Genomic DNA, 72,017 nt, shown 5'->3' on the forward strand with positions numbered 1-72,017 from the left:
AGCACCACGTCGCAACGCACCTCCCCTTAACCTTCCTTCTCGTCGCCCTTTTTTTTTTTTTTCGCGCTCGTCTCACCATCATTCACCGTGTCTACACCATAAAATATTAAGTGTATAGCCATCTTTTTTCTCCTCTCACTCAAAATATCCCGCCACACTGTCCTGTGTGTAGCAAGCCCCACATGCAGCACCACGTAATCCGCCTCTTCAAAGGATGTCACGGAAAAAGCCCCATAAGCCAAAACACTAACCGGTCTTTGTCATCACAAGCTATTTCCCGGATCGCGCTATCTACCCAAATTGAGGGTAACGTTAAAAAAACAAAAAAACAATCGGTTACGGTCGTCACAGTCTTCTGCGTTAAAACGGTCAAACTAGCCAGCCAAACGTTTAAACAAAGCATGTCACATGAACCCAAAAATCCTACTTCTCTAACGCTGAGCTAAACAACCCAATTTAACTTAAAACGCTACCCTAGCACCCTAGCACTATTTAACACTATCTGCCTTACTACCCCATGCACGCTAGAACAAGGACAAACAAAACAAAAAATATTAATTTCTCCGGAGCCCCTGGAAAATACGTCCGCCATCGTCGCTCCACAACCCTGGCATCACTTTTTCATTGTTGACAGTAGAGATTTTCAGTTTGAAAAACAGGGTGGGAACCAAAATTGTAAATTCGATAACTTTACGAACAAACATTATTTTCGCCTAATATTTAGGTTACTAATTTAGCGATGTTTCCTAGTGTGTTCAGTCAATTTTCAGACAAATCAGTGACCATCAAGAAAACGCCGGAGTACCACTTTAAAAGGCTTGTTCACACGCTTGCGTTTGCTTACGACCGAGTTATTGTGATCTTTTTGCGGTGAGAGAACACACTGGCAAGCTGGCGCCATCTATGAGGTGACCTGCACTTCACTAGAGTGAAGGTGTCGCGGTATTCGAGAGATAAAATGTATAGACGCTTTGCAGCAGCTGTGCATGGGCGCCGCCATAAGCGACCTTCAGTTTTTGTTTCCTCTTATTCCGTTCGCTTCACGTTATCATTACTACAGCAGAACAGGTTATTGCGACTTTAGGTGATACTGCGTCCTTTTCCCCATCATAGACCTCTTTGGAGGCTCATAAACGCCCGCTTCGGTGGCTCGGCATCTCGGTAAAACAGGAGAAGGTCAGCCATGGCGGCTCAATCTGGCGCGTGTGCAAAGCTTCTATACGTACTCCCTATGAAAAATAGTCGTTTAAAACGGTATCAAAAGTTGTTGTTGTTGTTTTTTGTCAAGCCAAGAAAAATAATATTGCGCTAAATAAATAAGAAGTATACGTAAATGACAAGTGTCCCATGGTTACTCCGATAGATGCCGCCAGTGCTTTCTTTTGTAAATTTTAGCGCTTTTAAGGCATTCGCAGGTGTGTGAATCTGCGCTTAGATAAAGGGAGGAGGGGCTATGCATTGATGACAGTGAAAGTTATGAGCCCGTAGATTTCATAAGAGAGGGGGCAGCCGACGCTTCAATGTTCCTCCCTCAGCATTCCACCCCGCGCGGCAGCGGGTCTGAGCGGTAAAAGGGGACGGGGTGAAAACGAGCTGCCCGGCGTATTACATCCGGAAGTGTGGTGCTATGAAAAGTGTCGATGTTTACTTAAGCAACACTTATTAGCACGTTTCGTTGTCGGAGACGGTTCGTATTGCCAATGGCAAAGACGCCAACAACAAATCGAACTGAAAAAAAAAAAATATCATTCAATAAATAAGACATATGAATTTTAGAAGCTTTGTGTCGGGACATTATTTATTTTTATTTTGAGTATTGATAAATACTCCTCGATAAACCCTAATTTTCGGGTAAAAAATAAACTCAGAAAACACAACCCGAATTTCACACTCCAAAATTTACACTTTGAAAAGAGGAAACCCTCATTATAATTACTATTACGAACGAATAATAGTTGCGACAAATGTGCCTCATCCTCGTCAAAGGTAATAAAAGCTCGGCTTTCTCCTAATTATTGGCTGCAAGATACTTGTGTGGCAAAAGTAATATCTGAAAATGAATTTAACCGCACTATCTTGTATCGATTCAAAGTTAGTTGATTGATATGCCGCTTTCAATGATGACAAATAATGCAACCGTCTAATTTCAATATAACCTGTGGCTTTTTAACAAGAGCTGGCATTTGACGTAAAGATATTAAACGTCGAAAGCTGTTCGATATACATTTCATCTCATGATGCATATAACCATCGCCAGAAATGGCAAGTGCAATTTTTAAGAAACAAGAATAAAAGCCACACAGCGCACGTGTTGTTCATGGAATATGTAGCGGCAGCTGGATGGAGTCAATTTCTTCTTACACAGCTGCAATTATATACCCGTATGCTGTTGTTGTTTTGTTTTTATTTTTTTCTCCAAACACCATTAAAATCCGAAGCCAATTGAGCTCCGACATCCCAGTATGTAGAGCTCGCATCTGTCACTGCCAAAAAAAAAAAAGGATAGGTTTCATCAAGCATTGGCCTTGCCAAGTACAGCTGTTGCAATGAAAGTTCTAACCCCTTTCTGTTAACTACAAAAAAAAAAAAAATTAGCGCCGCGAGATTTAACGTGTCCTACTTGCACGGGTGAGCCCGTGAAACAATTGTATGGTTCAAACAAACCTATTTCTTATTATAGAGATTTAGTAGATCGTTCCGGTACATCCGATAACGGTACGATGCATGAGCAAAGGCGTCAGCGCAGTAGAGGGTATCGCTATCGGAAGTATCGGAACGATCTAATAAAATTGGCTTTTCTTAAACAGTCACCGACAACTTAAGAGACGCAGGTGGGGCGATTCCCGAGCATTTTATTGCCGTTCAGCAGTCAATAGGATTGTGACATTATGGAGTTTTCGGCAACCGTTTTTGCCCATCCGATAGGGGAGATGAGCCCTCCGGTACGAACTGCGCACATGGGAGTCATTTGTAATAGCGCGTGCGCAGTTCGTACCGAAGGGCCCATCGTATCGTATCGGATGTACAAAATCGGTTCCCTAGAACTCTCCACTAGGGAGCTTTAGTAGGTCGTTCTGATGCCCCCGATAACGATACCCGACACTCCGCTGGTGCCTTCGCTCATGCATCGTATCTCTTTATCGGGTATCGTTATCGGAGGTATCGGAAGGATCTGCTAAAAATTTCTGTTAGCAGATTAGGACGTCAAAGAACGAATCACGAAGCAAGAAGGATAAACATATTAAACCAAACCCTACGTTTTTTGTTTTTTTTTCGTTTTTTTTTTTTTTATATCGGTGAATATAATTATGTTCGTAACTTAAATGTGCTGCAGCGAGTTTGTTTTGTTTTTTTCTTGCCTTCTGTAGATTGCGGTATTCGAGGTGCCAACGAGAGCCAAAGAGTAGGGCAGCAGGCAGAGATCGTGGGAGGAGATCCCGCCATCCCTCTCGAGTTCCCCTGGATGGTCTCCATCCGACTCAAAGAGCCCATCCACGGCTACAAGGACCACATCTGCGGCGGATCGATCATCAACAACCAACACGTCATGACGGCAGCCCATTGCGCCTCCCTGTAAATGAAGATTCTTTGAGAAATAGGGTGCCTGGAATGCGTCTCCGACTGGTCTCTCGCCCACATTTATGGTCTCTCGACTTCAGCCTGATGATGTCATAGAGTGTCGTGCTGTTGCCTGTCGCGATCTCGGTGGTGGCCCATCGGCGAAGCTGGACGCGGCAGGCGGCTGTTCTGGTGTGGTTCGCTCTTCAGCTTCACAGCCCTCGGAAACTATACAGCAGCCCCGAGTTGGGACGCTGCGACGGCAGCGACGATTGCTGTCGCTCCTACTTGTCGCAACTTCAACGACCAAACGCCAAGATCGAGGCGTCGGACACCTTGACAGGCCGGCTACTGTGACGTTATGTGGAGCGCCAGTTCGTCTGCTCCTTTCGCAGGGGTTGTGGTGACGTCAGAACGCCGAGCTCTGATTGGCTCTGAAGGAAGGATAGTGGGTAGACCTCGAGGCAGCTTGCTTCGAGGTCTACTCACTATCCTTCAATTAGAGCCATTCAGAGATCGGCGTCCTTCTGCCGTCACCGCAACTCCTGCTCAAGAAGCAGACGACTTCCTCTCCGGATTCGTTGCTACTTCGAGACCACCTTAAATGCATTGGCGGTATAGGACCCTAAAACGTCGGTCGAAGACGCATTTTAGGCACCATAGTTGGGCGGTTTCGTGTCTTTAAAGCACAGCCCTGTATACCAAACTGCACCGTAGACTTTACAGCCAGCCGCACAATGCTCCGAGGCGAGAGCGCCGGCCTACGGATCCCCAGGTGGCGGGTTCGAATCCCGACCGAGGTGCCCGCAATATGACGGAGGCTTATTGCGGAGAAGGCACCGTGGAACCGAGCTTTCGGTTGCACGTCAAAAGATCCCCAGGTGGTCCAAATTAATCATCAGTCATCCGGTGGGGCGTGCCAGATGCCCGTCGTAGGTTTGGCACGTAAAACCTCCAAATTTGACTTTAGCCGCACAATGCTGATAAGCAAATACGCAATTTTTGTCAACATCTTTTCACAATCGATATTGGGTAATATAGAATGCGCGAGTGCTCTTTGGGTGACGCTAGGGCCAAGAAGCGTCAGAGCAATAAGCGAAACGAAACTCTTAAGTTCTGATGTCATCTAGGCAGGGGCTCCGGAAGTATATCTGATGTGTGGGGCGACGTCTGGGGGCTCATGTCGCATCATGTTCTTCACCTCTCTCTCTTTTTCTCTCTCCCTCTCTCTCTCTCTCTATATATATATATATATATATATATATATATATAAAACTGAGAAGAAAAAAACCCTTAGTGAAAAACAGCAACAACGGACGATTTAATCTTCGACGTTTCGGCCGGAGTCCGGCCGAAACGTCGAAGATTAAATCGTCCGTTGTTGCTGTTTCTCACCAAGGGTTTTTTTCTTCTCAGTTTTATACCCACGCCTTCGGCCTCCCGCCACCATGCCCGTATATATATATATATATATATATATATATATATATATATATATATATATATATATCAACGGGATGAGGACGATTCGTCACATGCGCACTCGTCACAGGACGATTGGTCACGGGACGATTCGTCACATAGGAACATTCGTCACAGGATGACTCGTCATACGGGCAATTGGTCACATCGATCGGGCAGGGGACGATAGTAAATTGTAAATTTCAACAACTGCCCACATTCCCTGATGAGGAGTTTCACGACTTCCCACTGTGACATAAACCAATGGTTGGAAAAACTATCCGTACAATACTCATCCGCTTTTCCTTTCATCATATTACGACTCTTCAGCAAGTTGATCTAAGTTGCTGGCTTGAACGAGCAATAATCCGACTGGCAGTCAAATCAGTTTTTACTTTGCCTTGCGTACACCTCTTCGAGAAAACCAATAAGTGTCGGAATTCTTTCTGCTGCATGTGTAGGAGTACTCCTCATGCAGCTGCATGGCTCCACCTCTCTCTGTTGCGATCACCTCCATCCTTTTGAATGTAGTCCGAGTTCAAAATTAGTCGCTTTTATATGGCCTCCCCATTCACCGTTCGGGACGGACCCAGAAGCTAAAACGTCTGTTAAACATTCTTCGACCTTGAGAAGCGGAAGACGTGCTAAGATAAGAGGTGACCCACTTTGTCACGCCGAACCAACATTCAATGTTTGGGACCGAACCAGAAGCTAAAACGTTTGTTACAAATTCTTCGCCTTTCAGAAGCCAAAGACATATTTAGATATGAGGTGAGCCACTTTGTCCGCTCAAACCAAATTGAACGATACATTTTTGGGGGGACGACCGGTTGGCCGCGTGACGAGTCATCCTATGACGAATGTTCCTGTGCGACGAATCGTCCTGTGACCAATCGTCCTGTGACCAATCGTCCTGTGACGAGTGCGCATGTGACGAATGGACCGTATCCCTATATCAACATAGTGTGTCTTTCGCATCGGATTAGCCTGGGGCGCCTCGCCGCCTTTGGAGTGCAGCTTCAGCATGCAACAGCCTCACGGGTGGTGGCAAAAGATAAGAGAGGGGGGGGGGGGGGGGGGGGGGAGGGCGGTCGGAACAGCTTTGAGTGGGGGGACGTGCCCCCAGTGGTTTAGAACCTGTGGGGGCGACTGCCCCCACTGCCCCCCCCCCCCCCCCCCCTGGTACCGGAGCCCCTGCATGTAGGCTTAATTCAACGACAGCTGACGAGCCGACTCCTTTGGACAAGCGATTGCCATTACAACTTTTGTTTCGTGCAATTAGACAGCTTTCACACAAATGTTACAAGTTATAAGCTTCCGGAACATGTTCTCCTTCTTTTGTGGGAAAACGAAGGCAAATCACTATTTGAAGATCGGTGGGATCGGTGGCCGAGTGGGCTAGCGCACACCAGCTCGGAGCACGTGGAGCGAAAGCTCGCGCTGCAAAACCCAGGCATCCTGGGTTCAATCTCCACTCCTGCCGTTTTCGATCTGGATGAACATCGTACCGGCCTGCGGTCGTGTGTCACTACTGCGTGATGCTCGTTAAAGATCCAAGGCTAGCGGGTGTACTGCACTGGCTAAATTTCTCATCTACAACTGGGAGACCAGTCGGCGGTTGAGGCAAACTAAGTTCTAGGCTGTACAAACAAATAAACAAACGCCAATTTCTCCTTTATTTTTATTTTTTTTTAAAGGGGGGGGGGGGCGTTTTTACAAGAGCTGCTCATTTGCGCAGCACCCAAAACAAATAAACGAGCCTGTCTATTCCGTCCCCATATGCTACACCCGACCCTATATGCTATTTTTCGCCAAGACTGGGAACATAATACTAGAAGAGCGTCAAGCGGCTCCCGTCGTGGGCTGCTTGACGTTCGCTCTCTCCGTTCGTTTCCCGCGAAGGCCGAGCAGGCTACGAGCCCTGCTATTCCCTGACTCTCACAGGGGAAGATAACACCAAAATGGTAAGAATCCTAAACAGGCGAATAAAGTAAAAACTAAAAAATGCCGTCGAACTCCGAATGCACAATGCAGGTGGGGAGTCGCGCTGACCGTGTTCCCACAGCTAAGGCGGGTGGCAGAAATATCTGGATGATAGGGGTCGCTCGAGTCGCAAAACGGCGGCTGCCACAGAGCTCTTTTTACAAAGGTCTATAGTGGAGACACAAAATGTCATATACCAAAGGATAGTACATAGTCAGCTCTACGAGCTCATACTGTAATTTTTATCTTGTTAATTCTTTATACTTGTACTACACTTTTCATTTCGTTTGTTAAAAAAAAAATTTATTGGTTTGTATCTTTGTACAGCCTTGGTGGAGATACGCCTAAACGGGTTATCGGTCTCCCAGCTGTAGATGAGCAATTTAACAAGTGCAGTACAACCGCTAACCTAGAGTCTTTAACTTGCATCACGCAGTAGTGGTACGCGACCGCACCCCGGTACGATGCTCATCCAGATCGAAACGGGTGGGGATTCCCAGCGCAAAGCTTTCGCTCCATTTCGTTTGTTCAATATGTCTGTTGTATTGCACTTTCTAATTTTTAACTTAGTTATGCTTATGCTGTTACACCTACATGCTTTTTTTAGTTAATTTTGCTGCTACTAGTATGCTTTTGTAATAAACTTTTGATCCTTTTTAGTATTATACATATACCACTATTTTTTGCATTTTACTTTTGAGCTTGTTGATTATACGCATCCTATAATAGTTATAAAATTATGGATATGTCATTATACTTATACTATTTCATTTCATACCTTGTTAATTCATTTACATATTTTTAATAACGTTCAAAAACGCTGTTTAAATTGATATCACCTTGGGGTCAGACACAATCTCGATCCGTCATACTGAGTCGGTAAAATAACGCTGCATTTTATCCGTGATGTTTTTTTTTTTCTCTTCTCTTTTCCCTGGTGTCTATTTTAGAGAAGATGTGAAGACGGAAAATTATGTGGTTGTTGTTGGTGAACAAAATATTAATGTGCCAGATGCCACCGAAGAATGGATCGACGTTGCGGAGGTAAAATACAAAATCACGTACCTTATAGAAAAAGTCTGGGATTCAAAGCGTTAGATCACAATCCTAAGAGTCGTTGCAGTCATTGCAGCCGCAGCAGTCCTGGGTTCAAAGTATTTTTAACAGAAAAATACTTTTTTTAATAATAAACTACACGTTGCCGAACGCTCAGTCTTTGTGCAAATCTGGCGCTAGTGGCCCGGACCAGATGCTAAAGTTTTAGATCTTGCCTTTAGCTTATTCGATCGTTATGAGCTATCTTCAGAAATTTCAGTGATAAAATGGCGGCCCACGAAGCCCACGAATAATAGAGATGACTTGTGCCTATCTCGAATACGATACTCAAGATATCGTATTTCAAATACTTTTTGAAGTATCTTGGTATCTTGCAAACACGTTTGATTGAGAGTATTTGATACTAAATTTTAATTACTTTGCTGAGTATCCTTGTATTCATTACCTGAAACACACTTTTGACATTCCTTCAATTTTCCGAGTTTTTCGGTATAAAGTGGCGTGGGCGTCGCACGAGCAAACGTGAACATTCTTTCGAGCAACCAAATCCTGTTGCTATCTACGATAAGCTACTGTGACTTACATTGAGCTCGTGAAAACATCGCTTTTTTGCCGATTGTGACTCGTATTTCACCCCAAAGTACGTACAAGGAAGGTTTTCCCCTCGCCTTTCCAAAGGCGCCTTTTGTTTCCTAGAGTTACCTCAAAACAATTCTCAAACAAAAGGGGTGGTTTTACGGAAGATTGCCACACTCAGGCACAACGCAGAACGGGGAGCGACCCGCGATAACAATGCAAACTTCAATGTCAAGATAATAACAAACAGAAGAAAATGAGAAGTAGGCATGTAAAGGAGACACTTTTTTTTTGCATGTTGTAAATTTTACCCCGCTATGCCAAAACGTTAAGGTTTATTTTTTTTATTTTTTTTATTTGGTTGTCAGCCCGGCACTTATTGCTCTCGAGAACACTGTCTGTAAGCGAACATTGATAACCAGAGAACAGGACAGGAAACGAACTGCGAGCAGGAGGACCTCTCAAAATGCCAAAAACAATCATTTCCCAACATTGAGTGCCTTTCTGAACGCAACCTACTTGAAGGAGGTGCGACCGGTGCCGTGGTTATTATGTGCGCTCTGTTCGTTATACATTCACTCATTTTCGTATCCCAAGTTCGTTTATAGTGAACTTTTCAAATAGAACATATGAATTGTAGTTAAATGATGCGTCTAAGGTGCGCCGCATTCAGCAATGTCTAGCTAAAGCGACCTTTTTTTTTTTTTTTTTTTGTTCGAGAGATGTTTTGCAACATGTGTCAGTGATATTCTGCTCCTCATAGTTGAACGAAATAAAGTAGCTCTACTGCGTTTTTTTTTCTTCCGTTTTGTGTTGTTGCGTGCTAATAAACCATTCTGGTAAACCAGATTTGCTCAACTGCATAATTGTGTATGTCACCGACGTCGACACAAATTACGCAATACGGAAGTATCGTCAAAAGTAATTGAATTACATTTCCAAATATTTGTGCTCTACTCAAGATTCTTTACAGTGGAAGTAACTTGAGTAGTATTTTAAATTCTTTATAAAACAGGTATTTAGTAACTTAAATACTTTTATTGAGTACCTTGTCCAATACTGGTTTCAGCCAATCTCTTATAACTTATGAATAACATAACGATTAGTTCTGAAACGTTCACAGTTAGTCCGGACCGCTAGCGCTGCATTCGGATGGAGATTGGACGTTTGCGATGCGCAATAGCTTTTTACAGGAAAAAACCACTGCACCTTTCTTAGGGGTGTGGGAGGGGGGTGGGGGGGGGGGGGGGGGGGGCATTATGCACTTTTGTAGGGGCCCTGGAATATTCGAAAGTTTTAAGAGACTCATTTTTATGTTTACACTCCGGCATTGTTTCCACGCACACCATAAGTTTTAAACATTTTTTTGTAGATCGGCTTAAAACATTATTTGTTCTCTCTTAAAGTCGATGTTTAAGTTTCGCATCAAAATGACATGTTTGGTTGATTTCCTCAAACCCAGATAACAATTCATCCAAAATGGGATCCAGTAATGCTCAACTACGACTACGCAATTCTCAAGCTAAATAGGTCCCTGGACTTCAACGGCACGGAGAAGGATCTTATGCCTATTTGCCTCCCAGAGGATCGCCAGTCATTCACGGGACAGATCTGCACAGCCAGCGGATGGGGAGTCACGGCGAACGGTCAGTTTTAAATTTGTGATTAGTATGAACACTTGGTTAAAACTGAAGTAGCTGAATGATATAATACTGATAACAATTAGGTAGCTTACTTTTGTCCCCATGTTGTGGCTCGTTACGTCATGCGTGGTCACATCCCTGAATTACTAAGGGCTGAGATTCCTTCAAACAGGCGTCTTAATGTTTTTCACATGAACCCCGTACCCTACAGCTAGATAAAGGAATATGAAAATATACCTAGACCTCCATAATACTCGGTATAAAACTCATTCTCTTAACTAAATTAAGGAGAGGGCGATTTCAATATTTCAAAGGCACTAATGTGTTGTCTCTGGGAATTAAACAAAATTAATTTGCGTCGGGTCTTTTTTTTTTTTTATGAACCAAATATTACGTCCATATACCCGTAAGTCTCAAAAACCTGACGCTGTAACATTCTATATATCTGTATTTTGTATAGCGTAGAAAACACGCTATCTTGTGCCAGGTTATAACGATGTTTGAACGAATTTGGTTGTAGTCAGCATTCTAAAGGCAGTTCACAAATTACTGTCAACGGGAATCCCCCATGTAGCACAGCGTGCCATTGACTATACTCCGTCTCACTAAAACCGTGCAGTACAGTCGAAGCTACAGGGGGGAGAGTGTATGGCAACCTGCTCAATAGAAAGGAAAGGAGGAACGGGAGAGAAGGGCTGAGATTCCCCCGTTTCCTTCTTTCCCTCCTCTTGAACAGGTCGGAGTACTTTCTGTCCCTTGTAGCTTTGGCTGTATTGAACGGTTTTAGTAAGACGGAGTAGAGTCAATGGCACGCTGTGCTACATGGGGGATTCCCGTTGACAGTAATTTGTAAAAGGTTAATTATTAACCTCATTACAAAGATCGGGCTCATATGCAAAAAGTAGACTAACGCCACCCAAATCATGTAGGCTAGTAGCTTCTTTTAAAGAATATTACGTCATCGCTGCCAACAAAGCAACAAATTTTGCAAACTTTCCCTCAAAGTTTTTTTTTTTTTTTTTTTTTTTTTTGTGCTGTACGTCTGACTTTTGCTTTCATGTACAACCCTTAGGTGGAACGGTACCAAACAGCAACCTGCTGAAAGTGGACATTCCCGTTATACGCCTCTCTACGTGCAAGAGAGACTACAAAGAGGTTAGCGAAGTCTACAGAGACACCATGATATGTGCAGGTTACAGGAAGGGAGGGAAATCGACCTGCCAGGTGAGAAGTGAACATTTTACGGCGACATCTGTTATACACCGTTCACCCTTAAGCTGAGACTAGAAGCTCCGCCCTCAGCGCGAGCTCGCTGGCTTCCACGATGCTTTCGTTGCGCGTGCCTGCGCGTTCACACTGAGCGTTCCACGCATGCGTGACGCCGCCATTGCTCTAGTTCGCAGGACGTATACGTGCCAATGTACGGGACAGCTTGTGTCGTCTGGTGCTCTGCTCGCGCAGACCCACAGTAAAGTTCCCGCACTTGCGTAGAGACTACAGTTACCACTATCATAGCCTCCTCTATACTCAAAAAGCCTAGCAGTTCGACAACGGAGCCATACAGTGCCCGGTCGCAGATTTGGACCGTGAGGATCTGGTAGCAAAGAGCCATTTCTCAGGGAACCTGGATGTCAGCGCACACCTTTTGCAGCGGCAAAGACCCGAAACACACTTGTTCGCTCGGGAGAATCGTTTTTCGGCGTCTCGCCGCAGCCGGGCGCCAATCACGTAGCCCTCCTTTCATCTGTTGTCTGCCGCTCTACCTTTCCATTTCGGCGGCCGGTTCTCGTGGCGATCTGCCAGGCTTTGATAGCATATAGGAGGCTATGCCACGATGCATGCCAGCAGCGGTGGAGCAACGAAACTGGCTGGTGAGATCGGTCTATTTCGTTGTCGTCCTTCGCGAAAACTCCCGGTGCCTCGAACATGCACGCGCAGCCAGAGAACGCGTCGAAATCAACGAGCGCGTGCTGGAAGCCAGTTGTTTGAAACGAAAAAACTCAATAAACGCTTGCTGGAGGCAGCAGGTGTTTGAAGGAGACGTCCCACCTAAAGTCCCTCGATAAAATTCACCCTTACAAGCACCACCAAACATTGTAGTGGAAACGCGCAAGACACGTGCCGCGAGCGGGAGCTCCGCCGCCATTCGCTTTCAAGGGCCGCTCATTTCGGTGCTGCGCCGCCATTTGCTTCCAAGTGCAGCTCGGGATACGGGCCTCGTGCACTGACGCATTCCACGTTACTTGCGAGACAAACGCAAACACATCGAGGGGCTTTAGTCCCACCGTCCTCACTTTGACAGTGGTTGTTGACGACATCCTGTTGCTCCAGCTCATGCATACGATCATTCGAGCAGACAAACTTGAGCGCGCCGTATGGCTAGACCTCGGAGAATAGACCGATTTCACCAAACGCTCGGCATATGCGTGAAGCCGCCATACCTATAGACGCTTTGCAGCAGCTGTGCATTGGTGCCGCCATAAGCGACCTTCAGTTTTTGTTGCGTCTTATTACAATTACTTCACTTGATCGTCACCGCAGCAGGGCAGGTTATTGCCGTTTTAGGTTCTGCTGTGTCTTTCTCCACAGCACTGACCTTTGTGGAGGCTCGTCAACGCCCGCTTTAGTTGCTTGGCATCTGGGAAAGACAACTGAAGGTCATCAATGGCGGCTGTAATTCGGCGCGTGTGTAAAGCGTCTATAGCCCGAGGCGGATCGTGCCTTCTCGTGCGCTGCGTGCGCAGAGCTCCAACGAGGTTGTCGCAAGTGCAGCTTGACGAACGTTCCCTCGATGCATTGCGGCAGCGGTGGCGTGGCCAAACTGGCTGGTGAGATCGGTCTTTTAACAGCGGGTCCTAAGAGCGCGACTTTCAGTTTCGGCTCGCTGAGGAGGCTGGTCGTATAGATGGGGTACGGATCAGGCACGGGAGTGGAATCGAGAGCGGAAGAGGCAAAAATAGCGTGGAAATCCTCAGAGTCGCGCTCAGGAGGGGGTGCAGAAACGACGACGCCACCATTGTAGCAAATACCTGGAGCGCCAAGCTTCTGTCGCCGGAAATAAAAGTTACGTGATAGCGAAAATTCACTCGGTCTTTTTCTTGATGGGTTACCTTTTGAGACATGAAACGCTTTTTAACGCTACCCCCCAATCCCGAACTTTTGTCCGTCCTTCGGTCCGTCCATGCATATTCCGACAAATTTATCGCGGCAACTCACGTCACGTCACTTACGCATCAATTCAGTCTCCCCGCTAAATTGGCCTTTAAAATCGATGTCGCGTGATCTGATGTCAAGAGACCTACAGGGAAATTGAAGTTCCCCGCTCAATTTAGAAAAATTGACGTCACGTGACTAATGCACCAATAGACCATTTGCTATATCCCCCAAGTGCCCCGGCCCCCGTAAAAGAATCACGGGAACGGTGTTCCTTCAGCCCAGTAGTGATTGGTAATTTCGACCCTATTCTTGGCTACACAAGTTCTGAGCGTAATTCGGAGTCACCCTGAACAAGCGCCTGATATACCCCAATGACCTGTCATATCGCTTTTAAAATTTCTCCTCAATGTCAGCGTTTTTGGTACTGTACATGCTGTCCGCCCTTCAACCTGGATGGGCTGAAAAAATTTCTTACATTATTATCATGCTGATATTAAGTTAGAAACGCTAAAAATGCTATAAACAGCCCCGCGGACTCCAAGCTAAATCCTGGTTTTTGTTGTTGTGAATTATCGGCTTTTTAAGCAATTCCTGCTAAACAACAATCACGAGAATGATAATATTGTAGGAGATTTCTGCAGCCCAGTCAGGTTGAAAGGTGCATCGCATGCGCAGTATCAAAAATGCTAACGTTGACGAGCAATTTTAAAAGTGATATGACAGGTCCTTGGGGTATATCAGGTGCTTGTTCAGGGTGATCTCGAATTACGCTCAAAGACTGAGTAACCATGGAGTTGGTCCAAAATTAGCGATCGTTAGGAGCTTAACGAACGCCGTTGATTCATTGAGTGCGGGCCGGGGCACTTGGAAATACTGCAAATGGTCTATTCAGTTTCCCCTCTGAATGTGGCGAGAAAATTAATGTCAATTGACCTGCCGTTACGCGACCTACAGACAAATTCAGGTTGACGAAAATAATCCATGGAGAAGGGAAAAAAAGGGGGACAAAGTGCAAACACAAATCTCCAAACACAGCTAGGTGACTGATGAGCGACCGAAAAAATCCGCTTGGTATATCCAACCAGGGACCTCTCCGTTTCCAGTGGAGCACTCTACCAACTGAGCAAACCAGGAGTTAGACGTCATTAGAGCAAACGGGTTTTATCGGCTGACACCAGTCTAACACCACAAATGATGAGCAGCGGCTGATGAAATAATAATATGCAAGCCGATCAGATGCAGCTGATAAGATGCAAGCCGTTCACCCTTGTTGGTGTTAGACTGGTGGCAGCTGATAAAACCTGTTTGCTCCACTGACGTCTAACTCCTGTGTAGATCAGTTGGTAGAGCGCGCCACTGGAAATGGAGAGGTCCCGGGTTGGATACCAGGACCAGGCAGATTTTTTTGGTCGCGCACCAGTCAGCTAGCTGTTTTTGGAAATTTGTGCTTGTGCTTTGTCCCTCTTCTTCCCCTTCTCCTGGGATTATTATCGTCATTCTTGTCCAGCTCGCTTGCACCTTTGCATTTAATTGCATTATCATCAAATTCAAGTTCCCCGCTAAATTTCGCAGAAAAATTGACATCACGTGACCTCTGCACAAATTATGTTTATCGCTAAATTTGCCGAGCAACGGGACCTACAGACAAAGTCAGTTTAAAATGAAAATCCTAGGACACCTAAGAACTTTTTATAAGTTGTGAATCCGAAAGCATGCCGCCTGCGATGTTTTGCTTCCGCCTCGCGTTGTCGAAGGGCCTCGTCTTCTTGCAGCCTGAGACGCTTTGAATCGCGACCCGCCTGCACCTCACGATTTAGAAAGGCTTTCGCACGACCTACTGTAATCCTGACCTGCCCACAGAAGAATGTGCCCGTGTACATTTTTTACTATATAGCCGCGGCCGCAGCGTTTCGTCACGCTATTCGCGGCGCTGCATGAAGGCTTTTTTCATTCCTACTGGTATCCACATATAAATCAAAGGTGCGCAAGGCGCGGCGGCCTTATCTGGCCCTGACCTGCTCTGCTCGCGCACTTTGCGGGATGAAGTCCTCAATCGGTGGTCGCGTGACAAATTCGTCACTAGAGTCGCCGGCTGCCACTACAGGCGCTATTTATGGGCAATCCGAAAACGTGATTTATTTCGACGATGGCACAAGAGCAGTCGGGAATCAAAAAGCTCGATTTACACCTAAGATCTTCTTATAAGTCGTGAATGCGAAAGCATGCCAGCCGCTCGTCCGCTCTCTTTTTCGTCTGCTGCGTATTTTTCGTCGCTGGTCAGCGCGCGTGCTCCCCTGGTGACCTTGGACGCTGCGTGTTAACGGCGCGCTGATGGAGACGCAGCGCCATGGGGTGAGCGGTTGTGGAAACTGACGAGCGCAGCGGCCAATAGAAGCCCCGTCGACGCGCTCCAGCCAATGGAACCGAAGGTGAAATCGCGTAAACTAGGTGCCGTTTTCGAGCTTCAAACTGATGACGTTAGCTCGCTCCATGGGACAGTTAATGCTTTCGCATTAAAACATCCTTGCGCTTCCCTGCCTGAGAAACGCGCTCTTTCGATCCAAGCACAGCCACGAAATGAGCTACGCTTAGAGTATCGGCACTCCGTTCCCCGATATTGATGTGGGCGCCGCCATATTGGTGCTTGTACAGAGCAGCTTCAACTGCCGATTGCCATGATTCAAAAGACCGACTTCCACAGCATTAAATGCGGTGTTAGGAACTTCATGTAATATTGCTTTGCTCTGTAGCGAACTGTTCAAACATTTGTGGAGGGCGGAAAAGCGGTTCCTGGGATTTCAGATAAAGCTTCACATAAATGGCAACCATGAGTTTAAGCCCCAAGATAGGTAAGTGTGGTTACTCTGAAGCCTAGATTATTTAGTGGCACTAGATCCAAGCAAACATGAGAGCGACTCACCCTGCTGTGTTCTACTGCTGCTGCAGCCCGCTGGCGCCATGCTACGGTACGCGTTCCCAAAATACAGATATTATCAGCCGCACGCTGTGCGGACCGCGCTCTAGACTGTGAACCGCGTTTGGGTCGCAGAAAAGCCTTTACCGCGATCCCCCAATGACAAAGCGAGGCACTTCATTGGCGACAGCGTCTTCCATAGGGAGACATGCTGTGGGCAGGTCAGGATTGCAGTAGATCATGGGCATTGGTCTGTCTTCTAGCGCGTTGCGCCGCTGCTCGTTCCGCCCGCCGTGTATTCGGAGACTTGACTGTGGTGGCGGATATCGCTGCCTGCCTCCTCGCTCCTCGTGCTTCGTTATTCCCGTATCCTAGTTCGTAAGCGGTGTATTTCTGTGGACGGGCAGGTTTAGTTACTTCCGAGGTTGCAGCCGCCAACGACGTAGATGCTTGAGGCGCCGCTATGTTCGTCTGCGTCGGGAGGAGCAGAAGTGGCAGATTGCGCGCCACCGTGTTCGTTTTACCGGCGCGGGGCCCGCAGTGCCATGGCGCGCGCCAGCCAATGGGAGCCTATCCATCAAATCGCTGCTACAAACTACAGGCTTCGCTTCATTGGGACATAAGAGTTTAGGACAGTTAATGCTTTCGCAATAAAATAAACACATTAAGATGCAATCCCGTCTTATATGCTACATTTCATGTGTTAAAGGACTAGGAAGGTAAAGGTCGATGTTAATTCTTATAATACAGTCGCAGACAGCTTAATTAACGTAAGGCGCGGCGAGCTACCACAACCTATTGCATCTGGAGCGCCAGACGAAGGCAGCCGTCTCTTTTGTCTCGGCGGAACCAGAATCTCGGTGCACCGGCAGCAGACCTCTTCCTCAGCGCCGCGCGGAAGCGCGCAGCGTGACCACAGCGTTATGCGCATTCCTACTCTCGGAAGCGAGATGTCCACTCCCGTACGGGAGGAATTGTATAGGCGCGCTGCCTCATCATCAAGGCGCATTCACGATGGCGTTCGAATCGCAACCGCCAAGCGGACCCGCTCGTTTTCATCATCAAATGGGCGTGAAATTACTAGGAAAACGCGTACGCAGCCGCTTTGCGAACGCAGTTCAGCCTCCGGTGTGAATACGGCGTAAGGGTGATCCAGACTGCTCGTGGCTAATTGGGCTCGTTTCCAATAGGAAGCGAAACTTCGTCTGCTTCTTTCCAGAGGTTGTGGTAATGTAAGAACGCTGAGCTCTGATTGGCTCTGATTGGAGAATAGTGGGTAGACCTCACAGCAAGTTGTCTTGATGTCTACCCACTATCTTTCAATTAAAACCAATCAGAGCTTGCCGTTCTGACGTTTAACACAACCCCAGCAATAAAAGTAGACGAACTTTCGCTTCGTATAATACGCGAAGGAGAGAGAAGTTGATTGTCAGTAAGCGTTTTCTCATTTTCGCTCAGCCCCTCCGCCCGCAATCCTCCTCTCCACTCGACAATGCGCGCATGCACCCAATCTGCGCTGGACGCGCACGCCTTGAATTGAAAACGTGTTCTATTGTGTCAGTTACTCCTTCCTTTTAAATTCAGCTCTCTCTGTCTAATGCAGATTAGCCTGGGTGGAATGCGTTCCCCTTAGTAAGGTTTCATAAAGATCTTTTCTGAACGCAAACGTAAGGTTGTCGCTACCTTTGTACTTCGCCGAGCGATTGGACTGCACTTGACCGCGACGTAGGCACGTTTGTAAGCGGTGACGTTTCAAAACGCGAGTGCGCAATCTTTTGTTTCAGGGAGACTCAGGAGGCCCCCTTCAGTGCAAATCTACAGACGGTCGCTACGTGCTCGCCGGAATGACTTCGTGGGGTGAGCTCTGCGCGGCTCCGCGCGAACCCACCGTTTTTTCGAGGATTGCCACCCAACTGTCCTGGATCGAGGAGGTCACGGGAACATCTCCGTGAGGACGACTTGAAACCTCCCCGCAAAGCATCGCACGTGTTGCACCCGTCCAAGTCACCTGAAAGCCAGCTGAACTGTCGGCAGACGCTCACCCAAAGAGGGCGTACAATGCAGGAACTGTCACGTTGCTCAAATTTTGCGATTAAATTATTCTTTTTTGAAATTTTGTTCTCTCTGTTAAAAAAGGTTGTTTTACTAAATTCAAATAGTTGCGCATCCATCGGCCCTTTTTAAAACCCCATCAAGCAACACTAGCAGCCGTCCTTTGTGAGGCACTAGCCTTTGATTGCATCCTTGTCCTCGCCAATCGCTGACGCAGCCGTCCTCATGTGCAGTACATGCGCAGAGTACGTGCTCATACTATGGCGGAGTCAGATAACTGGTGCAAGTGCTTTATACTTTATGGCACGCACTTCAAAGCGTGAGAGCAGTAGTTGCTGGAAGTGAGTGTTCCACGTAGCAGACACATGGGAGATTTTTAAGACGCCACGTCTCGCAGAAATACGATGTCCACCTTTCTGATGACCCTCTCAAACTTTTTTTTCTCTGGAATTTATGGAATCCTATTCAAATTGCCGGGAAAACGCTGCAATCCCTATCGAAAAATCTCAATTTTATGAGAAATTTTGTGTCCAATAAACACATATGAATCATACAAGATGTATAAGGACATATAAGAACCGCATAAGAACTATGTAAGAACCATTTATAATATATAAGAACATATAAAACCCATATAAGAAACTTTTGAGAAGTTTCTTACAAGTTTATTGTACGGTTCTCATATGTTGTTATCTATATCCTATATAGTTCTTAGATTGTTCTTATATGTTCTTATATATCTTGTATGATTTATATGTGTTTATTGGACACAAGACATTTCTGATACAAATTGCTTTTTCACTCGGGAATCTCAACTTTATTAGGAATCTGTCCCTGGATATGCTCCATATCACACTCAAAATTCTTTACCCAGAGTTCGCAAAATAACACAGTCGGTGATTAAAAAAAAAAAAGGCATTGCGAACTAAGTGCAACGGCGGATTGACTGGTACTAGAGCCCGCTTTACGCTTCCGCTGTGAAGTGGTTGAGTCTACCTTGGCCGTACGGTTTCTAAATTTACATCATTCGTAGATAACCTCCGAGTCTGCTGTAATGAAACCAGCACCTAAATGCATCCCCCTAGTGCGTTCTCCACTTCTCCAATCACACATTAATTTGAGGGATTCCTTCAAAAAGCGCAAACAAAAACGCAAAAAAAAATTATTTATTTTTTATTTGACAAGCTTATTTGGGTCACGTTTGTTTTTTACATCCTTCGCTCGTTCTGTGACAAAAAGAAGTGATCGATTCCCGCTGCGTCCCGCATGATGGTGGGACAGGGACCTTTCAATAACTCATATTTGCCCAACAATAGGCCATCAATTCCCGGGGTGCACCACATTGAATCCCGCAGCTTCTACTCGGACACTCAACTTCTGGTGAAGACCAGGCGCAGTCGGACACGGGATTATCAGACTGGAGATAGACATGGGAGGTTCGCTTTTGTGCGCCTCTCTCGTCATGATGACATTCCCGGCAGTGTTCGGTAAGCGTCGTGCTAATTTCGCATAATTCGCTAACTTTCCTTTCTTAGAACTATTACGCACATTCTGAGTTCCGTTAAAAAAAACAGCTATCAACAGTTGATAAACTTCCCTCCTGTCCGTGTACGTTAAAAACTGCCTCACGAAGAAGCTGTATGAAGATAGGGTCACAACAAGGCGGTACGAAATTTGGGTACTTCGGGAAGTTTATATAAAAAGCGACGGATCGAATCGCTAATCCAGATTCATCCTGCACAACATCAACTTGGTCGGTGTTCATTGAGGTTGATCATAATGATTATAACGTTTCGTATTATAATCACTGGCAAATTCAAAACATCAGGGCGTGGCGAACCCCATACATCTTGGTATCGCTCCGCGATCATGGGATTGCGGCCTCAGTCGACAAGAACGCCAAAGAACTAAGCATTAAGGAAAAAGTGTGATCTTGCGTTTTTCGAGTTGTCAGAGACCGTAGCTTCCCTTCCGAGCTTCCCCGTAAAGTGCCAACATAAGTCCCACACCCCACCAGGCTATCCCCCTTTTTTTCTATGCAACACCAAACAAACGAACCTTCCAAGCGGTATAAAAAAATCGATGATTGAAATACTAACATCGTGATAAAGTGAGCTACTTCCCAAGCTCACTACCAGCAAAAGCGTTTGTTGGAGAGGCGCAAGCATGGTATGCAATGGCGCTCTTCAAACGCTTGTCAGCGGTCTGCGGAGTTCGTGGACCAAGCGCTGTCAACACTGGAGGCGGCAGCGGCAACAGCAGCAGCACCACCATTCACGGCAACGACAGTGCTGCCAACGCTTTCAAATTCTTCTTCAATGTTCGGGGTATTCATCGAATCGTTGGCGGTGAAGACGCCGGAGCACTCGAGTTCCCCTGGCAGGTATCGCTTCGCCGTCAGGTACCTTTCGTGAACATAGACTTGGGCCACATATGCGGCGGATCCATCGTCAACGAGCAGTTCGTCGTCACTGCCGCACACTGCGTCGACGAGTGAGTGTTCACGTTTTACATCCAGTGTATAGCCTGGAGAGCGTCTCCGACTGGCGGGTTTATAGCGCGTCCTCAAAAGTGGTCCCTCGATTCCCTCGATTTCCGCCTAATGAAGTCACAGAGATGTCATGCAGTCGTCTGCCACGAACTTGGCGGTGGCACTGCACCGGAGGTGGGTGCGGCAGACGCCTGTTCCGCTGCTGGTCACCTTCTTGCTTGACAGTTCATGGAAGCTAAGGTGGTCAGGAGTTGGGAAGCAGCCACGACAGCGACGATCACGTTCGCTCGTGCTTCTACAGATACTTCTACGACCGACCGCCAGGATCACGACAGCTCAGCACGACACGCCGGCTCATATGCCGTCAATTGTTTACCACTTCAGGACCTCATTTCATGCGTAGGCGGTACAGGACGCTGAACTCACTAGTCGAAGATGCGTTCCACGTGCTGTATACTTTCAAACTCGTACTGCATTTAAAAATTAGTACCATCGAGTGGGGCATTGGCTCGAGCGCCGTGTATGGCTTAAGGAATTCTGTCCCTCGCGCTTCTGCTCCTCGAACTTAAAGGGGCAGTGCAACGATACTCAATTGTTTTTCACTTTACATGAGCTTATTACCACTAGTGGGACTCAAGGATACTCGCACACAACGCCACTAGCCGAGAAACTCCTTTGTTTGTTGCGGTGTAATTTCAAGGACAAAAGCGAGCGTTTTCATTCAATTTCTCCTTCGCGAAACTTGTTGACGCAACTGGGGGATCGCAGTATCCTCCAGTGACGATATTTGAATGCGGCCCATAATTTGGACCCGAGCATTGCATGGGCACTCGATTTCGGTTCGTGATAATCGATTGCTCGAGAAACATTCGGGTTGTGGCCCGTGTCCAATTGCTGCAATGACGACAATAGCCGAAACCATAACAATGTCCGTAACTCAGCGCGTGTCCTGTGCCTTGCCAACCCCAGAGCGTGGTTATGATCAACGTTTCCGGCATAAAATCTGCTCCAGATCACGTGGCCGCTTGTTCTGACTGCGAATTGATGGGGGGAACGCTGCTCGTTTTTCTTTAATTTTTCCTGCGACTTGGATCGCGTGTGGTGAAGAACGAACGTTTGTTTCACAGGTCATTTACGTCAGAAAACTGTTCTAAGTGGTATTTGCGCAAAGCACTAATATCGTTGCATCGTCCCTTTAAATTCATTTTCAAACTTCAAAACATGATTCTATTTCCGGCTTTGGCATAAAATGAGAATGGCAAGGAGGTTATCCAGTTCCTCTGACCCTAGCGCGAGCTTTTTAACTTCGATAACCCCTCGGCTTCTCGTCAGCTTCGACCTGCAGCCAATGAACGGCGAGAGGCGTTCTTTTTCTGTCAATAAATATAAGGGGCATTCAATGGACACCATATTTGAGGTCTCTGTTTAGAGTGCATACTCAGAATGAGCTCCCATTACTAGGTTGCTAAGACCGACAAACTTGATGGTGTGAACTGTTCGTTGCAAAATAACTGTGGAAGCTGGCCATCAACACGCGCTCAGCAGTTGCGCACACAGCTATGGCCGCCAGTGAATACCCCATACAGTTGTAATACAACTTACGCGTTAAGAACCCACAAAAGAATGCTCTCATGTCAGTCTTTGAGTGCCGTGGCGACGTGCGCGACCGAAAGCGTCGCTGTGGTCGGCCTTCCACGATTGGCCGAACGCTGACTATGGCGTCAGAAAAGGACTTATCATCGACGGAAATAAGAGGAATGAAAGAACTTTAATTTTGACGGTGTCGGCAGTGTTTTTTGGAGAGCGCAATGATTTCAAGCTTCCACCATGCTATTTACAAACACCATCGAACTTGCTGTTTGCAAGGTGATGACGTCACAAGGGGGAACCATAGGAGGGTGCCATCAAGACATCTCGCCGCTAATAGGCAGTTTTCAAAGGAGGCAAGAGCTGTATGCGCGGCTGCTGGGTACGTGCTGACGGCGAACTTCCAGAATTATTTTGCAACGTGCATTCCGCACCATCAAGATTTCCCGTCTTACCAGACTATTAATGTGAGCTCGTTCTGATCATGCGCTCTAAACATCGTCCTCAAATAGGGTGTCCAGTGTTTACACCCTATAGGGAGTATTCACTGGCGGCCATATCCGTGTGCGCTGCTGCTGAGCGCGTGCTGACGGCGAGCTTCCGCAGTCCTTTTGGAGCGTGCATTTAGCACCATCAAGGTTGCCGGTCTTAGCAGGCTATTAATGTGAGCTCGTTCTGAGCATGCGCTCTAAACATCGCCCTCAAATATGGCGTCCAGTGAATACCTCCTATACTCGTTGCGTTGTTTCGGTTCGGTCCCTGCACCTTCTAAAATGGCTGCCAATGTGTTTTTTTTTTTTTTTTTTGCATGTGGCGGCTTATTTTGTCTTGTGGTGTAACCTGGTGATGGCATCTGGAAAGTTTTATTTAGGAAACTTGTGTTTCTGTTTTCTTCTTTTATGTACCAGAATGGTGAATATATGTCGTTGAACCTCGCGCCTTATGGCGAGCACTGTAATTTCAGAATTAGTAACAAACTCTGAATTCGATGACTGCAAGTTTGGAAAAAAAAAAATATCTAAACGAATAACAAGATAGTGACACCAGGGTGTGACGTTGTGGTGCCACTGCATAGTACCGTGTCTCGAAAATTCTATTACGAGAAAAATGTCCTAGGTTGAAGGCATGCTGACATTAACTAACCTTCGAGTCATTAATAAAAAAAGAATACTTCATAAAGCATTCTACAGTGTTAGAGAAGTAAAAATGTGTGCTGCAAGTGGAAAAGAAACCTTGTACTCGAAGGGTCTAGAGCAGCAAAAAGACGGTTTGGCTAGTTGAGATTATTAATTTCTGAAACAAAAAAAGCTATAAGAGACAAGCAGAAACGACAAGGAAGGCCTCCTCAACCTGTGTTTCCACTGGTCCGCTTTCCTGAAATAACCCTTTTGTTTTGAGATATCCAGTGAAACCATAACCTATCTCGAGCCCTTTAGTAAAATCATAAACAAGGGCAAATTAAGTCTGTTTATATTTGGTGCTAACAATTTCAATCCCAGTCTTTACTTGTAATAAAAACATCAGATACGAATTGCTTCATACTATAGAGAGTTTGTGGTGCGGCACTTGGAAATTTTCTATAAAACATGTTAGCTCCACGTTCGCGGTAGTATTCTTAAAACAGAATGAAATCTAAGAAGTGAAAGCTGATAAAAAAAAATACGCTGTATTTCTTTTTTTTTATTTTACCTTGCGTTTTCTTTGTGCGCTCTCTGCTCTAGGTCTTTCGCACTAAGCTACGCTGTAGTGGTCGGGGACCAGAACGTGAACAAAAAGGATTCTACCGAGGACAGAATTGGCGTGTCTTATGTAAGTGTGCCTTTATCATCGCGTATTTCAAGAGCCTGCTAACCGCGAAAGCTTGCTGCAGGCCTCAGAAACGCGACAAATATGACAAGCCTTTATACTCGCGATTTGACGCGACTGATGATAGGATCCTAACCTTTACTTACTTACTAAAGTAAATAGTGCGCAGCTTCGTTTTTGTCTTCTTAATACAGCTGTGATTAGGGTCACAAATATTAGCATCATCTTCACGTCAGTTATAGGACCGACTCAAACTAAACACACAATGTCCGCTTATCGAGTTATCAACGTTACCTTGCGTTCATATGATTTACCGCGGGAATCGGGGACGCCAAGCTGATATCTCTCTACCTCGGTAATAAGTGTAAAGAGAACGAAAATATGACCATTTACCAGGTAGCCGTTGTCGTTGCCCTTATAATGATAATTTGTTTTCCATCTTGTGACTCTCAGTTGACTTAAGTGAAAGACGCGTTGTAGGTCCTAAACCTACTACTCCTCTAATGCGCGTGCACTCTCCCTTCAACCGACGTTGTCTGGAACGCGTTTTCGACTGGTGTGTTTAGCGTGATATCACAGCATACCTCAAAAGTGGTCCAGAAGGGACAACAAATCACGTCACAGGAGCCGGCGTCTCATGCTGTTGCATATCGCGATCCTGGCGGTTGGTTATAGAAGTCCTGACGAAACGTAAGACCGAACGCAAGTGCCGCTGTCGTAGCGGTGTCCCAAATTTTGACCGCTTTAGTTTTCGTGGACTGTAGGGTGAAGAACCAAGCTTCGGCAGACCAAGAGTTCACCCCAATACAAGTACAAATCTAAAACCCTAAATCCAAATTCAAATCCAAATCACCATGTCCACCCCCGCAGCTGTACCACAGCCATGATCACGGCAGGCAACAGCATGAAGCTTCTATGGCGTCCATAGGAAGAAACAATGAAACCACAAATAATTAAGGTGCATTATACACTCGGAAACACGTTCAAGGCACCATACTAAGACCGATGGTGATAAGTCTGCATTTATGTTTTGGAAGACTTCGGGGCACACCCACGTATAATGTGAAAGACAACACTCGATCTGGACTTTAACTACAACTAAGGTCCCTACAGTCCCTATTATCTCCCGAATTGCCTAAAATAGTTCGGAGAGTGGAACCTAAACTTTGAGTTCCAAGCCTACACAATGGACCAAAAAACTTTCTTTAAGGACTGGCAGGTGTCTTTTATAAGCATAGTGGGCTGGTCACGCTCATATTGTTCTTTCGGGCTAGCACTTCTGTTTCTTGCTTACAGTTCCGGCAACACCCTAAATGGAACCGCGCGACCGTGAACTACGACTACGCTGTCGTGAGGCTGGCGAGGAAGCTCAACTTTACCGGCAAGCACAAGCACTTGATGCCGATCTGTCTCCCAGAGAAGGATCAGAGCTTCGACGGAGAGACGTGCACGGCTTCTGGATGGGGACTCATCAAAGACCGTGAGTTAATTCACGCCAAGTCTGAGTCTTAAACTGCGCGCGAACGTTATAAGATATCACTTCATTTAACAAATCTGGACGAGACGCAGCAGCTCTAGTAAATTCATAGTATAGCCTGCAGATTTCAGCGCTACCGGCGAATAGTGCTGAAGGGGGATCCGGGCATTTCGGTGTAGGACGTTTCGGTGCGGTCTTTTTAGTGCATGGACTTTACGATGCACGGGCATTTCGGTGCACGGACTTTTCGGTGTGGGACTTTTCGGTGTGCAGACATTTCGGCGCACGGACTTTTCGGTGCACAAAAAATCAAAACACAAGTCTTTTTTTTTAACGTAATAACCACAGTTCTAGCTAGAAATTTATTTTTCCGCACTTTATAAATTATTAGACTTCGTCATCCATTTACGGTCACTTACTCATATACAACCTAAGTGACTTTGTTAGGCGCAGCATCTTGAGGGAGGACTGGATACGTTGGAAGTTAAGTTTAATTTGACGGTGTCTCTGTTCCAACGTACGCAATAGACGCATCACAGCGTGTTTGCGCGTTGGGTCAATACAGGCGTTCTCGGCGCCTTTTGTAAAGGTGTGGGCTTTATTATTGGTAATCTGTGTAGAAAAGGCCCCAACAGCTAGAAGCTTGAGATTGCTGAAAATTACCCTAGACATGTGATGCGACTAGTCCGTACGATGAAAAAGAGAAACCAACAAACGAACCATAACGTCCGACGTCTCCAATCCTCACGCAGGATGGTGCTGCACCTAACAAAATCACTTAGGTCGTATATGAGTAAGTGACCGTAAATGGATGACAAGTCTACAAATTTATAAAGTGCGAGAAAATAACTTTCTGGCTAGAATTATGCCTATTACGTTTAGACAAAACTAAGAAACAAAACTCGTGATTTTGATTTCCCGTGCACCGAAATGTCCATGCACCGAAACGTCCTTGCACCGAAATGTCCGCACAGCAAAAAGTCCTACACCGAAAAGTCCGTGCACCGAAATGTCCGTGCACCGCAATGTCCGTGCACCGAAAGTCCGTGCATCGAAAAGACCGCACCGAAACGCCCTACACCGAAACGTCCTACACCGAAAGGACCTAGAACCTGCTGAAGAAAGAACACGAGATGGTGGGGCCCGTAGATAGTACCCTTCAGCGCTAAAAAGCACTGACAACGCTGAAAGTTGTTACGTTTCAGAAAGCTAATTAATCTGCACTTGCTGTAATTCGTTTCATTACGCAGTGAAAAACCGGTCAATAAACCTCAAAGTCAAAACTAAACTTACGACAGCCGCTGAGTTCAAAGAGGCGCTAAATGCAATTCTAAAACAATACATCTTCCGAAAAAAGAAACTATTATTCAATTTCAGACTGATCCAATGTATGGTCGAAGGATTTCCTTCAAAGTTTACAAAGAAATTTTGTTCCGCGAAATATAGCGGCCCAACGTTACCGCAAATTAAATCCAAACAATTAAAAAAAGTGAGGGAAGGGGGAAGAGAGAGAGAAACAATGGATGTATACGAGTCTGCCACAGGTTGCCACAAAACGGGCGACTAGGTGCTATCCTTCCCATTAGAGCCAATCAGGGCTCGGCCTTTTGACGCCACTGCAGCCCCTGCGCAAAAAGCGGACGAGTTTTCGCCCCGTATAGTCACTGAATCGCAAGGCGTGGCTCATTATGCGCACACTCTTTTTGTCCTTCTTTGGCACCGCGAACGCTGCTTTCTCACTGGCTGCGGGGCGATAATTAGATGCTTGGACGCGCCCCGCGTTTCATAACCCGTCTATGACTACGCGGATCGTAAGTTCGTCTCCTTCTTCCGCAGGGGTTGCGATAGTATCAGAACGCCAAGCTCTCACTGGCTGATGAATTGACAAAAAATAGTGGGTAAACCTCAAGGCGTCTAGCATTGCGGACTACCCACTTTCCTTTCAATCAGATCCAGACAGAGCTCGGCGTCGTTCGAACGTCACCGCAACTGCTGCGCATGAAGCAGACGAATGGACCTTTTCAGAGAAGCGTTCTGCGCACGCGCGAGCGCCCGATGCCAAGCGGCGGAAGTCGGCACGAAAAATCGAGGAAATTCGGAAGGAGGCTGTGGATCAGCGAGTAGAACACGTAATTGCACCATACATATAACTGTGTTACACAAGAAAAGAAAGTGGACGAAAAGAAAAACACGACGTTTGGGTGGACGCCACGGGTGCCCCTCTTTCAAGTCGCGTTGGCCACAATCCGCAGGTCAGAGCGAAGAAACTGGTAGCGAGCGTCCATTATCGATTGGTAGCGCAGATAGTTCACTTCCTCGATTTTCAGTTCGTGCAGCCCCCGCCTGGCGCCGTCGGTATGTGGAAAAGGTCCACTGCTCTCCGCATACATGGCTTGCATTTACGTCACATCAGTCGCCACTTCTCCGTTCCATGCTACTGTCCCCGTATACCTTGTGCAGCCTACGTTTCGCACCGTCAATATTTATCTTCTCAGCAAGGCTTGACGAGAAAAAAACAAATTCGAGGGTGCAAAATGTCGGCTGCAGAAGGTGCGGGCACAGGTGCATGGTACGCGGCAATGACGGCTGGTACGGTGCCATATGACGTCACGTTCATCTAACATACCTCGGGCTCTGAAAAACTCAGAGTACAGCTTGTGGAGAACGAAGGCGCAGAAAAAGGCCGGATCGGGCGGTTTCAGCTCGTATCAATAGCGCGGGTATGTCCGACAAAGGGGTGACATTCTACTTTCCTTCTATCCTTTTATTCCGGGAGGCTCCATTGACCATGTTGCTTTATGGACTGTCTAATAGATTGTGCGGCCAGGAATCGTGGTTTGATTCCACCCCCAGGGTTTTAGATTATATCAGTAACTGGGTTCGCGTCTCCGACACATTGACCGTATGTTTGAAGCATAGTTGAACATCAGAAATTCGCTGCGGTATCCCTTCAAACTCTGTATAAAAAGCACCGATTGCAGTAAACAAACTGATGTTGCGTACAGATTAAGGCTTCCCGCGTATTAGCAATGCTCTCATTCTCAAAGTCGTGTAAAGAGTCATCAAACTCTGCGCAACGATTTGTTTGCAACAGCACGTGCAACTAAATATTTTTCAATAGATATTGAACTAAACAATTGAGTGTCCATAATAAGTGCCGCACGTTCCTTCTACGAGCCAGCAGCCGCCGGTGTGCGGGAGCACACGCAAACAAATTGACATCATAGTTCCCCATTCGCGCTTAAGATGACAGTGAAATGTATGGGCTTCAGGCCAAAGGAGAATAAAGACAGTCTTTTTTATCTCCTCAAGTGGAGCATCCTTGTTAAACCAATTAATCGCTTACTTTTTACGTCAGACCCCACTGTGGAGATGAAAAGCTTGCGTTTAATCCCCTTTTCCCGAAGCCCACACATTTCACTGTCCTCTTAAGCGTGAATGGGGGACTATGGCGTGTGCTCGCGCACACCGGTAGCTGCTGGCTCGTGGACAGATCGTGCACCACTTATTATAGACACTGAAATGTTTGGTGCAGCACAAATCGGACAAACGTAGAGTGTCAAAATCCATAAACCATTTTCAAAAGTGCGCGCCATCTAATAGCTGATGTCCCAATCAACTTAGTCCGTCACTATGTGGGCGCGAGCTCTGACCATGTATTAAACGCAAAGATTGCGTCAACGTTCGGCATGAACTCGGCTCAACTTGCGTGGAAGACGAGTTTTAGTCAGGGTTCCGCGATGACTCGGATCCAGTCACAAGCTTCCTGCACAAAAGAACAATGGCAAGCGTCAAGGTTGCTTGATGGGGTCTTGAAAGGGGTCTGTTGTGTGGACACTAGGGTGCCTTCATGTGCGCTTTGCTTAGGGTGGTGGCACTTCGCCATTTTGTCCCACACGTTTATTTTTATTTTATGTTCAGAAGCGCGTGAAAGAGCGTGGCCCTGCACGCGTTTGTGGCGTTGACTGTGCTATGGCGACATTTTGTTTTCGTCTATCTCTTTGTATTTTCCCCGTGAGCGCGTGCTGTCGGCATCGGGCACTACAAAGGGTGGCATCACCCTAAACAGAAGGACATTGAGGCGCCCTAGTGGACACTATTCATAGATTCCTACGTACCACATCTATAGTTTCCTTCGAGCACGATGAGCCAACAGGCGAAGATGAGGTGCCGAAGCTAAAGATATCTAACACAAGCGAAACTTGGGGGCGGCGCGCTTTCAGAGCACGAGCTAGCACGTAAGAGCAACTCCCTTAAAGGGGCACTGACACCCCAAAGGTCGTATTCTTTTTTATTGTCTAAAACGATGCAAGTTGTAGTCATAGACACGCAAAAGAAACCGCGTTGCGAAGAAAAATTTCCCCGCGCGCGCGCGCGCCTTTTTATTTTTGGCGTTTATATTTCCCGCGCTCACCTCCTCGCTTCTTTTGATCGGTGACGTCAAAAATCAGGAAATTTAGAAGCTTTGTAGGCGACATTTCTATAACATTGAATAACGGCAATCGTAAAACATGTTTTTTAACGCAATAACGAACGCACTACGGCCTTTCTTTTTGAAATACCAAAAATCTTATTTCGGTGTGATGTCGCTTCCTGGATTTGTGTTCTCCCTCGGAAAACTTGGCGGCGCTCGAGCAGAGGCTTATCGCCGAGTCGGGGAACAAACCGGTTTTTCCCCGAGCCGGCTCCCTTCTATCCCGCCTGCTCACCTCCTCCTCTCTTCGGGTCGCGGTAGCAACGGCGCTTTGCTTCACAGCGTGGTGCGGAGGTCCGAAAGAAAGTCGAGTCGCAGGAGACCGCAAAACGTGACTCACTGCACTGGCGCGGATTGCGCGGGAACTTCAAATTCGGCATTTGGAAATTGTTTTTTTAATTCACAAATACTGAATTCCCAAGTTTCGAATTTTGAGGGTAATGTCCCGGCATCATTTTCAATCGTTTCGGATAACAAAATAAATTACGATTTTGATGTGTCAGTGCCCCTTTATTTAGTACTTTTCGTCTAAAGTCGGCAAACATTCCTAGTGTTAGAAGTGGACGTAAATGAACAGTACATGGAAGCTTAGTTCCACATTTCATCGCTCTACACTCCTGACGGTCGAGTACGATTGTGAACAGCAAAGCTTATTCTTCACACACAGCTCACACATCATATAAAAGATAGTGTGTTCGCTTCGGGCGTGATGGACATAGTTATATACGATCAGACCTCAAGCATGTTGGAAGTGTATTTACCTCATACAGGCCTCCAAGATGTCCGCAGAGAGGTGTCTTATGACCAATGTACAAGAAAGAATCAATCCTGGGATAGTCTGTGCAGACTGTCTCTTTATAAGGCATTAGCAGTGTGACCACTACTTAAGGTAACGCTACTACGGCAGGCAAAAGAGCGTACAGGCTGAGTGATGCAAAAAATGGCACCCCGACTGGGTACTTCGTAACTCGTGTAAGGTGTCAGATCCTTTGTACGATTTCGTAACAAAGCTGTCTTACCCATATTGCCGCCGCAGAGACCCAGGAAGGCTCCCAAATGCCTGACCAGCTGCAAAAAGTGGACCTGCCCGTTGTACCTTACAACGTCTGCAAGGAATACTACGAGGCGGTTAACGTGGTTCACGAGGACACCATGATTTGCGCCGGCCCTGAAGAGGGCGGGAAATCTGTGTGTCAGGTAAGAATTCCTCGCGTCATTTTTCTTTCTTCTAACTTGTAAACAATGTTTTGTTTTATAAAACAACTATTTTGCACTACGACACCCAGCAATAATGAATATACACGCTAGGGTGAACATTTCTCGCCATTTTCCTCGTAGGCTTATTGGGCCACCTCCTCCTTTTTCCTACACCTTAAAGACCTATTCACACACACAAACACGTGCACACAAGCGCGCGCGCACACTCAGCACTATAAATCAGTGGTGGAAATACCGCTCACCTTGCTCATGCAGCGCTGACTTCGCGCTACACTACAGTGATTCACCACTGATACAGCGCTGCATTAGTGCTAATTTAAGTTTAAGGTACTGTTGTGTCATACCATGCCAAAGGAGACGCGGCAATTGTTTCATGTATGAGATATCTACGAAAAAATTAATTTGTATAAAGAACTTTTTGAACACTAAACAAAGTATTTTTTTGTGAAAAAAAAAATTAGTTTTGCTGATATCATTCTCTAAATTTTTAGTATTTGCATAAACAAGTGTAGTGTAAAAAAAAACACGTTGCGAAAAGATAGTTGCGTACCGTATAAATTAAAGGGGGCACCTAATTATTAACATATCCTATCTTACAGTAAAATACAAACATTGAAAGACGCCATTTTCAGTCCTAATGGAAGCGCTTAGAAAAGAAATTTGATAAGATACTTTTTTTTTTTTTTTTTTTTTTGTAAGCTTGGAGTGGAATGTTAGCTACAATACTCTTTTTGTTTCTTTTCATAGAACTCAAAGTGAATTGCGCGTGGTAAATATTTGAAGCTTCGTTTTGTTGCGCTTTAATTTAATGACAAAATCTCCATGTTAAGCAGAAACGTCTTTATGGCATCGGGGTTCTCAACTTTCAAAATAGCCAAAACTTCAATCTACCTCGCTTGTATAACAAGTAAAAAAATGTAAAAAGTAATTTTGCGGTTGCTGAGAAATTATTTTTTAAAGATGAGCTTCTCCGACCTTGCATTCAGGCGATGTGAGCACTGAGGCGCTCACATCGTAAGCGACGCAAGCCGGCATTCGCCAAAGGGGCGTCAACAAGTAATGCGAGACGCCGCCGCTAGGTCTTCAACTCTCTCCTGAAATCTCTTTTTATTCAGTCAAAGCGGACGTTATTGTGACATCCACGCATCCGTATCCTCTTTACCTTACGTAATAATACTGGCGTCTTAATTTCACTTTACTCCACGTGTAACTACCGACGAGCGCAAGCCTTCATCGTCCGCTTTCCGCGTTCGGAAATGCATACTGCGCGTCGACCTCGTCTGCCATATGTCCGGATGCAAAAACAGTTCAGACCGAATGGTTCTTCACCGATGCAAAATGATAAGAGTGATGTCGCTTCATCATTGAACTTGAATTTATTTGGATAGAACTAAGATGTATTGAAGTTCGTTGGCGCATCCACCAAGGACGCGCTGCCGGAGAGTGACGACGTCATGAAAACGACTACGTCACTCTCTTAAGCGTCATTGTGCGCAGGACTTGCGGCAATCTTTTGGCGCCCCATATTGAAATCAGGAGTAAAAACGCGAAAACTAATCGATGAATATCTAAAAAAAGCATTATATTTTCGCAAATTTGGTAAATTGGCCAAGCCTCTGATGGTAGTTGGCGTCAATACTTGAATGGCGAATTCAGCCATGAAACCATTAATTTCTCGGCAACAACAAAAATTGCTTTTCTAAGGTTTTGATATGTTAAGCAGATGAGGAGGATTTTACTTTTGGCTGTTTCAAAAGTTCCGGGCCTTGATGCCCACATTTCTTTTTCTGGCTCTCAATAAGGCCGTTTCTGCATAAAATGGAGAATTTGTCAATTAAAAGAATGGGAACCGAAATTTGGATTTCAAAAAAACAATGCTGGAGATGTACACGGGACGCTACAATCCCTACAACACTACTAGTAAGGCGATATCTCAAATGGACGGGCGTATTTTTGGAAAAAGAAGTCAAGTTTGAACCAGGCCGACGAGGCGCGTGACGTCAAGATACCTCCTCTCGTCGCTTCGCTCCCTCAAGGCCGCGATGCGGAGAAGACGCGAGGCCGTTCCTTCTCCTTCTCGAAGAAACATCACGTCAAAGTTCCTGCCAAATGCGCCTCTTTTTTTTTTTGAAAAATACGGTCATCCGTTCGAGATATCGCTGTATGAGTGATGTTTTGGTGTCAGTTTGTAGCATCCCGTTGCACGCTTTTGCCGCGTGTTTTGGGGAATCCAGATTTCGGTTCAGTATCCCTTTAATGCGGGGGGGGGGGGGGGGGGGTGCAACGATTTTAAGATTAAAAGAATTTGCACCTCATCATTTTTACGTTGGTTATCGTGTCCCGGGGGATAGAGAAACTATCTTCTTCATTCAAGAATATTGCGATTCCGCTGCATTTAAGCAAAAGTCGAGCTTTTTCCCCACCTGCAGCCGCGGGTAGCAGCCGAAGGAACTACGGCGAAAAGATTACGTGACCTCGCTCGGTTCTAAGCAGCAGCATAACGCCCGCTATTGTCAGCAGAGAGAGGGAGAGGAAGCGTCCTCCGAGAAAGCACACGGGAAGCTACACGGCACCTCGAATTACGTCACCAGGAGGGGGACCAGGTGTGACCCCGAAGACTGGGAGTCAGTTGAGGGGCGCCAGAAATGCCAATATTTATCCTTTTTTTTTTTACGCAACAACTAGGACACGCAGGCGAGATCGGCTTTCTGTTCTTTACTTCAGAAGTGTCAGAAGGCAACTTCCACAAATTTTTGACCGAAGTCCGGAAACCCTTTAATTAAGACGCAAGAAAACCATGTTTTAAAATTTTACCGCGTGCCATTCATTTATTAGGTCTATTAGAACAAACGAAAAAAGGTGATTTAGCTAACACTTAACTCTAAGCTGACTAAAAAAAAATACACGAAATCTCATAAAGTATTTTTTTAGAGCTCATTATTGGACTTAAAATGGCGCCTTTAAATGTTTGTATTTTACTGAAAGATAGGGCATGTCATTAAGTAATTAGACGCCCACTTAAATTGGTGTTGTACGGAAGCGTTTTTCCACACTGTATTTTTTTTTCTGAACTACGCGGGTTTTATGAAAAATTCCAGAAATTTAAAGCATAATATAAACAAAAACAAAAACTTTTTTTCACGAAAAAAATGTTTTTTTTTTTAATTTGAGAAGCTTTTTTTTATTAAAAATAATCTTTTTTGTACATATATGTGATATGCAAAAATTGCCGTGTCTTTTTTGGCATGGAAGGACCCTGCGGCATCTGCGCTGTGCCCATAGGCCAACACGCTGTTAGCAAACAAGTCCCCGCTTGCCCACACACGGTGCAGGCACTGGCGATGCGCAGGAACCTGATTCGCGCGAGCTGTCAACGTGTCTACGCATGCGCCACGCCGACAGCAACGTCACCGCAGCGCCGTGACGTCAGAGACGGGAGTCGGTGTATATAGCGTCAATGAAGCGCTGCGATGTATACAGGACATATCGTATATTTTTCACACTGGTCATACATCATACAAAAGACAGTCTCCAAACACCAGTCACCGCGATATCCGTGGTTCGAGTGCCGCGCACCAAGTGTCGCTCTGAACTTGTTGCCATGCGGCATTCGAAGCGCGGACCTCGGAGTGAATCGTGTTCGAATCCGTTTGCCGGTTGCCCTTTGTATGATGTTTACACAGTGTGACACCGGCTTAAGGACCAGTACGTTTTGCAAACCTTAAAAAATCAAATTCCCGACGTACATACCCGAAATTTAACATCGAAATGCGCTGTTTCACAAAAAAAAAAAAAAAAAGCTTTTTTTTTTTTTAGTTTTTACTTTGGAGGGGGTGATATATTAAAAAAGTTTACAGGGTCTCTTTTCTTATTCCTAAGACGACTTGAAGGTGAAAGCCCAAGTGCCAATGTAAACGTGATAGCGATCTTCCGAAAACAGCGCACTCTCTAATGACGTACTTTTGGCGCCTTTTCGTTGCTACCTTTCGTCTCGCGACCAGTTTTCGTACTTTTCGTGTCGCCGACGTGTTTTCGCTCAAGGACTTTGAAGGTCGACTGAACGATGAGACATACAAGGCTTTCGCCTGAACAAAGCAAAAGGGCTGCCGTGCATTTTCAATTACAATACCAGCCTGTTCGTCATCCGCTCAATGGTTGGCGAGCTCGTTTCCCGCCGCTTAGTGAATGCTAAAATGCTTAGGACCCATAGTAGAGGCCGCCGACGAGCAGGATAATAGCCGTAAGAAATAAATTTAACGAAAGATACGAACGATGACCACCTGGGAGCAAGCTCCCAATCCAGTGGGAAGATGACGATTATCCGGTATGACTTCAAAATATGCAAAGCCCTCGTTTTTCCTCTATTTTTGATACTTCAACACCCCTGAGCTGACCTTTCAAAAAATAAACGAAGCTTTATCCGAACCGAACCACGTCTTGCAAATTCCAGGTATGTACGTTTGGAATTAGGGATGCCGCGAACCACCCGAGGTTCGATATAAAAAGGTTTCGTTATTTTCGAACCGAACTGATGTTCGAATTCGAAAGGTTTCGATATTTTCGACCGTACGGAGATTCGAATTCGAAAAATTCGCAACTTTCCAAAATCATAGAGTTTTGAATTCGAAAAGTTTGAAGCTTTCACGGTTTCTAAAAGTTCGGGTTCAATTATTTCGAATATTGTTTTTACTTCAGGTTCGAGAAATCCGAAGATTTCGAACTTTCATAACTTGAAAATCGAGAGATTCGAATGTTTCTAATTTCTTTGGATCTGAAATTCGAAAAATTCGAACGTTTCGAATTCTTATAGACATAAAGTTCGATAAATTCGAAGATTTCGATTTCTTTCTACATTAAGTTCGAAAACTTCGAAGGTTTCGATTCTCTTTTAGCGCTAAATTCCAAAAGAAAAAAAACTTAGGTTTCGAATTTCTTTCAAGTCCAAGTGAGCAAAGTTCGAAGTCCGGTTTTCATGTTCCGCCACAGTTTCAGTTTCAAATAAAGGCCCGTTCACACTCTTGCGACCCAGTAAGACCGAGAGAGACCAGACCGGTTTTTAAGCCTCTTGCGATCTCTTGGGACCAGCTCCGCTGCAGCGCATCCAATCCTAAGAAATCGCCAAAGGCTTAAAAACCGGTCTGGTCTCTTTCGGTCCTACTCGGTCCCAAGAGTGTGAACGGCGCTTAACGTTTTGACGCCTCACTGGTTCTCACGAAATCAGGTTTAGAAATGTTCGGGTGTGATATTTAGACTGCGCGAAGTTGGTCAGGCAATTAAATGGGACGACGAGTGTCCCGGATGTGCTGGATTATTTGCCAGTGTAGAGTGACGTGTGCAGATCAGTAATTGTGACCGCCAGCCCGAGGGGGTGGGGAGGGGGTCTTTAACGTGCATCACGCCGTAGTGATCACACGAACGCACTGTTTAACAATACTCATCCAGTTCGAAACGACCAGGGGCAGGCAGGTGGTTGAGGCTCAGAAAAACCTTGAAGCGATCTGGCAAACTGCCTCCCTGCCCCCCTGCACGCTGGTAGTAATCCACTCGAACGCCGCCCGAGTGACGCTGGCATATAGTAAGTTTAGTTTGTACATGATGCAAAATCCTGATACTGGGAATGAAATTTGAAAGAAAAAGTGTAAGAAGACAGAAAAAAGGGGACAGGACAACGTCTCAAACTCAGCTCACGACAACGTCTCAAACTCAACTCAGCTGAAAACTCAGCTCAGGACAACGTCTCAAACTCAACTCAGCTGAGTTTGAGACTTTGTCCTGTCCCCTTTTCTCTTTCTTCTTACACTATTTCTTTGGAATTTCATTCCCAGTCTCGGGATTTGGCATCATGATCAACAAACACCAGCTCGCCTGCACATTGACAATTCTTTAGTTTGTAATTGCTTTGGAGGTTTATTTTCCGAGACGGAAGAAACGCCGAGCAAAAATCACAGAAGCTGACACAACTTGAGGTCGACGAGCGTTCTACCATACCAGTAGCGTCGGAAGAGGAAAAAAGGGGGGGAAGGGCGGGGGGGGGGGGGGGGGGGGGGAGGGCTCCAGTCTTTCTCTCCCCCTCCCCCCCACTGATATTTCGGACTGTTAAAGAAAACAATACGGGGAAAGAGGGCATGGTCGAGCTTATTTTAATCTGAAATTATTTATGCGTATGTATAGCTACTGTCGCTCTTCACTGCATAAAAGATCGCGTAGACGGTCATTGTTAGAAACTCGTTGTCACAAGGCGCTACTCGTCACATGCTCGGTGGTTCAGAAGTTCAAAGATATGTCTTTTCGACCTAAATAACTGTGACATTGGTAAAAAATAATAAATAAATAAACATAACAATAAAAAAAATAAAAAGCTGGAGAAAAAAAAACTATCAAGAATCCACCGGAAGTGTTGTATTCTTGCATTTTCACAGGCCCAGAACTACGAAACAAGTTTCTTCTACCAAAATGTGTACAGGCTAAAAGAAACATGTCCCAAAAACGTGAAATTAAAAAATAATATATATATATATATATATATATATATATATATATATATATATATATATATGTTTATTTATTTATTTATTTATGACGTGCCGAGTTTGAACAATATTAGAAATTTTTTTCCCTGAGTTAATTTATTCCTCAAAAATTACGAATGAACCTCACAGCTTGAATCCAAACGAAACCGCCCGCCCGCCTTTCGAAGTTCGACGAACTTCAAACTTTTACCCTAAAAGTTCGAAGTACGTCGAACTTTTGACTTTTCAGGAATCGGAAGGTCGACAATTTTCGAATTTTTTAGGTTAATAAGTTCGAAAGTTAGAAAATTATCGCATTTCTTAGCGTAGGAAGTTCGAAAGTTCGAAAAGCTTCGAACATTTTAGTGCAAGAAAATCGAAAGTTCGCAAATCATCGAATTTTTTTAGTCTATCAAGGTCGAAAGTTCGACAAGCATCGAATTTTGCAGCGTAATGAGTTCGAAATTTCGAAAGGCGTCGAACTTCTTAGTTTAAGAAGGTCAAAAATTCGACTTCCGTCGAATTTCTTGATATGGAAAGTTCGAAAATTCGAAATCTTTTGAACCTTTCGAACCACTTGGTTCGATTATCGAACTTTCGGTTCGAAAAAAGTTCACAGCATCCCTATTTGGAATTCAAATTTTGCAAGGCGTGCCAACATGCTGGTATGTGTGTGTGTGCGCGCGTGTGTGTGTGCGCGCGTGCGTGTTTGCGTGTGCGCGCGCGTGTGAATGTGTGCGTGTGCGCGCGCGCGCGCGTGTGTGTGTGTGTGTGTGTGCGCGTGTGTGTGTGTGTGTGCGAGTGTGTGTGTGCATGCGTGCGTGTGTGTGAGTATTTACTTTCTTGTGTACATTGCGATGTTTTTCTGTGATATTTTTCCTCGGAGTAGGGGGTTTCTATTAACGAAGTGTCTAGCGTTACGTCCGACGTAACCCAAGTTACTTCCAAATTAGGTTAGGTTAGGTCAGATACTAACTTGGTTTGAGTGTTTTCTTACAAATCGTTGTCAGTTTGTTCATGTAAATAACTCTAATTCTTCAGTGTCTTCTGTTACTTATGGCGCCCCTCAAGGCTCCGTTCTCGGTCCTTTGTTATTCCTCATATACATCAATGACTTGCCGTTGTGTGTCTCATCATCGCTTAGTTTATTCGCGGATGACTGCATTCTTTATCGTAAGATTACTAATGATTCTGACTCTCTCCTTCTTCAAAACGACTTAAATGCTGTTCTTGATTGGTGCAAGCTGTGGTCCATGACACTTAATACTAAAAAATGTAAAACAATGAAAGTGTTTCGCCGTAACACTACGCCTTTTATCTATCATCTTGATAACATTTCTTTAGAATGTGTGACTTCATATGAATACCTCGGTGTGCATATTACTTCTAACCTGTCCTGGCATATTCATATTAACCACATCATTGCTAATGCCAATTCTATGTTAGCCTACCTAAAACGTAACTTTTCTCTAGCGCCAGTTTCTCTCAAACTAATATTATTCAAATCTTTGGTTCGCTCAAAATCAGAGTATGCAGCTTCAATCTGGGATCCTGGTCAGACGCTCACTTCTCATCTCGAGTCAGTTCAGAACCGCGGCGCTCGTTTCATACTTAACAATTATCCCCGTACAGCTAGTGTATCATCAATGAAATCTCTTATCTCCTTGCCACTGCTTTCTTTGCGCCGTAAGTGTTCTCGTCTATGTCTTTTCTATAAAATATATAATTCTAACCCCATTCTTAAAGAAAAGCTCTTCCCCGTCCCACCATACGTTTCTCCACGCGTTGATCATCAGTACAAAATCGGCATTCCTCATTCTCGAACCTCAGCCTATCACGATTCTTTCATTCCTAGGACATCATCAGAGTGGAACCACCTTCCGGCGTCATTAATATTATTACCCTCGTTAGATGTGTCTAAAAGTGCTGTTACTAATTATTTTTGCGAAAGTGACCCGTGACCTATTCCATGTCTTCTATTACTGTTTTTTGTTGTTTTTTTCACTCACTCCCCTCTGTAACGCCCCCAGGGCCTTGAGGGTATGTAAATAAATAAATAAATAAATAAATAAATCTCCGCCTTCCCTAGGTTCACGGGGGAGAGAGAGGAGGTCGGGGGGGATGGTTAGGTATACGCGTTTCAGTGCTCCGTCCGGACGTAACGCTAGCCACAGCGTTCTATTAATCCCCCCATATTTTAAAACGTTATCCGCTCGCAAACATTCCCGCTCCCAGGGAGACTCCGGAGGACCGCTGCAGTGCGCTAGAGAAGACGGCCACTACGTTCTCGCCGGAGCGACGTCCTGGGGCACGACGTGCGCGGCGCCCAAGCAGCCGGCCGTCTTCTCCAGAATGTCGACCCAAGTGGACTGGATCCGGACGGTCACTCGGACCGGGCAACAGTAGCGGAGCCCGCCTCGAGAAGCCGGCACGATGCACGCAATAAACGAGACGTTGTCCGAGACTTCGCAACCTCTAGCAAACTTCAGACCTGATCATTCCTAGAAAGACGAAATATTAAAGCATAAAATGCATTTTAACCCCCCCCCCCCCCCAAAAAAAAAAAAAAAAAAAAAAAAAACAGAAAAAAATAAATTCCCAAACTTTTCTGCGTTTGACCGTCCGTGCACTTCCCGATACTTTTAGCAGAATAATTGATGTGACGTGACCTGTACATTAATTCAGTGTACCCGCTACCGCTAAATCTAGCGGGGAAGATGAGGTCACCTGACCTCAAGTCATGTCCTTTAAACAGATTCGGCTTCCCCTCTAAACTTAAGGTGTAAATTAGCCTCACGCGACCTACGCACTACTTCACTTTACCCCCTAAATTTAGCGAGAAAAATCGATGCCACACGACCTGACGTCACGTGACCAATGCACCGATTCAGTTTCCTCATTAAATTGATAAAATATAGGTAGTGCTTCCCTACCCCGAAACGACCGTTTAATGTCTTCTGAACAGATATAAACGATTGCTCCTTAGATGCTGCATTTCGTATACTCGAGAGACATTGGAGATAAACGTTGCTGCCGATTTCTCGTTAAAACCATTTCACTTTCAATGCAGATTGTTGGGCTAGTTGGTACTGGGAATTTGACGTCACGATGGTGCTTAAGACGAGGACAAAAGGGAGACTAGACAACACGGAGCGCTTTGTATTTTCTAGTCCCCCTTTTGTCCTCGTCTTAAGCGCCATCATGACGTCACATTTCCCTTTGTTTCCGTATTTCCCTAAGCAGCACGCTGTATCTTGTCGTGTTTCTCGTATTTACTCGTTTTAATGCGCACTAATTCGGTGCTTCGCAACCCTTAAGCCGCTTTCACACAGCTAATAGATCACGAAAAAAAAAATACAGTCTGCGGGACACTAGGTAGTTATCGGGAACCTTTTTTGCGCATCCGGTACGATGGGCCTTCCGGTAGGGACTGCGCATATCCGAGTCTTCATTGGTAGTGAATGCGCTGTTCGTATACCGGAGGGCCCATCGTACCATATCGGATGTGCAAAGAAGGTTCCTTGAAACTCCCTACTGTTCCCTAAGACAGTTCCCTAAGACGATTCCCTAGAACTCCCTACGCTCCCTACTGAAGCTGCTTCCTTCCCTGTATGGCGGCCTATCGCGCAAAAACAGTCTGCAGCTATATTCGATGATTGCGTACTTATGCAGCAAACATTCTTCGAAGATAGGCTTTGAGTCGTGTCAACACTAAAATCATGTTATCATGTCTCCAGTGCACACCGTGTTGTTGTTGTTGTTGTTGTTCAATGATGCATGATTAGTGTTAATGCGGCTTAGTCTTGCCGTGCCTACCACGGTGTTCATGCACTCCGTTGCGTGTTGAAAATACCAGAGCAAGGTCCTCGCTCAAAGCCCTCCACGCTTTCCTCTTTAGCACGGTGAACGCTGGAAAGGAGATGAGTGGAGAGGAGGAGACCACCAATCGTGGCAGTCATAGAGCTTCGTGGGACGACCTGCTCCGCTTTTCGTAACCTGCCACATACATAGTCATTAACAGCGTAGCGAGCGCGGAGAATATTATAATACGTTCCGTAGCCCATGATGTCGCCGCATCATCCAAGTAAGAATTACAACAACAACAAAAAAAAAAAATCACGAAGCAAGAAGTTTGAAGATAATAAGCCGCACGCTTGCGTGGAGTGCTATCTACGAGTAACGAAGTTGCGGATGGGCGAAAGCTGTGAAACCCTGACCACACGACCGTGATCATGCTTCTCAAATATACAAACTCATATGGTGAGAAGTTAGTTTGTGAAGTATGGCGACTTGTGCCTTTATTGGCACCGGGAAGGGTTTCTGAGCGCGCCGCCGTCGATTGACCACCAGCGCCACCATGGACAAATGAAGCAATACTGGGAAGGCTAGAATCGACAGCGCAGCCGGCGTATACGCTTCCGAGATGCCGTTTTTTGTTATCAAATCCGAGCGCTGTGTTGTCGTACAATTGTTTTTTTTTTTTTTTATGCATAAAACGCCAAATTTATTAGTGTGTATGTGCGTGTGTGTTGTTGTATGGTTCTATAGCATTAGGGAGCTTTAGTAGATGCCTTTTTCGATATATTAAGACAACCTAAAATGGGAACTATTAGAACGAAATTTAACTTTCAAATATTACGGCTCCATTTAAGTGAAATCAAGAGGGCAAGGGCATTTTTCTACGTTGTTTGTGCGCGCTTGAAACGCACAAAACTGAAAATTTTATCTCGGTGTCTACTCTGCAAAAGCAGAGCTAAAAGCGCCCCTTCCCCTCGCCCTCTAACTGCTCTTACCATCTTTTGTTTTTCAAGTGGACTCTTACCGCGCGAACAGCTGAGCTTATTTTTGAGATCAGCTTGTTTCCCGTCTCTTCTTCGCTGTGGTGAGGACGACAGTGGCGTCGGAGAAATTTGTTTTTTGTGCAATTCGGCAGTAGTTTGGACGGTGTCGGACGCAGTTGCTCGTCGCAAGGAGGCACTCGTTCTCCTCGATTCTATATGCTGTTATGTTTCGCATAGAACTCAAATAAACGCCGCATAGATGTCGTGTGGTACGTACAGTTATTTTCTTGAGTAGACCGTTTTCTCGCAACGCGGAAGAAGCTAGAGCAGTATACACACGGGTCTAAATAGCGCAGCCGTCTTGGGCAGCTACGCGATCACGTTAAGGACGCAAACGACAGTCCGCTCTACGATGGCGAAGAGAAGAAAACGGTCACTCCGGTTACACTCCCCTTAGCGAAAACTAATACGTTTGAAATATACCACATTCTAATTTGAGTGTATTTGAAATACAATTCCTAATTGTAAGTACACAAAAAATATACCGAAAATATAAACTTCTTTTTTTGTTACTTAGTACTAAAATATACTTCTAAAAATCATTTTAAAATACCTTTACTTAAACTACATTTGAAGTTCCCTTCATGCGTTTTGAAATATGTAAATACTAAATTAATAGGCACAAAATACCTTTCACATATATTTCTTGAAATATTTATTTAATTCATGCAAAATATACTCCAACCCTAAAAAAATGGAGCAATCAAGAATATGTGCAGAATACTCTTAAAATACCTGAAAATCGTAAATACTGTTGTGTTATACTCTAAGTACCTTTTGACTGCAATACTTTGGTAGTTTGACTTAAACTACCAAATATTTAAAAGCTCCCCTTCTGAAGTTCACTTCAAGCAGATATGGAGTACACTGAAGCGCCTAAATAGATTTGATTAGTTTGGCAATTGAATTGCGCAGCATCGCACTGATAAATCAGCCCAGTTTATGTTATTGTTTCCTTTTTTCTATCAAGAGCACACCTGATCAGTTCCTTGCACATCAATCACAAACGGGCTTCGGGAACTACAACCACAACATTTGCTGATGCTGGAAAGCTTCAGCAAGTGCTGTGAACAGATACGTTTGGCGTGGTTTTGTTAGCACAATGTTAGTTCACTGAACGTGTATACTCACCATTGTACGTGATGTGAATAGTGACTTTAATACAGTGACATTAACTACCATATTAAATAGTCAACTACTAAAAAGGAAAGGCAAAACAACTACTGTAAAATATTTATTTTTCGCGGGCTCAATATTTCGCGATTTAGGTCAAAGTTGGAGTTTTGGAATAATTCGCAAATTCTAATTTTCGCGACGCGCTGGAATCGCAATATAGATTTTAATGTTTTTACATTTTGCCGGTATTGTTCACGGGACCTATTTTTCGAAATTGTAGGCGATTCGCCAACTTTGCGAGAATTAGGTCCTCACGAAAATAAAGTCGTTTACAGTATTTTAAAGTGAAGAAACTGCCTTGATTCGCTTCGCCCTGAGTGGTGCTACGCAGAGAAGCAATAACATGTATTTTATGAGCCGTTTGTGTGGATATTGTTTTAGGGACTGTGCCGAATTGTTATTAGTTGTACCAATGCCTTTTAGTAAGAGATATCGTCCACGAACTTCAAAACACTGTTTCCCCCTTGACAGACTCCCGAGGAGATGATCGTATACTTGTAACCTTAATAAGCGCAGAGGTGGTCACCGAAAAAAATTATTACCTTCAATATGTAGGCTATATAAGGCTCTAGAGCAGTCAACGGGACTGTGAATTAGCTCTTCAGTGCGTAATGGTGTTTGTGTTCGTTTCTACTGTGGCTTTGTGAGATGTATTTAGTAGTGCCTTCAAATACCACAGGGACACCATTTCCTGACAAAATCGAAAATAAAAAAAAAAAATGTGCAACCGGTTTTTAATTTACAAATGGCATCTTGAGTGTGAAGGAATAATATTTTTGGTATATCTAAAATATTTTTGATTCATATTTATAATGTATTTTGAATACATTACGCGCGTATTTCGAATGCGGCCAAAATAATACAGAATAAATACAAAATGAATATTCGTATTAAATATATTTCAACTTCGTTTGAAATACGGCCTCTTTTTGCTAAGGGTCCCAACCAGGGCAACTGCGATCTCTCTATAATGCAGGACGGGTAAACGAGAACGGTTTACTAAAACTCTCTATTAGAACGACTGTCCACAAAGCGCCTTTCCAACAAGATATGTCCGCGGAACAGAGAGTATTGAGGATATCAAGAGATTGATCTGACTCTAGGGAGTCATAGTGTCGAACCCAAATAACACGTCGCGCTTCGAGCGCGTTATTTCCAAGTATTGAGTAAAATAGTGCATTGAAAAATTTGTCTCGAGTTAGGAACAGTAAACGGAATGATTATTTTACACGTCTTACGACATTTATTTATCTCTGACGGTGCTGTATTTCCCACGGGCTCGACGGGAACCTGCGGAGCTTCACGTCTGCCATAGGCTTTGGGGGTCGCGACAGTTCGGTACGCAACAGTGCTTACAGCTTTGACGTTTGCTCTTCTTCGGGGGCATCGGGCAGTACGCTAAAGCTGATAGCGATTTTAAGGATAAAAGACCCAAAACTTTCGAATCAACAGATTATGTGGGATGCGCGAACAGCAAAGCAGGTCTCGGGAAAGGGCATTTCGAGTCATGAAAATATTTTGAGTTAGAGGGCGCGACGTGTCACACCAAACTTGATTGCACTGGGGTTATCAAAGAGCGGAAATTCAGCCAGCCTGACACGATTGTAAATTTGCATTTCGTGGTAAGGGATCACGTGAATGGCTGCTCTACACCATTCTTTAATACCAAAGCCGGCAGAAGTAAAATTCAACCCGGTGACGTCGTTTTTTTTTTTTTTTTCTACATTAATTTGAGAACAAGATATGAGTTACGTTCTTTGTGTGAGGCTATCAGAGGTTTCCTGGAAGCCACAGCACCTGCCCAGTAAATAAGGGTCATTCTTCTTTGCTACGATTGTCATTGTTTAACACTTGACGACCCGCATGGCGAATACAAAAAAGAAAAAAATAATCGTTGAACCTTTTCATTCGGGTGAAGAAGGAAGACCAGCGAAGCTGTACTATGATGGGAATGAACTAATGGCCGGCCGCAAGTAGGCAAGCCAGAGTGGAAGGACTGGAAAGATTGCCGCCATCTATGAGCGACGGTGGCAACAAGACAACTGGCAAACTTGTTGTCCGGTTGCCGCCGTCGCTCATAGATGGCGGTAGCTGTGCAGAGTGTTGTGTCGACATTTGTTTGCTGGCGGACACAATCCTGAGGAAACTAACCCTTAAAAACCTCCGATGTAAAAAAAATGAAGCGTTTCTTAAAATGTTAGTGACTATCGATGAAGCAAAACCTTAAAACGAGTCTTTTCAAGGAGCCCAGAAAGGCGTAAAAGCCATTGCAGCTGATGGGAACTACTCCAGAAACCAGATATGCGAAAGATTTTTGAGGAGCTACGAGTCGAAGAGACACACCGTCCGCCATTCTGATAATACATCGGACGATATTTTTTTTTTCTGAATTTCATACACCTGGTAATCAATCTGGTGATCCACAGCGTTCGACCAGGTTGCCCGCATGTTAAATCATCTCTCGTGATTTCTACCACGAGGTGGCGAAGCACGTAATCGGCCAAGCGAGTGGCGATCCGCCGCTGAGAAAAGGCCGGTGCAGAAGTATGCGCGCGGGTTTTTGAGCAGCAGCGCATGGCAAGAGCAGTCAGTAAATAACTACGCGTTGACGAACCAGTGCTTTGTGTCATTCTCCGAGACGGGTAGCAACAATGCAGATTCCACAAGGTAAACCAATACCTGGCGAACGCAGCATTGTGAACTTGGGAAGAAATGTGTACCAAAATGCGCTATCACACTCAAAATTATACTCTAGCTAGAGTCTGCAAAATAAAACGGTCAATCATTAAGAAGTAAGCGTTTCCAACTGTAGTCACCGACATGTAAAAAACGGCCAGGCATCTCCTTCGGATGTAAACGGCCTCCGGCATGTGCTCGTTGTACTCAGTCTGCACGCTAGATGATCCCAAGACGCCGAAGCGTTATCGAAAGTGAGAGGCTCACTCTGAAGGCGGGACAACTTAAGGATGTCTCTGCCGATCGTATTCTGTCGGAGACTGTAAGTGCAGAAGCAAATTGACTCGTGCTGGGGCCCATCGTTCATCTTTCCGTTGTTGCTGCGAAATCGGTGTGCCTACTTTGATCGATACATATTTATATTTTTCCTTGGAAGCGTTTGTAGATAACGTCCGATTATGGCTCAAGCCATCACCTGATGACATCTCCGTGGTGCGTTACCCACTGATCCGCCCATAGAATTCGTTGAGGAATTTATCTGGAGAGCGCACCTGAAAGCGACAGATAGATCCGATTTTCTTTCCAAATGCCTATCTAGGTCACGTCTTTACATCGTTAGTTAATTCTGTGACAAGGAGATATGATTGATTCCCGCTGCGACCCGCATGATAATGGCACGGGGACAAATACCTTTCAATAACTCATATTTGCCAAACAATACTCCATTAATTTTCGGGGTGTACACCACATTCGACCCCGCACCTCTCACTGAAACACTGGAGTCCGGGTGAGGACCAGGCACAACCGGACACAAGGTTTCAGTCTTGAGACAGCTTCAGAAAGAGCGTGATGGCAAACATTGCAGGTCCGCTTTTGTCCGCTGCTCTGGTCCTGATGATATTCGCAAAGGTGTCTGGTAAGTGTCGGACCATTCTCACGTGACTTGCCTTATTTTCTTGTTGAGAACATTACTGGCACATCAGCTCCAGCAAATGACCTTCTCTGCGCAACCCAATGTGCCAGTGGCGGAACGCGGCTGATAAAAGTAACATCGCGTTCCGCCACTGCTAGCTTTGCGCCTGCTTCACGAGTAGTAACTTTGGCGCGACCCCAAGTTTCCCACGAGCTTGAAGCCCTTCTAAAAAGAGACGATTTAGTGGTTTTGAGTGACGCTCAGTAAGTTTCCAATGAGAACCATATGTCTATGTCACAAAGATTAGCCACCCACATAATGTTCCTTTGGCCGTATTAGTTACAACTCACCTGCACAAACCGCAGTGTAACTTTCATGGCTTTTCTTTAAACAAATCTGTAAAACTAAAAAAAACTGTATATACATACATAACTTGGCTTCCAATCGGTGCCCCTGTGGCGTCATATTTGTATTATATGAAGATGTCTAAAGAAATGGCGATCCAAAGACAGGTCGAAAGTAAACATTCGTTATAACGTATGAGGTCAGTCTCTGCAAGCTGCACGTTATCAGCCAAGCGTTCGTCAGCGAAGCGGAAACACGACATAACGCCGTTTCCTCAAACGCTTGCCAGCGGTCTGCGGTGTTCGAGGTTCAAGCACTGTCAACACCGGCGGCGGCAGCGACAACACCAGCACCAGCAACGTGAGCGACGCGGTTGTCGACACCTTCGACTTCTCCGAAAACACTCGGGGACTGCATCGGATCGTTGGTGGCGTAGACGCCGGGCCACTCGAGTTCCCCTGGCAAATATCGCTTCGCCGTCAGGTACCTCTCCTGAACATAGACAGGGGTCACATGTGTGGAGGCTCCATCGTCAACGAGCAGTTCGTCGTCACCGCCGCGCACTGCGTCGACGAGTGAGTCCTCGCGTTTTCTTTTTTCTTCGAGACTCGTATTACATCTTGAAATTTGTATATAGCATCGCACAAAGCCTTGGGGTGCTTTTGGTGTCACCCAAAGAATTAAGGCTAACGCGGGGAAAGTGCTGGACACGACTGTTGCGTAAGCATTCGGCTAGAACTCGTCTTCTCGCTGATTGCACCCGAGTCTCAGTCGAACGATGACCTGGAACTCATGTCCAATCAACGTGTTGGCCTTCTTTAGGTGACATCGAAAACTCAGCAATAGGGCTTTATTATCAGGGAGTTGTATATCGTTTATGGGTGAAGTTGCTCTTACCTAGCACCGGTGCTCTTAAAATCGAGCCTTGTTTGAGAAGTTTAATAGACTAATTTTACGTTTTTGGCACTTGGTAATTATACACACGACTCTTGAAATAAAAAAGTATATATATATATATATATATATATATATATATATATATATATATATATATATATATATATATATAGTCAAAGATGCGTACTGTCGGAGTTACTAATTGAAAGTTTATTACGTCCCCGCTCGAAACGTCGTAATAAACTTCGAATTAGTAACTCCGACAGTACGCATCTTTGACTTATATATATATATATATCAAAGATGAAGAAAAACATTTAAAACGTTTCTTTTTTTGTTTCTTGCACATTTCTTTGTCGCGAATTCGTGACGTGACCCAAAAAGTGCGATTGCGACCGTGTTCATGGTAATTGTGTTTCCGTCCAGCGTCCGCTTTTTTGTATTACTCTTTGTGATTTTAATTATCCTGTAAACCCATAACTTGGTGCAGACCCTTTAGCAAGATCATTGACTAGTGAAAATTGAATTCTTTAACTTTTTTTTTTTCTGGAAGATACGAATCACAGGCTTTTCTTGAGATAAAAACATCGGATGCGAACGGCTTCATAGAAGAGTATGCAGTATTAGGCAAGATATTTGGGGATTTATTATAAAATTTTCTTGAGTTTACACCGTTTGTTGCGCTCTTAAAACAGTCCCAAATCTAAGCGCTGGGAAATGCAATTGTAGCCCACAGATTTTTTTCTTAATTTAACCGGGTGCTGTGTCCTCTGTTCTAGGCCTGTCGCAATTCCGGCAAGCTACGTTGTGGTGGTCGGGGACCAGAATATTAACAAAAAGGATTCTACTGAAGACAGAATTGGAGTGACTTATGTAAGTGCGAATGTTCATCTCCAAGAGCCTGCAGAACGCGAAAGCATGCTACAGGCCTCAAAACCGCAATAGAAATTAAGAGCCTTGAAAAGCCAACAATTTGACTGACGCGATTCAATCTCTCTTGACACTGTATTTTATAGTCACTGACAATTGAAAAAACGCATAATCGTGGCGAGCCACGATTATCTTATTCGTTCCGCAGCCATTGAGACTGCGTCATTGAACAATAAGGACGACGGAGAACAAATCACTACCGTGAGATAACAGACGTTCGCTTAATTATGTCACAATAAGCCCCATCCCCCCCCCCCCCCCCCCCCCTACACGCGAGACATTCTCAGAATCATCAAAGGACACATCAACCGCCCACTCCCCTAAGCAAGTTCAACATACTTGAAATGCACATAAAGCACCTAGTTGCTGAGGGCGGCCGTTATGTGCGCGAACAGCCGACAACAGGGGCATAGCAAGGGTGAAGCGGCTTTAGTGACGAACAATTTACTCCGCTCACCCCTAGGCTGAGACTGCGGTGGGAGCTACGCTCTCGCCGGACCAATCAACAGCCTCCCTTCCATCACCTGACCCGGCTCTTCACTTGAGGATGCGGATGAAAGCGAGATCACGTGGCGAAAGATGAACGTATGACCGCTCGTAGCTTCCACCGCAGTCACAGCTTAGAGGTGGAAGGAGTATAGACGGCGCATAATCGATTGCTTTTTTTTTTTTTTACTTTTCCTAATAAACTAGAGAGATTCAAATGCAGACGCTTCACCGCCAGCTCACACGTGGATTTCCGCAAGAATACCTCGAAATAACAACCGAAACGATTGATGTGACATCGAATTCATGTCAAGGAGCGCACTCTTTAAAAAAGCTAGTAGTATTTACTGGGTGAGCTAGTAACCGCTTGTTACATATGTTACTAGGTAGTACCTGGGAGCCGTAGGTAGTAACGGTCAAGCTGGTAACTGTTACTAGGTCAAGAAGCTAGCAACGGCTATTAACTAACTAGTTTATCTTCTACCTTTAGTTAGTAACGGGAACTACCTGTCACAAGACTCAGGTGGCGCTAGTCAACGTCAAATTCAAATTTGGCAAAACAATTATGGTCGCTGGGATAGATTTCTTTTCCACAATGCTTTCATTTACATACACAGCATTTACTTCCTATTTGCACACGATTTATACATTTAACAAAGACAACGAATTTGAACACAGAGGATCAAGACACGCACAACATGCACGCAACGACATCATTTGAAAGAAGTCGATTGGTCAGTGACTACCTCGTCCGTAAACGATGTTCCAAATATGGCACGGCTTTCGCACCAATATTCTTCTCCAACATTATTGCTAAACATTCCAAGAAGTAACGGAAAACACAGTAATTATTTGCAAGTCTATAAAGCAGCGTTCCCACATGTTCCCAGCAGTTGTGTTCTCGTTTTTCCCGCATACCCTGCCTCCCTTTGCGCATGCGCCGCATCATCTCTACACTGCAATTCCGCCTCTTGGTCGGTACTTTACGCTTTTACAACCACTATCGCGACCGAAGGCAGGTTCATGAGAATCATGAAACCACCTATCAAACACAGACCGTAAAGAAGACGTTCTCTGCAACAAGTAGGAGCGAAGCAGTGAAGCTTTTTGGTCATCGAAACCTATGCCATTGAACCGGCCGAACGATCGTCAACAAGCCGGTAACAAGCGTCCGCTCGTTACCGGCTTGTTAGGCCTATCTTCAGAGCAGTCCACGTCCACTCACACACTCGCCAAGTTGAGCGCACGAACGTTGACTATGCACACCAACACTGGAACGCGAGAGCAGCACAATACACATCTCGCAGAAATGAACGTTTCACAAACTCCGACTGGCTCCAACGTGATTGTCGTACAATGTTGCCAAGCGCCTCTTGTGAAAGAAAAACATGTATTAAAAAACGCAAAAATACAAAAAAAATGAATGAACCTTTCTTGTGTTTGTTCTTGTTTTGAAAAAATTTTAGCACGTCGTGGCTATTTTCATTCTTAAAACCAAAATGAAAATATAAACGCCTTCAAAATAATGCAAACGGGAAGGAAGGTCAGAAGCCGTAGGGCCATTGCATTAACGATGGCTGCGCTCGCGGCAGCGCTGGCTTTCACGAAGTGGTTGAACAAAGGCTATAACGTCAGCCCCAACCCTTAAACATGCCCCCTCCTATAATATTTGACGCTACGATTGTGTGTGGATTCCTCGCCCAGCGTTCCTAAGCAGTAAGTGCGTCGCTACCCTTAGCAAAAAGAGACCGTACTTCAAACGAAGTTGAAATATATTGAATACGAATATTCGTTTTGTATTTATTCTGTATTATTTTGGCCGCACTCCAAATACGCGCGTAACGTATTCAAAATACATTATAAATATGAATAAAAAAATATTTTAGATATACTAAAAATATTATCCCTTCACACTTAAGATGCCATTTGTGAATTAAAAACCGGTTTTACAATTTTTTTTTTTATTTTCGATTTTGTCATCAAATGGTGTCCCTGTGGTATTTGAAGGCACTACTAAATACATCTCACAAAGTTACATTAGACACGAACACAAACACAAACACCATGACGCACTGAAAAGCTCATTCACAGTCCCGTTGACTGCTCTAGAGCCTTATATAGCCTACATATTGAAGGTAATCATTTTTTCGGTGACCACCTCAGCACTTAATAAGGTTCCAAGTATTCGATCTTCTCCTCGGGAGTCTGTCAAACGGGAAACAGTGTTTTGAAGTTCGTGGACGATATCTCTTACTAAAAAGCATTGGTACAACTAATAACAATTCGGCGCAGTCCCTAAAACAATATCCACACAAACGGCTCATAAAATACATGTTATTGCTTCTTTGCGTAGCACCACTCAGGACGAAGCGAATCAAGGCAGTTTCTTCACTTTAAAATACTGTAAACGACTTTATTTTCGTGAGGACCTAATTCTCGCAAAGTTCGCGAATCGCCTACAATTCCGAAAAATATGTCCCGTGAACAATTCCGGCAAAATGTAAAAACATTAAAATTTATATTGCGATCCCAGCGCGTCGCGAAAATTAAAATTTGCGATTTATTCCCAAACTCCAACTTTGACTTAAATCGCAAAATATTGAGCCCGCGAAAAATAAGTATTTTAGAGTAGTTATTTTGCCTTTCTTTTTTAGTAGTTATAACGCTGGCTATCGGCGATGCAGCAGACGCTACCAACTTGTACATGCCTTTGAAACAGTAAAAGGGTAGTAACGGTCGGAAAAAAGTAGTAGCTGCCGCATTTACAAACTTCTTACTACCATCGCGCGTTTGAATTTGAAATAATTAGGAAAAGGTAATAACGGTCAGAACAGGGTAGTAACGCTTCAAATACTACCTTTCAAGTTACTCGCTTTTTTTTTAAGAGTGCGTCTTACATATTATCTAAAGGACCCCCACCAACATTTCTGTGAAGTAAGTGAGTTTATTTGACATTATGACTACTCTTTGCACAGACCACGCCGTTCGCCGCTAAGCCTACTTAGGAGTACGGCCCGCCGCCGACGCAGCGCACGCCAGGGGCGCGCCAGCCTTGGCTACGGAGCGCGTCGCTAGACCTGCAGAAGCCTTCCAAGTCTATCTGAGACCTCTGGAAACTACAAAAGAACCTACCCGAACGAACTGACAACCCCGATAAACTACCCTCGCCGATCGAAATCGGTTGAAACCAGCCCAACTGAAGTATTCAAACCAAGTTGGCACGAATCGCTAGCGGGTAGAAAGAAGCCACGTGGAGCAGTCGTCTGCCCACGGCTGCCGATCTACACGACACCACGCCCTGGAAAACCGCATCGGGGATCCAGAAGAGCACAGAGAACTACGAAACTGTATTATCAAGCCGCAAACGGGACTCAATCTCGATCAAGTATACCCAGACCAAGCTCGCCAGCCGACTTCAACAAAATTTAATCACCATAAACACATACAGACCCAGTACACGAGACAGGCTCCAAAACATTCAATAACTTTAACTCTAAGGTGGAGTACACATCAACCGCACCTACTTGGCCGTAAGCAAAGACCAAGCACGCGAGTACACGGAGTTCAGGGCTACTCGAACGAGCAGCTACTTCAGAAGATAAAGACAAAGGAAAAAATGTGACATCCGCCCACACCATCGACAGCAGCAACAGCGCCGTGATTACCTTCGAAGAACTCACTCCCCCCAAGTACATCAAGATACACCGTGTAGCTATAGTGGAGTGTACTTTTACAGGCCACGAAGCCTTATCATGCCACAGACATGAAGTTTGCGCGCAAAAGAACCACTTCCAGTGCTGAATAACATGAATCAAGATTTTGTACCCGACGCCGAAATCCAGGAGAACCACCAATGCAGCCTGTATGGCAGGAACTGTAACGGGGACCACTCTCCGCTCGACTCTATTTGGCCAGCCAGAACCTATGAGGACCAGCAGCTCTATCAAAGTATCCTATACCACCAAGGAAAACAAACGACTTGCCTCAAAACCGTCACCCACACGCTTAACCCCAAGAGCGCCCTTCCAACCACACCACTACACCACTACCGCCAACTGGTATGCAGGACCAGAAAACGAACACACCTGAAGCAGAACTCACCAAACCCACTTGCCCTCACCGCAACCTCCTCCAAGCTAAGCCCGGGGGACAAACTGCCCAGCAGCATACCCCCAGACCAGGAGATCAGCCGCAAATTATTCATCAGACTCCAACGGACCCGTGCCAGGAGCCCGATCATCTCGAGGGTGAGTGATCCATTCATCCCTCCCGCCCCACAACGCAACTCAACAAACTCAAACACACACAGACACCAACCTATCGAGAAGCCCTTAACAACGCGCGCTAGCACCCCGCAATGGGCAATCATGCGCAAGCCATCGCTATCGGGATCCAAAACAGGCTCTCACAGGTCCCCAAACCCCCGTATCCCCACCACTGCGAAAAGCAGACCGCTCCACCGACGAGGACATGTCGTGGAAGAGGCAGACACAGATGAAACCCAGTCGGAGCCAAACTCCACCTCATCAATAATGTAATCGAGCGAACAAGAGTCGGTAGAAAAAATCGTAAGGGTACAGGTGAGCTGGTGAATATTAACCATGTTGAATTAACCTCAGACGCAATAAGGATGTTGCCTTATCACGTCGACCTGTAAACGTTGTCAACGTTCTTGCGTTGTGTGATGAAGGCTGTGGCGCTTGATCTGTATAACTTCGTCCTTTTTGTGTTGGTGGAGATGACCTTGAGATTGAGACTATATAAGGAGGTGGACTAAATAAATGAGTTAGGTGAGTTTGAGATGTCGTCCTGTCTATTTTCTGTCCCTTCTACGTTTTGGTGTTTCTTCTCTACCCTAGTCTCAGGTTAATTCAACATGGTTAAGAGTCGGTAGCAGCGTCGAGAGAGACATTAGCCCCTAACTCTGCTGAGCAAGCGACCTTATATACATAACATGGTTTTACACCTCAGGAAAACGTAGGTAGTGACCGCTTCATTATCAAAATTGAAGTTGACCAACTTCGATTTGAATTTGGTAAACTTCAAATTGAAGTTAATCAATCAGAAGTTGATCAATAGCAAGAAACGCGACAACCACAAACAAAAGCACGTCCCTAAAGCAACCATCACCAAATGAGAAGAAAAGTTCGTTGCAGCTTGAAAAAGTGAACCCCTCCGAAATCTTCGCCTATCAAACCAAGGACATCACAGATTTCATAAAAAAAAAAAAAACACACCGCCACGCCAAACAAGAAACAAGAATCGCCAAGCATAGTCAGACACCTTCTCAATCCCTGGAACACCAAACACAAGCTAGTTAAAATATGGAAAAACACAAAGCGAATCCGAACCTTAAAAATACAATCCAAAAAATGACTCAGGAAGCTCAAGCCTCTACCCAGATAATCGCCGACGACCACTGGCTATAGTTATGTGAGGGATTGAACGGCCAACTTCACACGCCCAGGGTCAGGAACATACTGAATGCACTACACAATAAAAAGATCCTACAACACTCATTCGAGAAAATGTAACTTAAACAAGGCTACTAAAACATCGACTTGGTCACCGAAGCCCGCACGCTTTTGTACCACTCCTCTATACCACGCACCCAAAACCGCATCAAACTCCACACACTGAGGACCCACAGACACCCGAAACACGAGAGCGAGCCGACAGTCTCTTCAGCGAAAGTGAGCTGTTAACAGCACTTTACTCCATCATGCTCAACGCGACCCCCAGATCCGACGGCATCACTCACTCCATGATCAGGAACCTACCCAAAAACTACATCAATGACCTCCTTGAACAGATCAACAAAGCTTGGGAGAGCGAAAAGTTTCCCCAGGAATAGAATGGCGCTGAATTCACACCTATTCCCTAACCGTGCAAACCATCTACCACACTCACGAACCCAACACTCATCTCCCTCACCTTTTGGGCAGGAAAGCTTATGAAGAAGATGGTTTTCAGACGACTCGAGCGGTACGTGTACAACCGTAAAACCCTTCACCACACCTTGACCGGATTCCGTCGACAGGTATTTACACAAAACATGATGCTATCAATCTAACAGGACATCTTTGACTATCCTAAAACACCCCAAGCCTCTATGATAATTGGCGTAGACATAAAAAAAACTTTGATAACGTCAGACCCCGAACCAACATCGACAAAATCTCAAAAATCAACTTTGGTCAACGATCAGTAACCTACACCAAAAGCTTCCTCACCAACCGGACAATATGTACAAAGCAGGAGAATACAGAAACGAAGAAAGAGACATTACCACCTGGGTGCCACAAGATATGCCATCCTATCTCTCGCTATTTGCAACATTGCGATGAAAGACCTACCTCGCAAACTTTACATTATACCATACCTCCAATCACCCGTATGTGCGAACGACATCACTTCATAGTGCTCTAAAGGTTCCCCAGCACAAAAACAAACACTGCTACAAGATTTCGACGCCTTTGCTGAATATATCCGCACACACTGGAACTGTCCTGCGCCTTATAGAAAATTGAGTACATAGTAGTTCTTAACTCCAATCGACCAAATGCAGAAGAGACCCGCAACCTCATTCCACTGAAGCCCGCCGGAAACATCGTGATTAAAATAATCCCTGGAGAAGGGGAACAAGGGGGACAATGGAGAAACACAGATCTCCAAACACAGCTAGGTGACTGGTGCGCGACCGAAAATATCCGCAAGGTCCTGGTATCAAACCAGGGACCTCTCCATTTCCAGCGGAGCGCTCTACCAACTGAGCTAACAAACAGTTAGACGTCAGTAGAGCAAACGGTTCTTATCAGCTGCCACCAGTCTAACAATGGTGGCAGCTTATAAAACCCTTTGCTCTACTGACGACTAGGGTGACTTCATGTGCGCACATGAAGGCTCCCTACTGACGACTAACCCCTGGTTAGCTCAGTTGGTAGAGCGCTCCACTGGAAATGGAGAGGTCCCGGATTCGATACCAGGACCAGGCAGATTTTGTCGGACGTGCACCAGTCACCTAGCGGTGTTTGGAGGTTTGTGTTTGTCCTTTCTCCCCCTTATTTTCTTTCTCCAGCAATTATCTTCGTCATTATTGTCCAGCTCGCTCGCAGCTTTGTGTTTATTGGATTATCATCATAACCTTGAACTGCAGGCCGTTCACCCTTTCTGGTGTTAGACTGGTGGCAGCTGATAAAACATGTTTGCTCTACTGACGTCTAACTCCTGGTAGGCGGAGTTGGTAGAGCGCTTTTGCGAAATGTAGAGGTCCCTGGTTCTATATCAGGACAAGGCGGATTGTAATACGAAATGAATGTATGCCCCATTACGTGAAAATCCGGCATCGTCGGCGGTGTGACCGAGCGACGGTACCAAAAATGGCCGAGGCGCAAAGAATAAAAACATGTAAAATATGCTCGGATTGATCAGTGTTGCCACTCCTCTTGATTTATCGGATCGGAATATCTACTGATTTTTTTCATAATTCTGTTGATTCAGTGATAATACCACAGAATCTAATGAATTTTTTTTCCCTTTCTTACCAAAGCGTGGTCCAAACCTTACTACTATTTGCTCCAAGGCGTGCCCTCGAGTTATTTCGGCGCACTTCGGCGGGTCATTTCACGTATGTGTATGTGTGTATGTAGGCGTTGTAAAAGGAAATGAGGGGAAAAAGTCGCAGGTGGATTGACGTACAAAATGGGGAAGGGGAAGGAAGGCTTTTCAAAGCTAGAGTCACTACAGGGCGACGGTATGGTCGGCCATCTGAGAGGGTGCGCCTCGGTTCCCGCCTTCCATTGGCCGTGCAGTATGTTACGCGGTTTGGGCGATTTTAATTTGCTTATAACTTCAAAAATAACGCGAAGTTTGCTACCACAATTTTTTCTCCGTGTTACCACGTTGCCTGAGGTCTATCTCAGTGCAGGTTTTCGACCAGTCGAAAAATCATTGGAAGGCCCTTTTCTTTAAAACACCTTGGGAGATAGGGACTTTAAAGAAAAATTCCGGCAACGAACTTTACACTCAAAGAACAAGAAGTGTCAGACGACTAAGTGATAAAGACTGAGCAACTTCCGGTAATCCTGTAATAGTCGCGCGGCAGCTGACTTCCGGATATTGCAGGAAGAGGTCTTGGGAAATTTGCTTTGTATACAGTTTCTACCTTTTTTTCATTGCTCCCTTTTGTTTTTGTGCTATTTTTCACGTGTACTGTGAAAATGATCAATGCAATAACCGTACAACACAAAGAAGCTAATAAAACAACAAACTACCGAATTTAGAAATCTGCTCATTTTTCAAGCTGAAATCTGCTACAATTTTCTCGAGAGCAGTGGCAACACTGGGATTGATGTCAAATATCTCGGAGAGGTTTCGGTAAACAAAGCAAATTAAAGGTTTTGAAAGGAAAATTTTGTACATTTCAGCCTGGGTGGGAATCAAACCCGGGCGTCCAGGGTGCGAGTCAAGCACGCTTCTCCGACGCCTTTTTTATTCTTATTTATTAGATAAGGCCGATTTATTTACATAGTAAAAGGAACTAAGTGAGTCGACGGCTCGCGACTGACCCATGAGGTGTAATAATTCAGAATGCATTCACAGTGATCGACATACAGTTGCATCGACCGTACACTTCAACAGTGGGCCAAAGAATAAGAACAACAGACAATAGTAACACAGAACCTGCATTCACTGATTTGTTAATTGGTCATCTCGTTATTTTCAATCGGGACTTAAGAGTTTCCTAAGAGTCGCTTTCAGAGAACTGTATCTCCTGAACCAGGGATGGGCAGTATTTCAAACACAAGTATTTGAAATACGTATTTCAAATACTTTGTGCATTTTGAATTTGTATTTAATTACAAATTGGGTAATGTATTTGACGTGTGTATTTAAATACTAAAACGTGGGTATTTCAAATACAATTGTAATTAAATACAATTCTGTGAGCGAAAATACATCTTGTTTTTATGCATGTGGTTGTAAGATATAGTCTCCATCCTTTATTCGGCTATGGGGCTTTTTCTTTTTCTCCTCCGGCTTTATTTTAAAGGCACTGTCCAGAGCAGGAAGAAAACTACGTTCTGCCCCGAATGCAGTGTCTCTCAATCAAGCACTAGCGTTTAGTGACTTTGTGATTACGGTGCTAGTCCAGGGCAAGAGTAGTGACGAAATCGACGTTCACGGGCAGACTGACTATTCAGTGCGTGTGACAACTTGTGATGCTTTCCTGCCTGATTTCCATCCATATTTTTTCCTGGAACATTCTAAATGCGCGGGTCGTCCAGATTTTCGTAACTGGTGCGAGTTGCAACAATAAAAAATTCTCTAGCTAGTGCTGTGCGTCTTGGTCGTCTCGGTTCTTTGTTGCTCTATACCAAAATGTAGTCCACAAAAAAAAAAAAGAAAAGCTGCTTGAAGCTCTGTACTTTTTTCACCTATTACGTCCTAGCTAATTACATTTTTTTGTGATTATATTTCTATTACGTTACTAGAGCCTCGCACACTAACTTCCGAGTGTGCGATGCAAAATTAAAATGAGATACTCAGAAACCCTTTGCAGGTGCCCTGAAGTCGCGCAAATTTTGAGGAATGTATTTGGAAAAGTATTTGGAGGAGACCAAATACATTTGGTTGTATTTGTATCTTGTACTTACATGCTTTTTGGAAATGTAATTAGATTTGTAATTAAATATATTTTTGACGAAGTATTTTGTATTTGTATTTCGATACATATTTGCATGTATCGAAATACAAGTCAGATCAGTAAAGGGGCAGCGGCATCATTAACCCAATTGCGTCCCAGTACAAACGTTTCCTTTTCACTTTACTTATGTTTATTCCTTTGAAGATTTATTTTCAGAATACTTCACGGCTTCCGCTATTTCTTTATAATATCGCAGAACGGGTGCCTTCTTTACTGCAACGTCATCAACGTTGGCGTCCAGCCACGAGGAGAGATAAAGCCCTCCTGACGTCTGCAGTACTGCGGCGGATATCGGGGCTTCCTTGTATCGAAAAAGCAAAAACCGATGCACTTTCAACTTAATATCTAAATTAACTAGCCCTAGCCCGCCTTTGTGGAGCTGATGAAAAGATTAGTACGGCGCGTTCTTTCAAAACAGGAATTCCACACAAAAATCGCATATACTCTTTGCAGCTCTTTGCAAGCGCCTGTCCTGTCGTCCGTGTTTCTTTATTGTCCTCGTTTGTTCGCGCTTTTTAACCTTTTATTCAGTAATGGACCAACTTGCCCAAACCCAAGTTTTAATACTCTTTGCAGTTTTTGCACTTCACTGTTCTGACAAGGCACGACACGTGCCGAGTACCATGCACAGGAAAATAAAACAGCGTTACAAAGATAACTCCGATTTAAGAGAGAAAGAGAGAGAGAAAAAGAGAGAGATATTTCTTCCTTGCCATTTCGTATCTTTGGCTCTAAAGGCATGTAGCCTCATGCCACCTTCGCCTCTGCCCAAGTTTGTTCGGTCTAGGCTGACACCTAAGTAATTTGACGACGAAACAGTCCATAGAACTCCCATGCATAAGTCGGGCGCGGACATCCATGGCCCCAGCCAAGACCCTGATGATTTTTTAGTCTTCATTTCGCCCCCCTACACACTATAGAACTCTTCTATGTGCCCGAGTGCAGGTCGTAGTTCTGGCCGCGATGTACACAGTACGCTTACATCATCTGCATAAGCTAGAAGCCTGACGTGCGACACAGCCAGGCCGGTCCCTCGTAGATTAACGTCACTGGGTGATTTCAGATAAGATCGACCAAAGGGTGGCTGGTCGACATTTTTAAATCAACTGATGTTTTTATATGACATTGTCTAGTGTCTGGTATAAACGAATCCACACTTAGTTTTGACCAGAAAAAAAATTTGGAGACAAGAAAAATCGTAAGGCAGGGAGAGGTGGACAGTTGCAATAACGCGCACTGATGGAGGGGGCAAGTTTGAAAGTGAATAATTAAAACAATAAAATTAGGAGAATTTTAAAACTTTTTACAAACAAACTATGGGTACAACTTGCTTGTAATATAAAGTAATAATATTTATTAAAAATTTATTTAGTTTTCTAAAAATTGCCAAACATGCCTGCTCGAACGACAAATGGCAAACTTTGGAAATCTGTATCTCATGAAATATTTTAATAATTATTACATAACTTGCAGACATTATTTTACTAATATATGGCTATTATTGAAAAAATAAATAAGGTATCTGAGTGACACAATAGTTACAATATATTTAGGCAAACATGGGAAAAAAATCAAACAAAGAAAAATTCCGATGCGAATAAAAAAAAAACACCACCTTCGATTTTTTTAAAATTTGGTACCCTGTTATACTCTATTTCGGCATTCATTTCCATTAAAAACATGTTGCATCATTTTATTGAGAAAGAAGATACAACTCCCCAAAGTAGGGTCCTTTTTCAAAGCCTACACTTAGCAGTGTCCTATACAAAAAGTGACTCTGAGTTCCAGTTTCATGAAACTTGCACAAATCTTTTATATACATTTATTCAGATGAGGTCATTAATAAAAATAGCGATCGGTCACACAGTAAAACGGAGGAGAAACTATATACAGCATTTTACATAAGCGTACAAAGTGGTATCATATTAGAGACTAATGATTTGAGAAAAGATGATGCAGTGTGAAGTTGTACCTTCCGGTATATTTTACATCTAGAGTAAAATAAATAACTTTACTTCCACACACAAAAACAAAGATATAATAGTAAGATATTTAGGTTGGCTGTGTATTTACGATTACAAACAATTTCAGGTGACGGATGCCATAGTGCCTAACTGGAGCAGCTTCGATGCTCTCGGTGTATGAATGAATCGTGGCAAGCCGATATATTTTATCCTGCTCGAGGATAACATTTTGGGATTTTTTTTATAGTGATCAGATAAAAATTATTAGTAACCACCAACAAAAACAGTAGGTTAAATACCCCGTGAAGAAAAATGTGATAAATAAGATGTCCCTGCATTCAAAATGAGCAGTCCTTGGGAAATCAAATTCGGCACTTTACGCTAAGGTTTTCCTCGCTGTACCCATTTAATAAAGTTGCTTCCAAGCAGATCCGACTGTCCGTGCTACATATACGTCACAGGTCCCTTCTGTTGATGACTTGCTGAGCCGCCACGCGTGCCAAGACTGAATGCCAGGGAAGGCGCGCACCGTCAGCCACTCTTCTTTTTTTTTTTCACGATACCGAACAACCTCATTTTCGTCCAGATATACAAGATGCACGCCTTTCAGTTTCTTTGATAGAACGCTCACCATTGTCCTGGCCGTCTGAATTGCGCTTACTGAACGTTCTCTCAGGTTGTTCAGCGTGGCCTGGTGCTTCACGAGTCCGCCAACTCCGTCACATGCATTTTTTCCATGTCCAGATGCAGAAAATAACCACTGGGCTTGTGGGCAATCGTCCTTTGCAAATTGGTGAAGCTGGTAGCGATTCTTGAAATGACTGGCGGCGCCGTCACTTACGTACGTCACGTACGAGTATACCGCAACGTTGTCTTCAACCCACTCCTTCACTTTTTCTAGAGCCAAGCAAGCGTGAGCGGCGTCGTGACACAGGTCCTCACTGATGATGGCAAAGCTGTTTGTAGATTTTCTTGTCGTCACTACACATGTAAATATCGAAACTTGTTTTTTTTTTTCAGTGATATGCTTGCACTTCGTCAGGAAGCACGATGGTCCAGTTTTCAGCAAAGTCAAAATGAAAGACAATGCTCCCGCGTTGCATGCACTGTTTTTCATCGTAGATCGCGTTACCTTGCGTTTGCCGGATATGGTTGTGAAGTACCCAACTTCCAACCGTCACTTGGATGACTTTTAGGAAAGTCTCAGGTTCCAAAGTTTTTTTCACAAGGTCGCCGGACTCCCATGTTGCAAGCACAATCTCTTCATCCTCCGGGATATCAAGTTCCTGGAGTGTAAGAAACTGGCCTTTTGGGCAGTGATCACAGTCTCCTTGAAGGCACAGTTCTGTTGCTGGGTCGCACAGAAATGCCGAGTTCATTTCACCAGTGTTGAATGTTGAGCCTGTAACGTTCTCTAGAGCGGCAATACAAAGATAATAATTGGCGCAGCGCACACAAACGCACACTTCCTGGTGTGGAATACATTGGACCCATCTAGGGCGCAACGAATAAAATTTCGTTAGCCCAACGCCGGAATCGGGATGCTTGTCTTTGTATATACGGAATGCCTCTCGTATTGAGCGTGTCATGAAGCGCTTTGGCACGAACGTTTTCTCTCCGTTGAGCACGACAGAGATGACGTCCTTCTGGTTGGGACTTTGGCGCGAACATTGTAGCTCGTCTTTCGTGAAGTACTCTAGGGCAGCAGACAGGTTCTCAGGGCTCACCTTGCACCTCGTGTAAGGATCCGGCTCATACCACACGCCATGCTTTTCCTTGAGTTTTCGGGATTTACTGATGAGGTACATTGAGGCCTGTGGAATCATCTTTTGAACCTCATTCGTCGTCAGTGTTGACGGCAGGAGTGTAAGCAGTTGACAACGTTCCCGGAGAGAGGTGGCGGTTTCAAAGGCCTGCCGAAAGTTGTCCACCCACTCAGTGCATGTCGAGCATGTTGGTTCGGACGACCCCGATGGTGCGTCCCTGTCGTACGCAATACGTAGCCTTGAGCGTATATTCTTGACAGCAACCTGCTCCAGTTCTGTCTGCTTTCTCTTGACATAGGCAGGCCTGTCCCGACTTCTTACGACGCTTGGTTGTCTCAGCAGCGACACATCTGTAGGTAGTATGCTGCGATTTAGATCTTCAATTGCTTCTTCAGCTGGCACAAATATGTCAGGGCACTGCTCTGAGCTTCGCATCGAGATCTCCTTAGTGATGTGCATGAAGCAATGGTAGCACAGGTAGTCCGTCGCACTCACTTTGGTGGAACAGTCAGGCGGAAGAATTTGCTTCAACGAGTTTAGGTCCAACTCGCCAACACTTCGAAAATTCCGCTGCTTTGGTATAGTCTTTTTGTGTTTGCAAAAGTAATCTGCACAAAACACTCGTTCGGAGCTCCAGGACGTCTTCATAATGTATACATAAATAATAGAAATTAAACCCCAACTGATGGCATATAATTGCCAAGTGAAAGAACTACTGGGTGCACAAGTGACAAGTCCGAGGCTGAGGAGCTCACTCACTGCAAACGTACATTTGAAAAGAGAGGTCACAACTGAGGCTGTCGGCAAAGCTTGATCCACGTCAAAGGAAGAAAGAGGGAAAGTCTCCAGACAAAAAATTGTGGTCAGCGGCCTTCGAAAAAGACTTTCCGGAATCGCACTGTCGTCCCTCCACGCGCTGATATGAAAGCACCCGAGCTTCTACCACGTGGTTCATGACACAGCCTGAGCCATGTCGGCGACCGGTTCGCGAGGGGTTGGCGGTGGGGTTACGTTGATGGTCACTCGGATTAGCCCTTGCTGTACTGAGCTACCGCCTGCAGTGCCTTATCGCCGGCTGGTGTCAACAACGAGAACACACACACCCTGTCTACACCAAAATTACAAGCGTTCACCGCACACGCGTCGCCGCCGCTTTTAAGCTTTTGTGAAATTGCTTTCTTTTGCCGCGGAGAACCGCCTTATCTTAACTACGCGCCTGAAATCCTTCCAGGCGGGCGTACACAATATCAAGCGTTTCGAGAAATGCCCGTGGAGTAGAACTATGGGAAAATTCGGAGCCCGCGATGTCGATATCGTCGCCGTTGTGTTAGTACGCCGTCGCGTACTGCAGTCCCCCGTTGGGGGAGGGGGGGGGGGGGGGCGGTCTTACTACGATAACATGGCGACAGCGTTTACACTCTATGTATTTACGCGAGGCTCGAGTATTTGGGGATAATGCTGCCGGTTGGTGTGCCCCTTTGTGCCTGATATTATCGCCCGTGACGCCAGCGAGTGAGATGGCGACAGGCATGACTGCTCAGTAAACAGGCGTCGGCGGCCATGTTTTGCTGGTTGAAGCGAACCCCCTTGTCCTTGACAGCGAGCGGGGAAATGCGAAAAAAAAGATTGTATCGGCCGTTTTGCCAGAACTAGCGACGAGTGTCGTCTGCGGTTTCCGGCAACTATTTTGCCATAATCGTGAGCTTAGCGAGGAAATGATTTTTGCTAGCCACAGAACACTACCACGCAGAAAGGGAATGTTTGAACATGTTTTGGTTCTGGATATATATCAGGGATATATATGAGAGAGAGAGAGAGATGAAGGTAGAGCGGAAGAGGGAATAGCATATAGTGTCGCAGGAGAATAAAGTAAACAAAGTTCCTAGTGGCCGATGGCTGCATGATCTTTTCTCGGATCACTAGTCCGTAATATGATACCTCTTTGTACACAGTAGTTTCTCCTTAATTTAAGTGTGTGAACGATTTCTTTAGTTATCATTGGCCTCATCTGAATAAAAATGTATAAAAGATGTGTGTTGGTTTCATGAAACTGGAACTCAGAGTCAGTTCTTGTATAAAACACTGCTAAGTGTAGGCTTCGAAAAAGGACCCTACTTTGGGGAGTTGTATCTTCTTTCTCAATAAAATGATGCAACATGTTTTTAATGGAAATGAATGCCGAAATAGAGTATAACAGGTTACCTAAATTTAAAAAAAATCGAGGGTGGCGTTTTTTTTTATTCGCATCGGAATTTTTTTTGTTTGATTTTTTTTCCATGTTTGACTAAATATATCCTAACTATTGTATCACACAGATACCTTAGTTATTTTTAAATATTAGCTATATATTAGTAGAATAATATCTGCAAATTATATCATAATGATTAAATTATTTCATGAGATACAGACCTCCAAAGTTTGCCATTTGTCGTTCGAGCAGGCATGTTTGTCAATTTTTAGAAAAATAAATAAATTTTAAATAAATATGATTACTTTATATTACAAGCAAGCTATACCCATAGTTTGCGCCTAAAACGTATTAGAGTTCTCCTAATGTTATCGCTTTAGTTATTCACTCTCAAAAGGGCCCCCTCCATCAGTGCGCGTTAATGCAACTGTCCACCACCTCATGCCTTACGATTTTTCCTGTCCCCAAGTATTTTTTCTAGTCAAAACTAAGTTTGAATTCGTTCATACCAGACACTAGACAATAACATATAAAAACATCAGTTGATTTGAAAATGTCGACTAGCCATCCTTTGGTCGATCTTATCTGAAATCACCCCACTACGAATTGCCCTACAGAGAGGCTCTGAATACAAACCAAAGAGTGTTGGTGACATCGGACAACCCTCTCTAACCGATGAAAATAGAAGGATTGACGTTGTTTCCCGACCGTTTAATAAGAGGCGCGTCCTTACAGAACTTTTTCGGTCACGCACCAGTCACCTAGCTGTGTTTGGAGATTTGTGTGTGCCCTTTGTCCACCTTTTTCTCGTTCTCTAGTAATTATTTTCGTCATTCTTGTTCAGCTCGTTTGCACCTTTGCATTCATTGCATTGTAACCATAAGCTTAAAATGCAGGCCGTTCACACTTGCTTGTGTTAGACTGGTGGTAGCTGAAAAAAAACGTTTGCTCTACTGATGTCTAACTCCTGGTTAGCTCAGTTAGTAGAGCGCTCCACTGAAAATTGAGAGGTCCCTGATTCGATAGCAGGACCAGGCGGATTGTTTCGGTCGCGCACCAGTCACGTAGATGTGTTTTGAGATTTATGTTTGTCCTCTGCCCCCAGGTAGACACCATGTATTTTGCACCCCCAAATTTGTTTCTCTCGGCAAAGTAATTGGGAATCACCATTGGCACGTCGCCATGAGGTCATGTGGAAGCCATGTGTAGTGACTAGTCTTTTTGTGGTATTTTCTTCTTGCTTACAGCTCCGGCAACACCCTAAATGGAACCTCGCGACCAAAAACTACGACTACGCCATCGTTAAGTTGGCGAGGAAGCTGGACTTCACCGGCAAACACAAGCACCTGATGCCCATCTGTCTCCCGGAGAAGGACCAGAGCTTTGACGGAGAGACGTGCACAGCTTCGGGATGGGGACTGACCAAAGACCGTGAGTGAATTCAAAACAAGTTCGAGCCTTAAGCTTCGCGCGAACTTTATAAAATTACTTCATGAGACCATCCCTGACGAGATGCAGACTCCACCCTTATCTGGTGAATAAACAGTATAACATAAATGGTGCTGAAGAACAGAAGACAGTGGTACTCTTCAACATTCATAGATAAATACCCTTTAGCGCCTAAAGGCACCGAAAGACTAATCAAAATAAAATTTGGCTGCATTTTGGTTATTCTGCTAAACGCGTTTAAATGAGGTAGCTTTATTGGGTGGGTGAAGCTTCTAGTTCGGGTTGTGCCCAGTGATTTCCCTACACACCCATTAGGGAGGGTGTACACTCCCTCCCTTGTTTTTCTGAAGGCACCCCCTTAATTCGCAATGACTCCTGTATTCTCAGTGCCTCCCCTAACGGCCTAACCTCCCCCCCCCCCTAAAACTTTAGAACCCCCCCCCCCCCCCCCTAATTTCACTTCCTGGGGAAACTCCTGGTTGTGCCTATGGCAGGGTTTTATATGGAAACAGATTAAGTCACACCATCATCTCTTTGTGACGCAGCTTGCGCTTCCCTCGGTATCACCCGGATATCAAAAAAAAAAAATTTGCGCTGAATTTTCTGGGTCACCAAGAGAAGCGAAACGCGCTTTCCTGCCCTTTCTACTCCTCCTTCCGCGAACTCTTTCTACACCACCTAGTCCTGCTCCTCTCTTCCTTGTCTTTTCCACCCCTCTCCGCTCCGCTCGCTTTCTGACACCACCTGTTTCCGCTCCTCCGGTTCCTGTGTGCTGGGCCCGTAGCTCAGTTAGCAGCGCACTCGACTTCCACGTTAGTGTCCAAACTCAAACTATCGTGTTTTTTTTTTTTTTGTTTTTTTTTAAAGATTGTTTAGCGGTTACGGATGGACCAACCTACACATTTCGTGCTTACGGGGCTCCTGAAGTTCGTTGGCCCTATAAAGCTACCGTTTTAAAACCAAGATGTAATGTCAAAGTTCCCTCAGCAGACAAATGTGTCCGAAAAAAAAACGATGGGCAACTTTCTTCGCTTTATTATGGGCGGCGACATTAACAACTTTGTCGTTGTTGTTGTTGTTTTCACTGCAACCCGGGTACGAGGGTACAACGGTGCAACTTGGTTAGTATTCGGGAGCTTTAGCGAGTCGTTTCTGGCATGAACGGTTGCGAAATCACAAACGGTTCGGTTCAACGGTTTCGACGAGTCGTAAACACCAGACGAAGGTTTTTAGTGAGTCGTAGAACGAAGACGAACGATACGAAACGACACGTCCAAATCAATGATGATGATAACTGTTTGTTTGACCCATAGAACCATCTCCTAATGCAAAGGAATACTTTTTTTAATGTAATTTTGAAGCTTTCTACAAAATCGGTGGCCGACTCCGCCTCGCCATTAGGTGTCGCCGTTATTTCAACAACAAAGACAAACGAAGACATAGGCGATCGAGACATGCTCGTCTCGTAGCGCTGGATTGTTTACCCTACTTGTGCAATAAAATGCTGATACCGCCTAAAGGACCACTGCCTCCAATACATAACTTAACCCTGGCCAGGAAAACCGCCTTTTATGACGCTGATTACGGTGTAACGGTGGAAATAAAACAGCATCGATGCAAAAAGAGATGGCCCATATCCTTAGCGGCACGCCAGAGAAAGGATCGTAGCGTTAGCGTTCCTGGTCTCGGGAGTCATGAATTAGGTAGAAAAATTTTAAAAAGAGTCACGCAAAACGCTGAAAGCTATCCGCGCCGCCAGAAAGGAAAACGGCACAAAGCATTCTAAATTTAAAGCTGTCTAGTTAGGGTCTCGTGCTAACTCATCCTCTTGCATCAAAATCGCTGGTCGCACTGCGATAAAACTTGAAGCTGTCGAGTGAGGGTCTGAAAGCACTTTATTAGAGGCGCGAATACACGTCGCAAATTGCCGGCACCTCGCCCCGCATTGACATTTCTACGACTGTTAAGTATAAAAAGTTCCTAAAGTGTATGTGCAACATAGTGCGAAGACATTCCGTACGGCGTTTATTTTACCTCTACACCACACAAAAAGGAACATCCTGTCGGGAATGTTAAAACCCCTTTGCGGAGAAACTGCGTCGATCACCGAACCCGATGCAGCTCCCCACCACTTTTAAAAGCACGATTGAACGGCGAAGGGGCACTTGTAATCACCATTTTGAGTTCACGCTATTCAAGCGACAAGGATCCGGATTTACCGGGTCCACTGAAGAGTTGTGCGGGCTCCCACTTTCGCTGATTCATCGGCGCGTCTCACTTTTAACCCGCAATCTTGCGCCTCGTTAGCCCTCGTTGGCTGCGTCCTCCGTGTGGGGTCTAGTTTATGTTGATTTAGCATTTTGGCATCAGTTATCACCGTCCACCTCGGGCTGTCCTGATAAAGATTCACGTGAACCACTTCCCGCAGCAGCCAAATGTCTGCTTTCCCGGTGGATCGGAGTTTTTTTCTTGGAAGGGGGGGGGGGGGGGGGGGTGGAGGGGGGGGGAGGGGGGGGGGGCGCGTCGAGCTCGCCTTCACCGGTCCGCCATTTTGGAAAGCTCTGAGTCGTGCTGAATAGTTCCCATTCGCGCGAACAGTTCCAGCGCCACGAGGCGTAACGATTCGACCAAACCATTTGCCAGCTCCCGAACGACTCGCATGCGCATGCGCAGTGGCGTCGGCGAGTCATGTGAGGGTGAACCGTTCGCCTCGAAACGGCTCACTAAAACTCCCTATTGTCTCTCGGACGCCCCCGCCACATATGTTTCAAGCATAGTTAAGTTTAAAAATTTATTGCGGTATTCCTTCAAATTTGACAACGCAGACAAGTACCGATGGCAGCATGCAAATTGACATTACTACGTACAAGTTGAAGCATCGTAATATGATCAATGCTTATTTTCAAAGATTTGTAAATAGCCATCATGACCTGCACAATGCTGTTTGGAAAACACGTGCCTCCAAAACACTTCATAAAGGCCTCCACGCTAACCAGAAAAAGATTTGAGTGACAAAGTTCGTAGTGTGATTACATGCTTTTGATTATCTTTGCCTTCCTGCGAACCATATGTAGATTGTCTCGTTTCCAGCGACATGACAGGTGGAGATCCAGCACCCACGTACACCAAAGAGCATCACACAAAAACACCTTACGTTCAGCCGCATCGTAGGCTACGACCTACGAGCTATCGGAGCCCATCCAGGGTCGTGTGAGTTTCCCGTGACCTTCGTTAGGTAGCGCCGTGACGCGCGAAAATCCTATTTTCGAGCTACGTTCACACAACTTGATTGGCTGGGGTGGCATGTAGCGTTCGCTGCGGCCGGACGTAAGGTGAAATGGAGCATAGTGCACGAGCTAGCACGGCAGCTTCTTCCACAAGATATAACACAACTCCGAGACTGCAGGAAGCAAAAACAACAAACATACACGCAGTTCGTTTGAGTTCTGAGTTGCTGGTCATTATTCTCTTAATTGAACTCGACGCCGGTTATGATTCAGTTGCACATGAGTAGGGTTCCGTCTTTTTGGTAAATGCCGAAAAATCCGAAAATTTACTTCTAAACTGGGTTTATCAAAATAAAAAAAAATAAAAAACGAGAACAAAAAACAAATTGGAGTGAATTCCCTTAAACGTCTGAAACCAAAGATTCACGGGAAGAAAACCTGTACTATTACAGCTTTATTTTGATGTGAACAGGAACACCACCCACACTGAACTGTCCGCGAGGCTGCTTCTTCCTTCGGACTCCTTATCGCCTTTCTTTCTGTTATCGGTACGGGATTCACACGCATGTTCTATTGGAGGAAAGGGAATCCTATGCCCTTTTTTCTTTAACATGTGTCCTGATGAACTCCGATTTTTTTCACGGGTCAGCCTGCTCATTCTCCAAAGCGCTGTCTTGCTACAGCTAGGGCTTTCATTGCTTCGAGCTCGACTCCGCCCGTTGGTGCTGCCTAGCTAATAGGCTGGTTAGGGTTTCCTGTTTTCGTGGTTTATTTTTTTAAAACTTCGTGGGTGCTTTTTTGAGGTTTAACTTTTCCCGCAGATCCGTTGTTCTTTGGTGACAACTTTTTCTGTGTGACAAAAAAACGGGGTTTCTCGGAGCTTCTGTTGAAGAAAATGGGACATGTTATTTACCAACCTCCGCATTACATTCGCGTGCCCCAAATAATCGAAAGACATCCCCGTGTACCGACAAGGAAAAGAAACGAGATGTGGGGATCCAGAGCAAAAACCAGGCTCGCGGACAGTTCATTGGAGGTGGTACATGTTTTTGACAAAATAAAACTGTTAATATTTTCCTCCCGCAAAGGTTGGGTTTTCTTTTTCAAGGACCGACTTGGATATAACCGCCTTGGGGGTTGGTTAACTTTTGCGGTTTATCGGTATTTACCGAAAACACTAAACCATAGTTTTAGGCCCGTGCGAAGTGGGCACAGAGTTAATTCAAGATTTCGTTATCACCCCACTTCGAAGCAGAAGATATCGCAATAATGTCTTGAATTGCGAAACTTTATGTCGCTGAGGAGGAAAGGCCTCGCTCTACTATTTAGTATACGAGCGTTTAAACAAAGATTCAACACGCAATGAGGTGTGCAGCAAGTGTTCCCTCTCTGCCCTCCTCCCCCCCCCCCCCCTTTTTTTTTATTTTTTTAATCATGAGGTTTCTTTTTGGAGGGTTTCCTGGATTTAACCCCCGGTCAGAGCACCGATCTA

At 45.0% G+C, this 72,017-nt stretch overlaps 2 protein-coding genes across 2 annotated transcripts; both read left to right on the top strand.

The window, feature by feature from the left end:
• Positions 1-10,126: 10,126 nt before the first annotated feature.
• Positions 10,127-18,299, top strand: LOC8024912 (trypsin-1). Its single transcript, XM_029990289.4, has 3 exons — positions 10,127-10,280; positions 11,350-11,501; positions 18,132-18,299. The coding sequence occupies exons 1-3, from the start codon at positions 10,127-10,129 to the stop codon at positions 18,297-18,299; spliced, it is 474 nt and encodes a 157-aa protein (XP_029846149.4).
• A 7,292-nt stretch (positions 18,300-25,591) lies between these two features.
• LOC8024911 (trypsin-1) lies at positions 25,592-40,367 on the top strand. The gene is made up of 3 exons (XM_042288358.1): positions 25,592-25,763; positions 31,271-31,431; positions 40,197-40,367. Exons 1-3 carry the CDS (start codon positions 25,682-25,684, stop codon positions 40,365-40,367), a joined length of 414 nt encoding a protein of 137 aa, XP_042144292.1. The 5' UTR covers positions 25,592-25,681.
• Positions 40,368-72,017: the final 31,650 nt, after the last annotated feature.

Source organism: Ixodes scapularis, unplaced genomic scaffold, assembly GCF_016920785.2.
Source record: "Ixodes scapularis isolate PalLabHiFi unplaced genomic scaffold, ASM1692078v2 ptg002085l_1__unscaffolded, whole genome shotgun sequence".
In the NCBI taxonomy this organism is placed as follows: Eukaryota; Metazoa; Arthropoda; class Arachnida; order Ixodida; family Ixodidae; genus Ixodes; species Ixodes scapularis.

What these genes read in the sequence shown, in the direction of transcription:
- LOC8024912 (XM_029990289.4), top strand. Translation starts at nt 10,127, where the DNA reads ATGCTCAACTACGACTACGCAATTCTCAAGCTAAATAGGTCCCTGGAC. An exon ending in ATGGGGAGTCACGGCGAACG is followed by an intron (nt 10,281 to 11,349) that starts GTCAGTTTTAAA and finishes TACAACCCTTAG; the next exon opens with GTGGAACGGTACCAAACAGC. An exon ending in GAGGGAAATCGACCTGCCAG is followed by an intron (nt 11,502 to 18,131) that starts GTGAGAAGTGAA and finishes CTTTTGTTTCAG; the next exon opens with GGAGACTCAGGAGGCCCCCT.
- LOC8024911 (XM_042288358.1), top strand. Translation starts at nt 25,682, where the DNA reads ATGCCGATCTGTCTCCCAGAGAAGGATCAGAGCTTCGACGGAGAGACG. An exon ending in ATGGGGACTCATCAAAGACC is followed by an intron (nt 25,764 to 31,270) that starts GTGAGTTAATTC and finishes TTGCCGCCGCAG; the next exon opens with AGACCCAGGAAGGCTCCCAA. An exon ending in GCGGGAAATCTGTGTGTCAG is followed by an intron (nt 31,432 to 40,196) that starts GTAAGAATTCCT and finishes TCCCGCTCCCAG; the next exon opens with GGAGACTCCGGAGGACCGCT.